Below are 72,089 nucleotides of genomic sequence, written 5' to 3'. Positions count from 1 at the left end.
ACTTATCTTTTTCATTAAAACTAAATCTTCGAGATTGTACCGCACTAATATATTAAATTGAAGTTAGTTCAAGTTCTCCATAGAAATAAGATACACTGATGTTTCCTCGATAATGACTTGTTATTTCAGTAAATTAATACCCAACTGCGCGGTATTTTATCCAATTATATATTTATTATATTATAGTATGTAGTAATTATATATTTCTGGTTATTTGGTTACAATTATTTTGTCTCATTTCGCTACCATTAGTGTGTATGTGTGTGCGATTACTCGAAGATTGACCACCACTATTATGTAAGTTCCACAACCTTTTAATCAATCTCTGACTGCCATTTTGTTCACGCACGTTTTAAGACAGACGTTTCACCTCTAAAGAAGCATTTCAAACAGATTATTTGCTTGCTCTTCAAAGCTTACACAATGTACAAGAAATAGGTATATAATATGACACAGTGTTACTATTATTATAATATATTTATTTATTTATTTAACACTTTATTGCACCGTGTAAAAATAAAAGGTCCACCTGTGTACATTTTGGTATAGCCTAATATTTACATGATAGGTAAATATACAAAGGCAAATAAATAAATAAATACAGTAAATTTTATTGTAAAGTAATACAAAATATTCGGGGCATTCCTTTTTTTTTATATATATATCGGTTTCTGTACAGATAACATGATCTTTTTTTTTAACTAATCCTTCCAAACATTATAAATGTGAATGTGCGTTTGTTTGTTACTTCTTAACACCTTAACAGTTTAACCAATTATTATGAAATATGATATACACTTACTACTCGTATATGAGAGGGAGAAGTACATAAGCTTGTGTCGGTCAATCGACATAACTTTGTCACGCAGACAAAGTCACAGGTTAAAGCTAGCAATAAATAATCACTAGTAACCAAACACAATAATGGCCGTGTGGTGCCGCTATAGAATAAACTACCCCTGCCTATCTCTTAGGTGTCGTAAGAGCCGACTAAGGGAATGCAAGGGATGGACAGCAGCGTCCCTCTTAAAACATCTCTAAAGCCTAACTGCAGTTGACAATCCGCCTGCCAAGGCAACTACTGGTAAAACTCCCCTTGAGGAGGATTATAGCTTTCAGCAGTGGACAGTTAAAGGCTGATATGTTGATTTTTTTTATACAACTTAGAATAGCAAGCAAGCTGACGGCCCACCTGATGGAAAGTGGTAACCGTCGCCTATAGACATAACCAGTACCGTGGACATAACAGAGTATACTGTTTTACCCATGATATCCCCCATGCGTTGCCATTCCTGAGGACTCAGGTGTTATTCCTCTGTACCCAGTAAATTCACGCCATATCCCACCCTTCAAACCGAAACACAGCTATGCAAACACAGCTGCTTCACGGTTGAAACACGAATGAGATAGAGGTACCCAAGCAATCGACTTTTGTACAAAGTCTCCCTCTGGACCAATATCTATTCCGTTTGGATCTCACAACTTATGTGTGTATCTCACCTTCTGTCATTTATCAATTCTCAGCTCTATATATATATAACTGTCATACAAATATGATTCTCACATTATTATTTTCACATACATCCTCTTATCTTTCCGTTAGTTTTCCCCCCGAAACCGTCATAATAAATGTCACGATTTGTAAACCAATATAAAGCTCCACGATACCATTTATTACATTATTTTTCTTTTGATTTCATCCGTGAAAACTCTTAGCTTAGACAGCTATCCCCCGAGACAACGTGGGTTAGATACGAGTATGTCATTTAATGTTTTGACTCAGTTAATGTCATAAAAAATAAATACCTTACAAACTTACCTCACTATATAACTACGTATATATTGAAGAGATTTGAGTAAAATTTGATACACGATTAAGTTATATCAAGGGACTATTTAAAATAGACAAGAATATAGAATTATTTGTCCCAATGAATTAATATATTGCTAACATATGATATATACCATTATTTTCAAACAAAAAGAACTAGACTTAAGTTTATACACAACTTATTAATATAATAATTATCACCACGTCGGTCCCGACATAGAATGGGCCACCCCTTCTTTTCCAGCGAGTGTCGAAAGAGGCGACAAAGGGAAGGCGAGGGATGGACTGCAGCGTCCCTTTTAAAACATCACTAAAAGCCTAACTGCAGTTGCCAATACGCCTACCAAGTGTGGCAACTACTGGCAAAACTTCCCTTCTGGGGAAGGCATGTGTTCAGCAGTGAACAGTTAAGGGCTGATATGATAATGATAATTATAATATATTATATTATAATTATAATAAATGTTATTATACTAACTTGTTTTATCGTCGAGTGTATCTTCGTTACATATTTCTAAAAAAACCTTAATAATATCTGCCAGAGGGTGTATTTTGTAACTTACAAGGTCAAACGTATAATGCCTCATTCATACCGACAGCTTAGATTTATTATCGTAAACTAAAGTCATGAATTAGATGAAAATATTGTATTGTGGTCAACTCCCAGATAAGGCTTATAATTTACGACTTATTTATACTATCTTAGGCCTAGCACGTAGTTTCATCTGTTTACTAGATTTAGGAGATACTTAGAACAGCATAAATGTGCCACAGGGGAATCTTAGTGGTGGTATAAAATGGTATTGATAAAACTGATTAAGTTTCTTTAAAAACATTATAACGACTTTTAACTGTACATGCAAAAAACGGTCGCTTAGATGATTAAAAACCCTTCTCAGATTTCCTGTAATTAAACTCTTAGTAAGATTTTTAGCTTCATAAATATTATTGTTTGTATTTATAATAAGTTTACTGTTGTAAATGTGTAATTTAGAGTATCTATCTATTTTTTTTAATGGGTGATAATGGAATGCTAACCCCGCCTGCGCTATCGGTATACGCTGGCGGTGCACCAGTGAAAGATGATAGGTGAGGATGAAGCAGGTCAGTTGGCCCATTGTGACGAATTCAACAAGAATTGTTCACAATGGTTTCCAGGGGGAACCACATGGAGGTCGACTTAATAGGGCATATTGCTAGCAATGGGGCTGTCAAACTCCATTGCTAACAATCCCTTTCCCCCCAGTATCTATCTATTACATCATTATCACAGCGTAATAAACAATCAGTATTCCAACGCCTCTAACACGTACCGATCGATTTTATGACAATTCGGGACCCATTGAGATGTCTAGGCAGTGACTTAAGTATCTCTATTCAACCACTGTGGAAAGAAAGAAATCTTTAGACTCTGCTTTAATAGTATATAACATTTATATAATGTATAATCATTATATATATATATATATATATATATATATATATATATATATATATATATATATATATATATAATGATTTACCAGGATTAAAGCGCCTTAACGGCTTAATTTTATGGATAATAATAGTATGGTAACCCCGCTTTTGCTACAGGTATACTGGCGGGGCACCAGTGAGGAATGATAGGTGAGGATGAAAAAGTTGGTCAGTTAGCCCACCGTGATGAATACACCTGGAATTCAGCATGTTGATTTCCTAAAGGGGTCACGTGGAAGTTGCTAGCAATTTACCCTATATTGCTAGCAATGGAACTGGTAGTCCGCATTACTAAAATTATTTTCCCCCCTCCCACCCTGTTTAAAATATTAATAAGAACAATAAATGTACATTGCTCTAAAAATAAATAAATTTCAATATACAACAATAGGTATGCCGTGAGAAAATCAAGTAAACCTTGAACTTTGCGGCTAAATATATTTTACAGCCATTTAGCGTTTACTATATCAGTCGGGTCCTTGTAAAACACCACTTACACAATCCAATCTACTTCAATTACTAAAGTTAATTGTTCTACATTTATTTGTGTCAATATACCTACTGCCTACTCGTTCTTAATTGAACAAACACAATTAAAGTCTATTTTGTTTACTACATATATATATTCGAAACGGTTAATTATTAAATAGTGTTCCAGAAAAGAAAATCGACTTCCAATTATGGCAACAAACAATTATTTTTAGATTAAAAAACTAAACTAGTAAACCGATTTTGATAAAAATTTCTGTAAACTATAAGTATATGATTTTAGATAAAAAAAGAATTTTTCAAATCGATTTACAGCTGACGATGTTATGAGGTAATGAAAATAAAAAAAAAAATATAACCTACTTTTTTTTTTAAATTGGTCGAAAATTTTTTGGGTATTCCTAATTAATGCTTGACAAACTTCAAGAAATTTCGTATAAGGAAAAAAGTCATAAAGCCAGAGATATTTATAAATATAATAATTCATTCGAGCAAAACTCTTTTCAATGATACGTCAGGAATCGAAGCAAATTTTCCTTTCATCCAAATATTTGATATTTCAAGATTTACTGACGACCGTAACTTTTGTTTCCTTTTACTTTTTCCCCAGTAAAGTTTCACGACATTCTAACTTAAACAGAAAAAGTTATGAAGTGATATATAGACAGATGAAAAGGAAGCCAGAGGATCACGAATGACGCATTACAAGGGTTCAAGTTTAGCCATTCCTCTGCGGAATCCTGAAAAGGTAACATTTATTAATAAATCAAATTTGTACTTTTTAATATTTTTTTTTACGTTAAAAATGTGACGATATTACACTTAAAATCAAAATAAAACTTATATATATAAATATAGGTACATGTAAATACTTCACATTTTTATTTTACAATAGTAACATAATTTCTACAAAATACAATTAAGTAATTAAATTAATAAATCTACTTCTTAAAATATACAACATTATAATATAATCTCGATTATCCGAATCAAATAAACTAATCGAAAATCCGGATAATCAAATTCAAAGTTATATCAAACAATAATTCAATTATTGTTTTATTATGTAAAGGGTTTTACATAAGTCATTTAAACAATACGATTTAAAACATACGAACTATAAAGATAATTGATTACATAATACCTATTTACCCAATTAATGCATAATATCATTTCTAAATCAGTAATTAGAGCCGTGAAGAATAAGTCCGGATAATCGAATATTCGATACAACATTATAGTAGAATCTCAATTATCCGAATCAAATAAAATAATCGAAAATCCGGATAATCAAATTCAAAGTTATATCAAACAATAAGTCAATTATTGTTTTATTATGTAAAGGGTTTTTACACAAGTAATTTAAACAATACGATTTAAAAAATACGAACTATAAAGATAATTGATTACATAATACCTATTTACCCAATTTATACATAATATCATTCTTAAATCAGTAATTAGAGCCGTGAAGAATAAGTCCGGATAATCGAATATTCGGATTATCGATATTCGGATAATCGAGATTCTAATGTATTTATTGGTGTCATTATTGAAAGCATCTTAGGAGTAAAGAGTTTATGAAACCGGCGTGAATATATGACGAGTTATGTGTTAATAAATTAGTAATAAGGATAAAGGTTTTTCTTTTTATTTCGTATTTGTTTCTGTCATTATTTATTTCATACTAAAGTACTCATTTCCCTCTGCCTACTCCGTAAAAGAGCTGGTATGAAAATAAATTATTCAAGTATATATTTATTTGACTACCCCATTATGGATAAAAGATGTGTGCATTTATACATTTAATACTAACGATCCGATCCGGTTTCGTACACATAGATAGAATTTTCGAAAATAATTTAAGGCAAAACCAGGTAATTTGAATTCGAAACTAAACTACTTAACCAAATTTGATAAAACTTCTATGTAATCGATCTATAAAGGATATAAATATATCCTTTCAGATAAAACAATAATTTTCGAAATCAGTTTAAAACTAACCGAGTTATGAGATAAGAAACAAAAAATAATGCAACCGAATTGGGAACCTCCTTCTTTTTTAAATTCTGTTAATCATAGATAGATATATAGATAGATAAACACTTTATTTGAGCCATTTATGACACACGTAAATTAACAAATTTACATGTGTCATAAATCCATGTCATATTTCAAATCTATGACATATTCATATTGACGTTAAATATATTCAAAGAATAAAAATATTATATATAATAATAATAGTACATACATGAATAATGAATACAATCAATCATAATTTAACCAATTAACAAATGAGTTTATACAATCAAATTAATTATATTTTTTTAAATATAAAACAAGAGATAAAATATGAAAATATGTTTTTGCCATGTGTGTCGTCGTGTGCCAGTGACCCAAATAGGTTACAGCCCAGTAATAGTTTTGCTTAAAAGCAAATAATTATTAGCGAACAATATAGCCTATGTTAATCTCTAATAATGTAGCTTTTAATAGGCGAAAGAATTGTTGAAATCTATTGAGTAGATTTTGAGTTTATCCATGACAAATAATAATAATATATTTTTGGGGGGAAGAGATTGTTAGTATTGGAGACTGAGAATCCTATTGCTAGCAATATACCCAACCAGGTCGACCTCCTCGCGGTTCTCCCTGGAAACTATCATGGTTAATTCCTGATGAATTCATCATGATGGGCTAACTGGCCTGTTTTCATTCTCATCTATTACCCTTCACTGGTGCTCCGCCAGCGTATCCCGTTAGCGCAGGCGGGGTTACCATACCAACAACTTAAATTTACACATAGGTATTTAGGATAAAATAAAATTAAAATAATTACAATTACAAACATACTATCAAATCTTTCCTCTTTATAACATTATTATAAATGTTTACGTATATATCAGAATATAATCTAAATAAAACATAATGAATTAAATGAACTTAATAATTGAATTAAACAAAATCTATAAAATGATAAAACATAATTATTACTATTTAAAAATGGCTAATACCAACCCAAAAAAAGTCGAAGCCAAAATATGAAAATATATATACATATATTACTATTTCTTATAATTTCAGAGAAAATTTGTAAGTAATCCGATTAAGTGATTAAGTTAACTTAAGCCTTATTAAAATCATTGATACTTAAATATAACTTTTCATCAACAATCCATTCATTTTCTTGAACAAACAGGATATTGTACAGATAATGTACATATTATTTATATGATCATTATTTGTCTGTAGCACAGCTTTTCCTAATTCAGGCATCAGACTCCACAATACATAAAATACATAACAATGTGTATTCTTTAGTAAATAGTTTGTTTATACAGTATTGTGAAGAACGAATAAATATTTTTAATTTGAATTTTTAATTTGAATCATAATGAACAGTAATTCTCCATTGTATGTATTATAATTTGGTATGTCTATATGGATACGTCTGTAATTATTTATCTATAATAATTTTAAATTTTTTACCGCATTATTACATTTCTTTTTTTGCCAAAGGTTGGCTGGGAGAGAATTCTTATATAGCATTAAATCCACCTTTTGTACCAAACATATTTTGTAATGTGGTCAAAAAAGAATAAATAAATAAATTACCCTTCTACTTAAAAACGCAGTAATTGCTAATTGTATGTAAATTTATTTATTTATTTTTTATAACTAATTTATTTATTTTGTAATATTCTTATTGATATTATAAATAATCATAATAAATTAATATAAATTATTTTATTAGCTCTTGCTTATTAACCCTAGTCATATTATCGAACAAAGAATTTATTTATTTATTTAAAAAAATATTTAAAATTGCCGTGTAGGTCCCGGCGTGGAATAGGCCACCCCTTCCTTTCCCGTAGGTGTCGTAAGAGGCGACTAAAGAAGGCCGAAGGATGGACAGCAGGATCATTCTTAACACATTCTTAAAAGTCTAAGCGGTTGTCAACCCGCCAGCCAAGCATGGCAACTACTGACAAAACCCTATAAGGGGAAGGCTTACGTTCAGCAGTGGACAGTTAAAGGCTGATATGATGATGATGATGATGATGATGAATATCGAGCAGCAAACTGTTTCTGTACAAAGGATTAGTCGTTTCGTTAAATAACAGACACCAATTTCATAATCAATTAGGTGTTTTTATTTAAAATACTTTCATTTGAGGATGACATTTTGAATCCGGTCGCGCGTATAAATACTAAAATCATTTTACAACAAAGCAGCGTTTCCAAATTGTGATATTTTTCGTAATATTGGTTAAAAATCACAAGAAAAAGATGAAGAACTCAACGTAGCGAAGAGTTAAAAGGCATTTTTTGTTATTTTCCGCATACTAGTTACATGATAAAATGTAGATAAGAGATAAGTTTGTAATTTGCTAAAAAATTAAGGAAATCGATAAATTGATAAATTTGGAGAAGAAATATTTGAAATTTGGATTGAAATCATAATTCGCATATGGCAACACTACAACAAAGAACGTGGAACAAAGTACAAGTATTTTAAATAATATCGTATGATTGATATAAGGAAGTTCCATCGAGAACACAAACAGTGAATTATGTAATATCAATTAATTCATTATTAACATTTGGTCACATTAGTTTCCGTCATTTTGAACACACTCTTATCTAAATTAAATATGATATTGTTGTCATTGTCAAAAGTCAACGCTCCTATTCCGGGTATATGTGCAACTTTTACAATACTAGATTCGGCTAGATTCTTTTCAATGACCACTCTGTATAAACCATCTATCCACCACGCGTATACTGTATCATCTAAATCAATCGTCAAACCCCTAAAGAATGCATTCTTGGACAACCAAATAGTTTCCCCTTTTTTATGCAAAAACAAACCGTAATTACTCAGGAAAACAATAACGTCGTATTTAGTTAAAACAAAATTCTTAATAGGTACATAATCTAAGACGCTATTAAATTGATCGCCTTTCTTCGATATGATTCTATTGTCATCCGACTTTACGAAGTAAACGAAACCTTTGTAAAAGAGACTAAGTATCGTATCGCCTCTAGAACTGTATGGGGCCAGTTTCTTCGTGTTGCCATATGTGAAAATACCATCGTAACCCCCTAAATAGACAATGGAGTTGTCTTGATCGATGTCAAACGTTCCGAAGTTCAGTACCTTTATATGTTCATCAGAGATAACTCCTTGTACATCAGGATTGTCTAAGTTAACGAAGCCAACCTTGTAATACTCTTTGTCGGCAATTTCCGGCTCGAAGCTGTAGAAAAGTACATTCTCACTCCGCAATATGCCCATTTTGTGAACAACAATATGCGTCCTGAATGTGGCGTTCATGTCGAAGAGGTATGAGACGTTGTAACATGTCGCGTTGACTTTGATACACGACGCGCAGTCAGGGCTGACGTCCTGGGTCACGACCGCCGCTACAAGGAGCACGGCCGTAAGGAAAATCGTTTCCGAATCTGTAACAAAGAGCGAGACATTGTTACATTTTAGCCCTTTTCTCATTAAAATCTCCAACGTCTAATAGACCAATTTTAAGTTTTGAAGTATTTGCAATCGACTTCAAAAACAAGGAGGTTGTATTCCTCATAACTCCGTCAGTTTTAAACTGATTTGTATTTTTTTTTTTATTTAAAATGATATACTTACAGATTGGTCTTTTAGAAATTCTATCAAAATCGGTTTAGTAGTTTATTTTTTAAATCAAAATAACTAATTCCACTAGAATTGAAGTAGATTTTTTGCTAAACACAATGTTATGTATTTTTGCGTTCAATTCTTAGCTTTAATTAAAAGTAGTAATAAAATAATTAAAATAGCGTTATAGGTACTAGTTTTTAGTTTTTATTATATTATTGGTATATGTAGTTATATATATTATTAGTATTTATTAGTATATATATACTATATATTTATCGCAGTCTATGAACCTCAATAATACGGACAAAGTCATAGAACAAAGCTATGATATATAATAAAAAAAAGCTATATAATAAAAAAAAAATATGTCAAATATATATTGCTTTCGCGTGCACAAATTGAACAACGCACCAAACGATACAGAAATCTGTTGATTTGTATGAAAATAAAATTATTCAAATGTACAAAACCACGTTGGTTCGTCTGCGATATCGAATAATTCAAGTACATAATATATATTTCGATATACGCACTGACTACCGCATGAAATCCGCAATCCAATACTGGATTTACAATAATAATTGCTTACATATTTCAATTATCACGTATCGCAAACCTTTTGTCACTATTCTACCATCATCATTTTTTTTGGATGATAATGGAATTGTAACCCTGCCTGCGCTATTGGTATACACTGGCGGGGCACCAGTGAGAGCATGAAAGCAGGCCAGTTAGCCCATCGTGACGACGACGTACAACAAGTATTAATCATTCCGGAATCAATGATTTTCGGGAGGAACTGAGTGGAAATCGACCTGACAAAGCTTACTAGCAATAGGGCCATTAGTCCCCATTACTAACAATCCCTTTCCCCCACCATCATATATATTTTCTTGATGGGTGAAAATGGTATGGTAACGGGATACGCTGGCGGAGCACCAGTGAAGGATAATAGATGAGAATGAAAACACATCGTGATGAATTCATAAGGAATTAACCATGATAGTTTCCAGGGGGAACCGCGAGGAGGTCGACCTGATTGGGTATATTGATAGCGATGAGATTCTCAGTCTCCATTACTAACAATCCCTTTCCCCCACCATCATCATATTAGCTATTAGCACATACAGTAATCCACCCTTTCCTTTCCCGTGGGTGATGTAAGAGGCGACTAAGGGAGAGCGAGATATGGGCAACAATGTCCATCTTAAAACATCTCCAAAGCCTTACTGCATTTGCTAATCCTCCTAGGGGAGGCTTATGTTCAGCAGTGGACAGTTAGAAACTGATGTGATGATGAAGATGATATAAGACGTTAGTCACTTATCATCAGGTGAGCCGCATGCTCGTTTGCCCCCTGTGTTGTAAAAAAAAAAAAAAACTATACCCTGCTTAATATAGATCTCCCGCTTAGGGAAGTTTTGCCAATAGTTGCCATACTTGGCAGGTGGGTTTGCAACAGCAGTTTGGCTTTGGTGATGTTTTAAAAGAAACGCTGCTGCCCATCCCTCGACAATTAAGTTCTCTTAGTCGCCTCTTAAGATACCCCCGGGAAAGGAAATGTTGCCCCATTTTATGGCGAGGACTACATGGCAAAAATAAAAGATGATTGCTATTATATAACTATATCAGTATTAATCTTTTTTTCTCATGGGGCCCGTGATGAAGAAAATAAACTACCCACATGTTATGTTATTCCATATAAAAGTCATGGTAAGTTTTACAATAAAAGTTACTTTTCGAAAGTTTTTTTTTTTCTTATTGACATGAATGGCACCCGAGAAAAACATGTATAATTTTTAATATGTTTGTTTGTTAATTTGGATTATATGGTAAAATTAAATCAAAATATAAAAAAAGCTTCCGTTAAGGTTTAGCAAAACTAAGCTATTTAAGTTAATTTAGTTAAGGTATACATATAACTATATTATTATCTATTAACTGTATTAGTACATAGGTATTATTAATTTTATGTTAAAGTTAGTTTAATTATTTATTAAAACTCATAGACTTAGTATAATATACATACATATTTAAACTACGAATAAATAAATAAATATTAAATATGTATACTAACTAGGTAGCTTACCTGGTTCGTAACTCAATGGAACTAGGCCATTGTATGTATCGATCGACACGCGAGCATTTTTCTATGTGAATATTTAATAATATATGATACATATGGCGTCATATTACACTAGTTTTTTTTTTATTTTCTTTATTATAAATAAAAATTTTAAAAAATTAACATATATCAATATATTCTATTTAAAAATATAAAAATTTCAAAATGTAATTACAATCAAACCTAAATGTTATTACCAATATTTTTCTTCTTGTCTTTCGAGTCTTATCTGCCCCAAGGGTGGAGAGACAAATAATTAATGTCACGTTCACATTCTGTGTTAATTATGTTTAAATACAATATTTAACTACAAAGTAGACAATTAGGAATTGGCAAACAAGCTGACGGCCCATTTGATGGAAAGTGGTAACCGTCGCCTATAGACATGAGCAGTATCATAGACATAACAGAGTATACTGTTTCGCCCATGATACCTACCATGCGTTGCCATTCCTGAGGACTCAGGTGTTATTCCTCTGTACCCGGTAAATTCACTGCCATATCTCACCTTTCAATCCGAAACACAGCCATGCAAACACAACTACTTCACGGTAGAAACACGAGTTAAAGTAAAGTACATATATAAAGTATGTACACTAAATTTACATTGTTATAAATTATATAAAATAAAGATGTACAACAGGCGAACTTAACTCTGTAAGAGTTCTGTACCAGCAAACCTTGAGTGGTAAGGAGCATTAATTATCAATTAATCTTTATTAAAATTATAAATGTAAAAGTGGGATTGTTCGTTTGTTACCTTATATCGTCTTAACGGTTTAACCAATTACTATGAAATGTGGTATACACATACTATTGTAAATTGGGGTAATAGAGTACTTGTTATCCCAGATGTGCACGACGCACCTTTTTAGTTTCTTTTTTAATTTTATTAAAAAGATATTTTGTTTGTAATTTGAAGTCTGTGTCAGTTCAGTTTTGTTTTATTCGCTTTTTTGCTCCTTTTGTTTGTTTTGTATATTTTTTATATAATTATATTATCTTTCCAAAACACCGTGTTTCCATACCAGCATACAGTTCTTTCGCCCACACCAGACAATGGGCCTACCCCGGACACGAGGATAAAGTCGCGGGTAAAAGCTAGTAAGAAATAAATTGCGAAAAATATTTAATTTCAAATGGTCTTTGTTTTATAATTTTATAAATAATAATATTAAATATTTATTTCATTCACTCCCGAGGTATAAATAAAAGTCTTGCGTTTCAGGAGTTACATTACAGTCCATGTTATTATTTGCTGTGCTCTCTATATGCAAAATAAGTGTAGAGCGTAATTAAAAATGCTTATGTAACTTTACTGTTGAGTGTTACATTATTATAATTATTTATATTTATTTTATTATAATGAACCGAACGCACCTTTTTTATAAAGAAATTCCATATTTTGTAGCGTCAATTTACATTCCAAAAACACGACCGCAAATCTTCACCGACGACAGAGACACCACAGATAAATAAAAGCGCGGGAATCTTTTTTTCTTTTTTTTTTCACAATACATACAGATATAAAAAGGCACGGAAGTTAGATGACAATGCGCGCGTGTTCGATTCCATCGTCTACCACAATGTATGGTGTGGGTGCCCCATTGCTGTTAAATATGAAATTACCACGTGTGTCCGAGAACAGAAAATACATAGAGCAGTCCATCGAATTCTTTTTGTTAAGAGTTTTAATTTGGAGGCAAACAAATAGACAGTCCACCTGACACCTGCAACATAATTTATTTACACACTTACATCCATGGCCATGGCATTTTACTATTTGTGCCTATTTACTATAATCTAAGATATTACCTTTGTTTAGCTAAAAGAAAATCAATCAAGGTGTCAATGAATGCAGGCGACTTAGAACCATTTCTTATGGATGTTTTTAAGGGAGGATATGTACATACATAATACGTACGCATACAATACATAATACGTACTTGAATATGTGTTTAGAACTGTATTTGATTAAGTTGTTATCAAATCAAATCAAATCAAATCATCACAAAATGTACCATAAGAATTATGTTTTATCCAAATAAATTTTAAGTATTTATTTGTTTGTTCAATACTTTATTGTGCACATTAATAATACATAAAAATATGACAGAGGAATTCAAATGTACAAAGGCGAGTTTAACTCTAAAAGAGTTCTTTTCCAGCAAACCCAAATGAATGCATGAATATGAAAAAGATCTGCAAGTTTTGAATAAAATATATGTATTTTTGGAATCGTTCATTTTTTATTAAATTAAATAGTTCAAACTATTCCATTATAGCCGTCTGGATTTCACGCGGAATAAGTTTTTTTTTTTTTAATAATATACAGTACATGTACATGTACATGTACAGTAGTGCAGCTTTCTATAGGTAAAATAATATTTATAGAAGCAGCTGTATTTGCATGGTTATATTTCGGTTTGAAGGGTGGGATATGGCAATGAATTTACAGGGTACAGAAGAATAACACCCGAGTCCTCAGAAATGGCAACACATGGGAGGTATCATGGGCGAAACAGTAAACTCTGTTATGTCCATAGTACTGCTCATGTCTATAAGCAACGGTTACCACTTTCCATCAGGTGGGCCGTCAGCTTGTTTGCCATTCTAAGTAGTATAAAAAAAAATAAAAAAAATCTAATAAATAATCCATACTACGAGCACATTTGTCTGTACGAGATCGTCGCTCTAGCTTTTCTTCACCATCGGTTTTCATTTCCTCAAACAAATAACTAACCTACTTTAGTAAGTAGCAATACTTCAGTTTGCATTAGTTTATTTTGCTTTATTTGTGTGAGCTAAAAAAAAATAAACAAGCTGACTTGTCCCTTGAAAGGATTTCTTCCAGTCAACCTTTTTTGTTATGGGTGAAAATGGTATGGTAACCCCGCCTGCGCTAACGGGATACGCTAGCGGAGCACCAGTGAAGGGTGATAGATGAGAATGAAAACAGGCCAGTTAGCCCATCATGATGAATTTATCAGAAATTAACCATGATAGTTTCCAGGGAGAACCGCGAGAAGGTCGACCTGGTTGGATATATTGCTAGCAATGGGATTCTCAGTCTCCATTACTAACAATCCTTTTCCCCCCAGTCAACCTTTAGAACCAGAAAAAAAACGCGGTAAGAGTGTTTCTTTTTTTTTTAATTTATTAGGCTTTGACCAAAAGCCATCTGCCAATGATCAGAGTATTTTTTTATTCTTCTTTTTTTTAACAAACACAGCTCCGTATATTTCCAGTCCATTTGCCACCCACCGATCCAGCCCGTGGACACGAATAAAGGTCCGCACCGAACTATGATAAAACACTATTTATGTGATTGTTTACTGATGCTAATAACACTGGGAACACAACTGCTACATGTGTTCTGATTGTTGGCAATCGTGTACCTAACATTATTTACCATAATAATGTAACACAAGTATTGAAATACTAAGCCGAGGCAATTCCGCGCCGTATTCAATTTTTTTTTTTTTTTATTCAATTGACCTTTTTCAATATATTTATATGCTTTTGTACATTCACTTTTAATTAAGATATTAGGTTATAACAAAAATGTACACAGACCAACTTATCCCTTAAAGAGATTTCTTCCAGTCAACCTACCAACAGTATACTCTATGTTATGTTCATGGTACTGCTCACACCTAAAGACAGGCAACAAGCTGACGACCCACCTAACACAGTATACTGTTTGGCGCATGATACCCATGCGTTTTCATTCCTGAAGACTGAGCTGTTATGCCTCTGTACCCCATAAATTCACTGCTACATATATCCCACCCTTCAAACCGAAACACAGCCATGCAAACACAACTGCTTCACGGTAGAAACACGAATGAGACAGAGGTGCCCAAGCAAACGACTTTTGCCTTTTCTCCCTCTGGTAAATAATTTTAGTAAAATTCATTTTCATTAAAATCTATTGAAATAGAAAGTAATATTGTTAGTAATTACGTAAGTACTAGGGGGAAGGGATCGTTAGTAATGCGGGCTACCAGCCCCATTGCTAGCAGTATACCCTGTCAGGTCGACCTCCACGCGGTTCCCCCTAGAAACCATCGTGCTGAGTTCCATGTGTATTCATCACGATGGGCTGACTGACCTGCCTTTTTTCATTATTCACCTATCACCCCTCACTGGTGCTCCGCCAGCGTATATCGATAGCGCGGGCGGGGTCACCATTCCATTAATCATCCATTAAAAAAAAATACGTAAATACTACCGCGGAAATATTTCGAGACAATCAATTGCATCATCTTACGAACATGATTGAACTCGTCCGCAGTTGTATGAAGTACATACATATGTATGTACATATTCTTCCTGTAGTAGTCACCTAATACTACGCGACGCCCACATACAAATATTTAACGTAATCACTTCCTAACTGGACCATGAGACTGGGCCAAGCACGAGGCGGAGTACTTCACTTGTTATTAATACGAAGTGGGATGAATTGGGAACAAAACAATGCATTTGTCAACTATTTTAACTAAGAAATCCCACTATGGGATAACTCCGCCATTGTGTTTTAAACCTGTCACCTCTCACTAATGCCCTGCCAGTGTATACCAATAGCACAGGCGGGGTTACCATGCCATTTTCACCCATTAAAAAACCCATATCTTATATTTCTTATCTATATCACTCGTTGAAAGCAACAGTAAAGATTTTTCATTCATTAATATCCGACCTTCTATTATACAAGATACCTGGGGGTCTACCATTAAATGAAATTCCGAATTTTCGGGCTCAATTTCGTGTTTTTGTTCGTACCAAAATCGACCCTGTAAATGGAGCTTAACATTTCGTTTATTATAATTCCTATCATAAAAGTTCAAAGGAACGATATTTTAGCATTTTTAATATTTTTAAACGATACATATCATGTAATTTTAGCATAAAATTTTTGTTTCGTTCGGATCCGAAATTTCGGAAAACATTTCATGGTAGGCCCTCTGATCTGAGAGATTAACTCTACTGATCTTGTTCATTAACCCTGTGTTAACTAACTTAAAACAACTTTTTATTCAACCAATTTTATTCTTTGTCTCTGGCAATATAAATTAAGTCGTCCTCATAATATTATAAAGACTTTTACGTAGCGAAATATTGCGACGGCTTTTTCAAAAGTTCCAAAAATAAAGTTATATTTTATTGTATACATTCTTTTTGTGATTAACAAAGTTTTTATAAAGTATCTAATAAAGTCTTAAAATAAGACTTAAATAGGTAGAATACAAGTAATTAATAAGTAAATTACCAGAGGGAGACTTTGTACAAAAGTCGATTGCTTGGGTACCTCTGTCCCATGGCTGTGTTTCGGTTTGAAGGGTGGGATATTGCGTGAATTTATAGGGTACAGAGGAATAACATCTGAGTCCTCAGAAATGGCAACGCATGGGGGGTATCATGGGTGAAACAGTATACTCTGTTGTGTTCGTGGTACTGCTCATGTCTATAGGCGACGGTTACCACTTTCCATCAGGTGGGCCGTCAGCTTATTTGCCATTCTAAGTTGTATAAAAAAAATGTAAACGTCTTAACCCTATACAGGTAGTATATTACTATTCATATTTTTTTAATGTTTTTTTATCTCATAACAGCGTTAATTATAAACAATTTTTTTTTTTTTTTTATATAAAAGGATATACTTACAGTACTTACAGATAGGACCCACAGAAATTTTATCAAATTCAGTTACATAGTACAGTTCTGAAATCAAAATACTGGTTTTGCTACAATTGAAGTCTTTCAAAAGAAAGCTTTTCACAATCTTTACGTCTACCTAGTTATGTAATTTGTTTATTGCAGAAGTCCATATCATTTGATTAGAATTATTATATTTTATTTTATGCCACTACCATTAATATGCTTGTGACTGAAGATTAATCACCACTATTACTACCAAATGGTCGACAACTTTCCATATTAGCCATCAATCTCCAACTGCCATTTTGTTCACACACGTTTTGTTTGTTGACACGTGTCTCACCTCTTAAAGAGGCATCTTCAAGTATATTATTAGATCGCTGATCGGAGCCTAGAATTAACCCTTCAACACCCAAATTATGAATACTACTGTAAACCTACTTAATCAGAAATAATACTTATAATAAATCTACTTGAATATTTCTATTTTCATCCGACTTAAAAAAAAATCAAGTTCTCAATACAGTTGTCTTTTTTATGATTGTTACCTCATAACTGCGCCAGTTATAAACTGATCTGGAAAATTATTTTTTTATCTGAAAACCGCCTGCCAAGCGTGGCAGCTACTGGCAAACACCCTCAAGGAGGAGGCTTATATTTAACAGTGGACAGTTAAAGACTTACATGATGATGATATTATATATAAAAATCATTTTTTACATAGTCCGAAAATTTTACCAATAAAAACATAAACAATTACCTAATTGTTAACAAAGAACTATATGAATTTTTAATTATGTATTTAATAAATGCTAATATCTAATAAAAAAAAAACCTTCCACGTATCTGCAATTTTCCATTATAAAAGCAAAACTATGAAACTGAAAAGAGACAAATTAACACGTTTTACTGCCGCAAATCCCGCATTTATAGCTCTTAAACAACTGCAATGTTGCCAAAGCCGTTATCTATCTCATTTCCCCTTTCGCGTAACCCTATTTAAGTAAAAGAGATACAAGATCCAACTGATAACATAATAATAACTTGCCTTACTTGAGAAATACGCTAAAACCAGAAGGACTCTGATAATATCTTTTCAACATTAGCAGATTAATGAAGCGAAAATGCAATGTAATTAGGCGGGGGTTTAATCTTTATATCAGAAAATAAAGGGTTTATGAATTTCAACCCTTATAGAGCTACTCAACGAACGGTGGAGGTATCCAAAAATGTTTTTTTTTTTTAATAGCGCGTTAGAAGCGCGCTTTTGTTGAGCTATTCAATTCGATTGTTCGATTTTTTTTCATCTGAAAAGAAATATTAATAGATTGATGCCATAGAATTTACCAGAAGGAGACTTTGTACAAAAGTCGATTGCTTGGGTACCTCTGTCCCATTCGTGTTTCAACCGTGAAGCAGTTGTGTTTGCATGGCTGTGTTTCACTTTAAAGGGTGGGATATGGCGTGAATTTACTGGGTACAGAGGAATAACACTTGAGTCCTCAGGAATGGCAACGCATGGGGGGTATCATGGGCGAAACAGTATTCTCTGTTATGTCCATGGTACTGCTCATGTCTATAGGCGACGGTTACCACTTTCCATCAGGTGGGTCGTCAGCTTGTTTGCCATTCTAAGTTGTATAAAAAAAAATAGAAATTTTATCAATACGGTTCAGTAATTTAGTTTTTAAATCAAAATAACCGGTGTTGCCACAATGAAAGTCAGTATTTTCTGAAAACTTAATTAAATATCAGTGTTTTGCTCTTTTGAGTTGTTTTGCTGTTTGTTTTGTTATTTTGCTCAAATATGGTTGAGAGCAAAAATGGCTGGCTCATCTGTTATACTCGTGAACGGGTGCTGCTTGTGGATACTGGTCTGTTTGGGTTACAAACACTGATTAGACTATTTGCTTTTGCAATAGCATATGCTGGTGGTCACTCTATTCTCCCAAATTTGAATTTAAAAATGAATCTGTATTATTGTAAACATGTATAAAATTTATTTGAAAAGAATACGAGCTGAGTTTCTTGTCAGTTCTTCTCATCTCGAAATCATTCTGAACTGACGGTAGATTTGACATATCATAAGAGTCTGGAATAGACTTACATGAATAAAGATATTTTGAATTTAGATTTTTTTGAGGGCAATAGGTTTGAATTGAGGGCAAACAATAAGCTGAGTTGTGACCATTTTGTGTTGTAAAAAATTTTAAGCTACCCGAACAGGCAGGGCCTACAAATGTTAATATAGACGACTCAAATTTTGTCCTTTATAAATTTTTCAATCGTGAACTACTCTTATTTATAAATATAATAAAATTTAACTAAACAATGTCAGTAGTGTATGGGAAATGTTTAAGAAAAATTGATATGATTGGGGGCTTAATAAGACTAATCTACCATCCGTAGAATAAAACATTTTAAAAATTCTGTCTGTCTATATATTTATACCAGCATTAATAGCAAAAACTTCTGCACCATATTTGATGCTATTTCCACAATTGCATGCCAGAAGGTCTATCTTGAAATCTGATATACATTTTATCATAAAGCGCCATCTAGAAGTAATCCATTTTATTGTTATCGAAATGCGTACGACGTAGCGGGCAAAAGCTATAATATTATATTATATTATAAGTGTGAAAGTTTGTAAAATGTTTTTCTATCAACCAATTAGACTTAAACTGCTAAACGGATTTGAATGAAACTTAGTACACGTACATAAGACTCGTATTAACACATAGGATACTTAATGTTTTCTGGTATACTTTACGATTGCCGTGTCCCGGCATAAAATAGGCCACCCCTTCCTTTCCCGTGAGTGTCGTAAGAGGCGAATAAGCGAGGGCGAGGGATGGACAGCAGCGTTCTTCTTAAAAAGTCTCTAAAGCCTAACTGCGGTTATCAATCCGCTTGCCAAGCGTGATAACAACTAGCAGAACCCCCCGAGGAAGAGGCTTATATTCAGCAGTGGACAATTAAAGGCTGACATGATGATGATGATGATGATGATACTTTATTTACTGATGCACACAGGCAAAATCAAAGGGAACAACTAGTATGTCCTACAGTACGTTAGATTCTTACCCCTTATGAATAAATCTTTGTAAATATATACAATAATAAATGTCTCTTTCCTCGGTGCAAAATTTCTTATTGGAAAGAAAGAGACAAAACAGTGTAATAGATAAAATGGGTTTGTAAAAGATTTTAGTTTTTATGAATATTTTAGGAAATTATTTTTACATTCGGCTAATTATTATGACTTCACTCTGTAGCTGCCATTCCGCTTACCGCTATGCTTTCAACGAGCATTTTTCCCGCTAATTTCGTGGGCATGGCAACACAAACAGACACTATGTCGCTCCCGCAGTGAGCCATTTAAACTCTCTTTTGACGTACGCGCCCTACTTTCAGTGTTTTGCATTTTTCAACGTTCCCCTCTCGAGGTGTTTATATTCGGTTGACAGATACTCTGTGTGATCTACCGCAACTTTTACACCGACGCGAAAAGAATAAAAGATTAATGGCCTGCACAGACGGGAGACTGTGTTCGGCGTAAATTTTACTTCGGTCATAACAAAACCCCTGAAATTGCATGCTACAACGCAATCGAACAATACTGGATTACACAAAAGAAAATTTTGTCAACAGGTATGTCCGTTAAACAGCGCCTGTTCAAATATTACAGAAAGTAATTGGAACTAAAGACTATGGGCTAACTGACCTGTTTTCATTCTCACCTATCATCTCTCACTGGTGCCCTGCCAGTGTATACCAATAGCGCAGGCGAACTGACCATTCCATTGTCATCCATTAAAAAAAATATCATCGTTATAGAATATACGCTAACAAATGATAAATGTGGACAATTGAAAAGTCAACACGCAGTATTAATTAACAAAATATTGTTCCTACGTTATTAATCCCACCGCGCATTACAAGGTGACATGCAATATAATCCATGACCCGTTCTCAACAAATAGATAGGTTATTCCTTGATGAATGAACCTAATTTCAAGACGAGACATAGTTACATCGGCTACATTGTAATCGTTTCTATGATTGTAACAGGCTTCAGTGGGGGGGGGAGATTGTTAGTAATGGGGACATTAATCGCCATTATTAGCAATGTACCCTGTCAAGTCGACCTCCACGCTGTTCCCCCTGGAAACCATCGTGATTAATTATTGTCGAATTCGTCGCTATGGCCTAACTGACCTCTCCTTTTTTTTTATTTAATACTTTATTGTACAGATTAATCTATACTTATAATAAATCTGTAGAAAGGTCAGTTCTGTATATGTAATATATTTCCAAAATAACTATCCGGGGGTGATTAGTGATCGATACTGATGCCAAAAATGCAATCAGTAAAATTTTTGTCTGTCTGTCTGTCTGTATGTTCGTTATAGAAACAAAAACTACTCGACGGATTTTAACGAAACTTGATACAATTATTGTTCATACTCCTGGGCAGGTTATTGTATACTTCTCATCACTCTACGATCAATAGGAGCAGAGCAGTGAAGGGAAATGTTAAAAATGTCCATCGGTGCGACGCCGGGACGGGCCGCTAGTTATACATAAAAATCACTTACTTCTTCCTTCTTCATCCTTACCTATCATCTCTCACTAGTACCCCACCAGTGTAGACAGATATCGAGGGCGGATTACCATTTATCATTGATTAAAAAAAACTGACTCGAGTTTTGTTACATTATAGCGCCTTGACGGCTTAACCAATCAATACGAAATTTGGTATACACGTACTACATGGGATGGAGAAATGTATAGGTTGCTTTTTATTCCGTTCAGAAAAATATTTCGGTCACGCGGATGAAGTCGTGGGTAAAAGTTAATAGTTACATAAACGTTTCCGTTTGATTTTATCCATAGACGTACTTAAAGGAGCGGGAGAGGGCTTTCCCGTGGGTGTCGTAAGAGGGAACTTAATATTTGAGGGATGGACAAGCAGCGTCTCTCTTAAAACATCACTAAAGTGTTTCTTAACCCGCCTGCCAAGTGTGGTAAGTACTGATCAAATTTTGCTTCATATAATTTTGCTTCATACAAGTTCCCTTAAGAATTAAAGGTTTCTTTTTTCTTCTTCTATGCCAAGATCACATAGCAATAAAAAATAATATTGTTTATCAAGTTTTTTTTTTTGTTTTTTTTTTTTGTCTTGTCAATAGTGCTGTTAACGTCAGAGAGTCACGTGAACAGTTTATGATCGGTCAATTGATTGATATATAAGTCCTTATTACCCATCACGTGGAGTGTCAGCTTGTTAATAATTTCAAAAGCATAAATATATGCCCATAGACAATATCTTACATTTATTCAAGTAGAAATAAAAGTCTTAGTTTATAACTAATAAGGTATTATAAATAAAACAATTCAAAGTTTAGCAAGAGTTTAATAAAAAAATGCAAAATAATAAAAATATCTCCAAATATTGAGCCTTACGCTAGGATATCTGTAGGTTGACTACATACAAAATACATAAATTACACTCATTCACACGGCCAGGTTACCTGATCTGGTATCAAACTTTTACTAATATAAATATATTTATAAATACCATTGTAAATTTTAATAATAAAACCCCCTGATATATCGGAACCAATACTTCAAATCTTAAATCAGTGGTTCCCAAACAATACTAGACTACTGAACCATTTGAAAAGAAAAAAATATTCAACGCCCATAAATCGATAATAATTAATATATTAAAAAAACATTCTTGCACTTTGTCTAGATGACGTAATTCAGTTGCTAATAATTCTCATTTGATGACGAAACATATTGAAACGACACAGTAGAACGACTTTTGATGCAATTGAAATTGGGATAAACTCGAAATCACATCGAAAAAACATCATATGGATGTACATTTGACAGTTTTAGTTACAATATAGATATAAATAGACGTTATTGAAACTGTCTGAATTCACATTTCTAAAAGTTTCATTTGATTTAAACGAAATTTACTGAATACTGATTTAACTACTTTATTTTAACTGTACATTTACATTAGTAAAAGGTTGTATTATGTGAAATTACATAACAAACGAATTACATTGGCACTAACTCCAATCTTTGTAGCGAATCTTAATAAAAGATAAATACATACACGAACAATTACAATTAATTACAATTTACAAAAGTGGATGTGAAAGAATAATCTGGAAGTTTTAATTTCGTTTCAATGAGTTTATTGTCATTTCACAACTTTGGTATGTATGGAAATGATTTTAATTAGAGAGCCAGCGGAGAATACATTGGCCAATTGTCATGTGAAGATCCCTATGATACCAGAAAACCAAGTGTTCTTTGGTTAAAAAATAAAAAAAAAAAACAATTACATATAAAAACAATAGTTGAAAGCATAGAGAATATCCAATTGAAATTAATTTCAATGGATAACACTAGCTTTAGTGATAAAAGTGGACTTTATTGTAATGACATTACAAAACAAATTTGCTTACGAAACGCGTAATAAAAATTGAAACTTCAAACAATCACGCTTCTATAGGGTCTTCACAAAAGCATTTTAGTACGTTTACAATGTATTTTATTTTACACATTTGATGGATTTAGTCGTATTGATTTTATAATACTGGTTGCTATAAAATTCAATCAAAAATAAAACTCGTGTGTTGACAAAGACACCGGTAAACAACTTGAGCATGAATTTACGCGACTATGAAGTAACAAATACACTCCTCGCAAAAATTAAGGGAACATAAAAATTTTTGAAATTTTTGGGTGATTTTCAACAGGCTGTATTTCAGTGAAAAATAATCGTACAGGAAATTTAAAAAAAAGGGGTTTGAAGCTTGAAATCTCTAGTTTTCAGATTTTTTGGTGAAAAAATTTTTTGAGCTCCGGTTTCCATGCAATTCTTAAACAAAGCTGAAAATATTATTTTTCTAAATTTTCTAGGTTTCGTTTTTCACTCTATGGGCATGGAAAAATTTTTTCGAGCTACTCCATTGTATAGGTCTCTTAGCGTGTTTATTCAGCTTCAAAAATCGCTTTGGATGGCTTAATTACGACCATTTGTCTCCGAGATATCGAACTTTGAATGCAAAAGCATCCTTTTCCATTCAACTGCTAATATCTCTGGAACTACTGGTCGCACAGCAAGCGGGCGCCGAGTTTCTTTATCTGCATAAAATTTTCTTGATTTTTTTCGATTTTTTTTTTTGATAATGAATTTTTAAAAAACAAAAAATTGAGTAAAAAGTGAAAAACAAATGAAATTATTGATTTTTGAATGGATTAGGGTGAGTTTAAGGGACAAAAACCTTGTTCCCTTATTTTTTCCAAAATTTCAATCAATTGGTCCGGGAAAAACCGTTGAACCGATCGCTCCAGGCATTTAGGGGGTTCTTTAAGGAACAATAGACTGTAAAATTTTCCTTAAACCTTAGCTTTCCCGCCCATATTAGCGAAGATACAGCCAAGTAACCAAAAAAGGAGAAAATGTCACTTATTTCCACTTTTTTCAATTCAATGTTAGAGGTGGAAAAAAATTTTTTTCTTCACTAACTCTTGACTGTGCTTAATTGGAAATTTTATGCAGATAAAGAAACTCGGCGCCCGCTTGCTGTGCGACCAGTAGTTCCAGAGATATTAGCAGTTGAATGGAAAAGGATGCTTTTGCATTCAAAGTTCGATATCTCGGAGACAAATGGTCGTAATTGAGCCATCCAAAGCGATTTTTGAAGCTGAATAAACACGCTAAGAGACCTATACAATGGAGTAGCTCGAAAAAATTTTTCCATGCCCATAGAGTGAAAAACGAAACCTAGAAAATTTAGAAAAAAAATATTTTCAGCTTTGTTTAAGAATTGCATGGAAACCGGAGGTCAAAAAATGTTTTCACCAAAAAATCTGAAAACTAGAGATTTCAAGCTTCAAAACCCTTTTTTTAAATTTCCTGTACGATTATTTTTCACTGAAATACAGCCTGTTGAAAATCACCCAAAAATTTCAAAAATTTTTATGTTCCCTTAATTTTTGCGAGGAGTGTACATACTTTGAGAACCTTTGCACTTCTCAAAATATTGGTTTGAGAATTTTAATAGCATTAATCCGGCTCTATAGTATCACTTTATATTAATGCATATAGTTTAAATAAAGAAAAGTGTTTTCACAAAATTCATTGTCTATGGTTGTCTAATCATTTGCGCGGGAACTGTATAATTTTTTTTTTAAATAATTTTTTTTTTTTTTTTTTTTTTTATGCCACTTAGAATGGCAAACAAGCTGATGGCCCACCTGATGGAAAGTGGTAACCGTTGCCTATAGACATGAGCAGTACTATGGACATAACAGAGTATACTGTTTCGCCCATGATACCCCCCATGCGTTGCCACTCCTGAGGACTCAGGTGTTACTCCTCTGTACCCAGTAAATTCACGCCATATCCCACCCTTCAAACCGAAACACAGTCATGCCAACACAACTGCTTCACGGTTGAAACACGAATGGGACAGAGGTACCCAAGCAATCGACTTTTGTACAAAGTCTCCCTCTGGTTTTTATTTAATTTTATTGGTCAAAAGAAAATATGGTACAAAAGGCGTACTTAATGCTAGTAGCATTCTCTACCAGTCAACCTTTGGGATGAACAGTGAATCACGAACGCGGTACTTCATTATTGGAATAAGGTAAACGTTTTATTACGATAAAATCCATCAATTCGCTATTGTGCTATACAATAAAACTATATTGTATTGTGATTCGACATCAAATTTTACCAAAGATGCGTATTACACTTCAGGCCCTGTAGACAAGTGGCAAGCTAATTTATCCATAGAATCGACATCGTTAGCGACTCCATGAGTTAGAATGAGACATACGACGTTGCTATCTCATTCTACCTTACGGACTCTATTCCATCGATAAATTCGCTTGCCACTTGTCTAGAGGGCGTGATCACTGATAGCTTTGAGCTGTATCTCGATATGAATACAATAAATGCAACGGTACTCTATTCGACATAATAGAAATTGGAATAAACCTATAAGATAAATGACAAAAGCCACACACCGCTAGCAACACAACATTATATACCGTTGTCTTTGTCGCACACTTCAATAAATTATACATAAGAAAAGGACAACGCTAGCAGTGTTGGCCGATTAAAATAAGATAAACATCGTAAACATAAATTAATACATTTGAAAATATTTTTATTTTTTAAAGAATAACTTTTTTTTTTTTTTGACTAGTGAATAAAATTACATCTATTCGTAATATTTAAGTAATAAGAAAGCATATGTATGAAACTCCCCAGTGTTTAATCTGCTCGCACGCGTACAGTCTGAGCGAGACGGCAATAATCGATGGAGATCATACAGACCTCACAAATTGTGAATTACCAATTACATTCCATTCTTCTTTCACGATAATCAAATTAGAACAATTTTCTGAGTCAACTGTCCCCTAATAATAATAATTCATAATTAAACGAGATTCCCTTTAATACTAAGCCAAACAGGCAAAAGAACAGGGTAGATTTCATTCAATAATTGCATGTATTTCAGTTAAATAAAATAAAACATAGACTAGCTATTCTAAATGAAAATAATACACAAATGCCTGACCATATACTGTCTTAAGACGCCACACATAGCTAACAATTCATTTTAACCCTTTTTGTGCCATCGATTTTTACTCATATCTACTTAAAAATGCCAAAGAAATCTTTGTCGTGTTGATGTCATTGACCTTTGTCTCTAAAAAAAAACTGTATCTCCTCCAAAAATTATCCAATTTTAATATATTTATATTTTTTTTTACAGCAAGCTGAACAGCGACTGATTTCACGAGCGCTGTGACGCTCGTGGCACTTTTAGTTGCAATGCGCACGAGTGCGATTGCGCTCGTCGACACTCAAAGGGTTAAATCACCATCTACTGTACTAAATAATACTCTACATACCATAAAAACTGTTTCTCCCCTTCTAAAACAACGCAATTCATTTTGATAGGAATTCATACAATCCTATTTGGTATCCGTGTAAAACCGGGGCAATTAGCTAGCTTTAAATGGCGTCTTAAAGCGTAAACAATCACATATCTAAAGCTATGTCCTCGCTGTTATGACAACACTATTCAGTACAAATAACTTGGATCACATCTTAGTATTTTTGTCTCAAATACAAAATGTTTTAGTGATTGAAGTAGACAATATTTTACAACTATTATTTATTATGTTAAAATCATCAAAGATTAATATTATTAATAAAAAAATCTCATTAATATAATCAAATCATAACTAAAGGATGTCTGTACATAGCAGATATTTAAGAAAAATTTGTTACAGTCGTGATATGGTAAATAAAAGGCAAAATCCATGTTATGGGCCCAGTACATAGATATTGTAACTAAAATATATAGATATTGCTATATGTTACCCACCTCTAATCAATACAAGTTATATTATTCCGCAACAATAAATTATTAAAAAATGAACAAAAAACAATTAAACTTATTTGTATATTTCTTATCCTTCAATAGAAAAATATTGTCTGAATCAATCACAATGGTAGTCACATTTTTACGACGTAATTATTGCATTTTCTGATCATATTCAGCGCGGACAAAGCCTGGGAATGTATATAAATACAGAGTATAATGTATAAATAAAGAATTTAAACGTCGACAAGGAATAAAAATCATAGTCTTTGGCGCTTTGAGCAAAACGTGATGTTTTTTATGGCATCAACTAGCGACACTAAACTTGCGCTTCTTTTAATAAAATTTAATATAACATTTACAAGTTGTTTTGGAGTCGTTGTGAAATATTTTAACAGTTTGTTAGTGAACATACAAGAAATACAAAATACAATGTGCAAAAGGCATGGGTAATATGAATACCGATCCAATATATATATATATATTGGATTTCTCTGGATATTAACGGCGGAAAAAAGGCGAGTATCTAAAAGGGTGATGACACCCATTTCGATATCGCCCATATTGGTTGAATATCTATTTTTGAATGTGTTAAAAGTCTGTTATCCAATATTACTTTTTGGATAACAAATTTTTGACATATTCGTCATTGAACCAGTATATAGATATTGTAACTATATATTGCTATATATTACTCAGCCCTAATATGTAAGTGTGTCATGACATTGACACAGTTTAAATTATATTACAAGCGATGATTACCACATTCTATCAGATAATCTGTCAGCCTTTTTTTATCACTAGTATCCAGGCACTCTATCTTAGATATAAAAAAGAATAGTATTGGCAAAGTAACATACAAAATAGAATAGAGACAAAATAAACATATATATATATATATATATATATACACACATATATATACATATACATATATATATATATATATACACACATATATATATATATATATATATATACATATATATATATATATATATATCGACTTCATTTAGAAATCTTCCTCAGAGGGCATATAGCGCTTTATGTCACAGCATAAAATTTCCCTTTACACACGTTTTAAAAAAAATTACAGTTAATAATTATAAACAATAATAATCAACGATTCCAAAACACTTGTGTATAATTACTAATGAAATAATATAGGTATTACAGCGTCAATTCCCTAATGAGTTACCCTATATTTGCTTATAGTATATAAATAAATCATACGTGTATAGTTACATTATAAATAGTAAGTATTATAAATAAATGCATTTATATGGCAAATGTTGGAAACACTGCAATTTTATTGGACGTCGAGTTGTGTTGATAAATGTATTAAAAAAAATAATATTAAATTACACTGTAATTTTACTTATATATTAGTATACTAGACACCCGCCCCGGCATCGCACGGGTGAAATGCTAATAAATGTGTTTATTTACGACATCACATTAGAAACCTCTAAAATTATCAATGTTTCTCTACAATATTATGCATGTATTAAACATATAAACCTTCCTCTTGAATCACTCTATCTATTAAAAAAAAAACGCGTCAAAATCCGTTGAATAGTTTTAAAGATTTAAGCATACATAGGGACAGACAGACAGCGACAGCGACTTTGTTTTATACTATTTAGTGATTTTATATTTGCTACATAAAAACCTAAGTCGTAGCGTCATTCGAATGTAAGAAGCTCAAATCAATGATTATTTAGTATTTTCTATTAATCCTCTTTTACAAATATCAATATAAAGAATATAAAATAACAATATATCCATTTAATAACATAGTAATAAAAAAAAGGACTAAAGGAACAGTTTTTTTTTTTTTTTTAATATTTGAAATGTGTATCAATACAATAATATTGTATTTATACACATTTCAAATTTTAATAATATTGTAAACGTTCATTGGTTTATGTTAACACCACAAATGATATAAATATAAAAATTCACTCAATATTCATTTTTTAATAAGTTTTATAAAGGATTTTTTTTTTATACAACTTAGAATGGCCAACAAGCTGACGGCCCACCTGATGGAAAGTGGTAACCGTCGCCTATAGACACGAGCAGTACCATGGACATAACAGAGTATACTGTTTCGCCCATGATACCCCCCCATGCGTTGCCATTCCTGAGGACTCAGGTGTTGTTCCTCTGTACCCAGTAAATTCACGCCATATCCCACCCTTCAAACCGAAACACAGCCATGCAAACACAGCTGCTTCACGGTTGAAACACGAATGGAACAGAGGTACCCAAGGAATATGAGTATGTCTACATAGTGGTACGAGATTTACAGCGAATCTAACAATTATACTATGCAAAATCATCACCTTCCTACCCTTATCCCAATTATTGTTTGTGGTCGGCGTAATATGTTTTTATCCATATTACAAAAAGATTTGGCTTATAGTTTTACGACCGGCTGCTTCTATGCAAAATAATAGTAAGAAATCTGTCATCATCTTCATCATGATATGATGATGATGATGAAGTATAGTAGGATATCTATATATACGTACATACCTCGAATATTAAACTTCAATGCAGACAAATATCAACACGAGTCGCGTCACAATAAAAATGCATATTTTTACAAAAAAAATGAGCATTACAATGAGCATGGTTGTCACAGGTATAGTTTGGTCATATCCTGAGATCGCAATAGCATTTATTCTCGTGTCAAACGACAGGAATCCAAGGTGGTTACTTAAAAACACACACAAAAAACCCACCGCTATTTTGATAATAGCGTTAAGGGTTCTATAGTTGATGAAACTGCTTCAATCAATCACGTATCCTTATTGGCGTATTAAAGATTAATTTCTAGGGGGAGCCTGCCCTCTTAATAATGTATGTATTCTCAGACATTTTTGCTAAGCTTCGCTCGTTTTCTGAAGTGAGTACCGAAAAATTTTCGAGTGGGCAAAATACTGTAGAATTGTTCAACTAAGTTTTAAAATTAAATTTAATACAGACTTCTGCTCACCGCAGATTAGTCACCAAAAATACACCAAAATTCGAACTCACGACCTTTTTAGGGTCTAATTGTCCTAAAAGAAAGATTGCTACGAAATTAATATTTAGAGAGAAACATAATGATAACATGTTTAACTTTTATACAACGCCATCTAGCGGCGCATTGGTAATTTAACGTCTATTTAGTTTTATTTTTATTATTTTTACGAATATAAATGTGATATTGAGTTTCTTTGTCACCCCTTGGCGCATACATTACTGCTTACACAACAGATATAAAATATTTCTTTGTCTGCAAGCAGCAATGGATACGTGATTAATTCAAGCCGTTTGACCATGTACGAAGTCCATTAGACTTATATCCAATGCCAATATTATAAAAATGTGTAAAAATATGTTGGGTGCGCTCCTTCTTGATACTTTGTATCCGCGTGGCGACAGGGACAAATTTTTTTTTATACACTTCGTATAAATTTATAAAACCTTATTATACAATTATGTGCGAGTAAAGATGTATTCACCTACACTAAAATACTAATATCGTTATAGCTAGAATATTTAAAAGTGAACTATTTCTCATAGCGTAGGTTACTCAGGGAAAAAGTTCTAGAAAATATTGCTGTTCCATTATTACAACCTGTTGGGTTCTATTATGAAATAACGGTTATGGTGTTCAAGGCCCCATCACGAATTTACCATTAGGCACAAAAACAAACACCAAAAATACTCACTTTAATTAATTTTTAAAATAATTGTATCAACTGATTCTTACAGGACACGACATGACTATAGGACAAATGTGGAGAATCTCTAAATAGTTTTGGATAATTTTATATTGTGTTCAGACGTGCCTCTGGCTTTTTGTATCCTATCCCCTTATAAAAATCTCACCATTCAGTTGTCAATGATTAAATGCAAAATATGCATTGCACATTGATTGGTGATTAAATATATTTCTTTGTGGGGCTGGACAGTAATTGAAAATTAATACTTGCTCCTTGAGAAATATACCACTGAAATATTGCCTTTTTACATCAGTTTAGTTGCCTATAAACGTTACCTTTGTGATGTTTATAATACTTTTTTATCTCGTCTTATGTGCCTGTTTTCTCTGGGTCTAGCACAGGCGATAGACTGATTGTGTTGTTTAACTGTAAAAAATAAAGTTCATTTTACTTTGCTTACAATTATTATTACGAATAAAATGGGCAGTAATGTACCATAATCCTTTTAAATGTAACATAATATTACAATACTGGTGTATACCGACCGGCCATGTAGGGGAGCCTCGATACTAAGCTACAATTGCACTTCGGAGCCCTAATGGTCCCACTCGGCCTCTTCCACCCCCTCCATACTGTCCTGTTCCAACTTGAGATCCATCTGCACTCTGGCGCTCATCGACTTCATTATCTGCAATATAATGAATGAATGAAATTTAACGAAAATTAATCTCAATACGAAAGTTTGAAAAAAAAAAGTTTTTTGTGTGTGTATATATATATATATATATATATAAACTTCGCTCGTGATTGTAATAAAATAACCTTCTATAGCAGTTTTGACTAGCGATTTTATATACTTGTTTTTTTTTTTTAAGTTTATAGCCAAGTGTATCAACTAACAAGCTAGGCAAAAACAAAAAAGTGACTTGACAATAGACTAGTAGAGCGACTAGTAGAAACTACTTAACCAATTTAAAAATTATAAAAAATTATAAAAAATAATAAAATTTCTATGAAACAAATCTGAAAATATATCCTTTCAGATAAAAAAGAATCTTTCAAATCAATTTAGAATAGAGTTAAAATATTTTAAAAAAATAATAGTAAATTAAAATATGGCTGGAATTTGGTATGATTTGTCTTAAACTTACACTATCCTGCTTCTCCTTGGGGTCCAGGGGTACGTGCGACTTGATCAAGTCTGGTTTGGGTTTCTGCTGAGGCTTCTCAGGCCGCGGCGTGGCGGGTGTCGTATGAGCGGATACTGTCGATATAAATATACCATAAACTTTAGCCTGTAGCGGGACATTCATTTCAGTATTACCATATTTTTATTAAATTCTCTTATTACATTTTTTTTTGTACAATAGTATATAATAAGTTCCCGTGGGTGACATAAAAGGCTACTAAGGGAACTTATTGGTCGAGGGATAGACAGCAGCGTCCATCTTAAAGCATCACCATAAGCCAAACTGCGGTTACCAATCCACTTACCAAGCGTGACAATTACTGGCAAAATTCTCTTTATGGGGAAGCTTGTTTTTTTTAACCCCACCTGCGCTAACGGGATACGCCGGCGGAGTACCAGTGAAGGGTGATAGATGAGAATGAAAACAGGCCAGTTAGCCCATCATGATGAATTCATCAGGAATTAACCATGATAGTTTCCAGAGAGAACCGCGAGGAGGTCGACCTGGATGGGTATATTGCTAGCAATGGGATTTTCGGTCTCCATTACTAACACTCCCTTTCCCCCCGAGAAGCTTATGTTCAGCAGTGAGACGCAGCTGCTCATCTCTCTACCATTATGTTCCTTTAGTCGCCTCTTACGACACCTACAGGAAAGGAAGGGGTAGCCTATTCTATGCCAGGACCACACGGCCATTGCCATGTATTTTTTTTAAATGGGTGATAATGAAATAGTAACCCCGCCTGCGCTGCCAGTATACGCTGGCGGGGCACCAGTGCTAGATGACTAATGAGGATGAAAGCAGGTCAGTTAGCCCATCTTGACGAATTCGACTAGAATTAGCCACGATGGTTTCCAGGGGGAACCACGTGGAGGTCGACCTGACAGGGTATATTGCTAGTAATGGGGTTATTTAACCCCATTACTAACAATCCCTTCCCCCCCCCCCGTGCCATATGTATTAGGAAATAAATACTCACGCGGCTCCATGCCAGGCGGTTGCAGACTGACAGTACGCGGCGGCGCAGTTCGTCCCGCGAGCCAGTCCTTAGCCGACTGCCACGGCTCCCACGTCACCGCCGTCGGCGGGAACAGGTCGTCTTGGAACAGCTCGCTCTGCGGACATGAATCGTTAGTCGTACACTTGCATCCATCACTCGAAGTGGATGGGGTTTGCCACTTCGGATTTTCCGACCGAGGTGAATGGAGCCTTATTTTACACTGCCGCTTTGCACTCTCCGTCCGAGATAGAGGGGGCCTTATTTTACTTTGCTGCTTCGCACCTACCGCCCAAGGTGGATGGTACCTAATTTAACAGTAACTGTGTCCGAGACTATATCCGTGTGACAGGAATAAAAAGTAGCCCGTATTCTTTTCAATTTGAAATTACAAGTATGCCAGATTTCATTATGATTATTTGAAATATTAAGGCTCTAAAAGATTTTTCATTTTGTCATTACCACCATGTCAATAGAGGGAGACTTTGTACAAAAGTCGATTGCTTGGGTACCTCTGTTCCATTCGTGTTTCTACCGTGAAGCAGTTGTATTTGCATGGCTGTGTTTCGGTTTGATGAGTGGGATATGGCGTGAATTTACAGGGTACAGAGGAATAACACCTGAGTCCTCAGGAATAACAACGTATGGGTGGTATCATGGACGAAACGGTATACTCTATTATGTCCATGGTACTGCTCATTTCTATAGGCGACGGTTACCATTTTCCATCAGGTGGGCCGTCAGCTTGTTTGCCATTCTAAGTTGTATAAAAAAAAATTTCTTTGGAATAAATAGTACATTAATTACTTAAATAACATGCATAAGTATGTTATATTTATGCTAAACCATTTATAATTTTTCATTTACTTAACAATTGGTTTTCACATAAAAATTAATAAATTATAAAATTTTAATTGTTCAAAGATGGTACTAAAACATACAGTTTTATAACGAAAAAAGGTAAATTTACAACGAGCATTACCTTTATCCTGGGCACTGTGAACGACAGCGGCTCGATATTTCCGTTTGTAAGTCGCAACGCTCGTGCAAATTCAACCTAAAACGAATAAAATGATTGTAAATTCTGGAAAATGGCCGCCACGAGTGTTGGCGTGGGAAGATTGAGAAGCAACGGCGGTGTTACCTTATCGACGGCGACCATGTTCTTCTGCAGGAAGGCGATGCCCTGGTGCAGCGAGGCGGCGCGGTGGTGCGACAGTGGCGCCACGTACGGCGCCTCGCACGCCACCTCGTAGCAGTAGATCGTCGAGTCGCCCTGCACAACCAACCACTTCACGTTATACTCCAACCACTCTCTCTACTGTATCGTCAATAAGATAGGGTAGACTCTCTATCACTCGAGACATATACATAGCCTTTACTGCACAAAATACATTCTTTAGCTACCTCTTAAATTACAAAATCTTTGATATTATTCTTTCTTTCTTAAAATATATAAATCTTACTAAAAGTGCCCATTGTAATATTTATTTTTAGTCCAATCCGGCTAGAAGGACTATAAAAATACAGGTTTATCATTTAACAAAAAAATATGGTTTATCATACATATTTTCTTTTAGGAATTTGGTAAAAGTCGGGTCTCTAATTTTCTTTTTAAATGATAAACCTTGTTGGCAATTTTCAAATATTAATATTTTTTATAACTTATGTCACTTTTTTAACGATGTCTAGATAGGTGCATGTAGTAAGTTCATAAAATTCCTGTTGAGCATGTATATAGACAAGTTAATATTTGATATAATATTAACTCGCAGTTCACCAAACAATCAAAGACAATAATTAATTAAAATGTGTGTACCCGTCCTGTGAGGAAGAGCGTGCCTGAATCGTGGTCGATGTAGGTCTGCAATATGGCGGGCGACACGTCCAGCCCCACCGTGCACAGCGGCGCCGACAGGTCGCTGGCACAGTACAGCAGGATCTGACGCTCCGATACTCTGCAACCAAATACACACATTCTAAGTCCAATGTAAGGCAGAGAACCGGTTTTTCTCGTTTCCCGTTTCTACGAGACAGAGCTAAATTTTACGTATTTTTATAAATTTGTTGTTTTAATGCATTTCTGCTAACTTACATGAATATGAAAAAATATAATTAAGTACCTAATTAAAAATTGTTTTAACACTGTAAAGTACACTGTAGATGTCCATGCACAGAATATGGTAGGAAATAAATTGCCATGGCATAATGCTGAATGCTGGCCACGTTGGCAAATAATTGCTACAAATTTATATTACTGTCTTTTCGGTTTTTTGTTTTGTATGTGCATTTGGAGGTCAAAAACGCATTTTTTTTCTTTATAAAAAGTTTCTGAAATTAAAACTGACTATTTAGCATTCTTTTTTGAAAATGTTCTTCATATTTATAACGTTTCTAAAACTCTAAGTGAGACACTTATTAGAAGTAAATAAAAAATTACAATATTAACTGATCCCAAGCAACTATCGAAACCGAAAATCCGGTACTTTGACAATTCTACATCCCCCAGTCGGACAGGAAGAATTTGAAAAAACAAATACAACTCCTAATCGTATGAAGGGGAAGTGATTGTTAGTGATGGAGACTAAGGGCCCTATTGCTAGCAATATACCCAACTAGGTCGACCTCCCCGTGTTCCCACCTGAAAACCATCGTGCTGAATTCCAAGTGTATTCATCACGGTGGGCTAACTGACCTGCATTTTTCATCTGCACCTATCATCCCTTACTGGTGCTCCGCCAGTGTATACCGTTAGCGCAAGCGGGGATAACATTGCATAATCTTTTTCTTTTTTTTTTAATGGATATGAAATATACCTAAATAATAATACTCCGCCTGCGCTATCGGTATACGATGGCGGGACACCAGTGCGGGGTGATAGGTGACTATGAAAGCAGGTACTTTAGCTAATCGTGACGAATTTCACTAGAATTAATCACAATAGTTTCCAGGGGGAACCGCATGGAGATCGACCTGATAGGGTATTGCTAGTTTTGGGGAAATTAAACCCCCTTACTAACAATCCTGCCCCCTCCCCCATTGCATTATCATCCATTAAGAAAGTCGTATTAGTGGAAGTGTAGCATACTTGTCGAAGCCGGTGACGACGAGCCGCGTATCGCCGAGCGCCCACACCACGCGAGCTCCTCTTCCCCCGGGCGGCCCGCGGCCACTGCGAAGCGCCTCTGGCGATGCTCGCGGCTCGAATATCTAGACAAATTAAAACCCTATTACGTACACGCTTAAGAGTCAATTCACATTAACATACACTCGAGAAGGATTGAATTTGTATAGCATGGCATAATTATCATCATATCAGCCTTTAACTGTCCACTGCTCAACATAAGCCTATTCCTTGAGAGGTTTTACCAGTAGTTGTCATACTTGGCAGGCGAATTGGCAACTGCAGTCAAGCTTGGAGATGTTTTAAGAGGGATGCTAGTGCCCATCCCTCGCTTTCCCTCAGTCGGCTCTTACGATACCCACGGGAAAGGAAGGGGTGGCCTATTCTATGCCGGGACGACTGATATGCATTAATATTGAATTATATTTAATGTTTGTTATATATTTTATATATATATATATATATATATATATATATATATATATATATATATATATATATATATAACAAACATTAAACTTTTATTGTATTACAAATGCTTAGTAAGTAACCCTGCGGAGTGAGGCCCTGGTGACCTGTAATACAGGTATTCTTATACCTATCTCAGACACCAGTCTCTCACAATTATATTTATAATTTGTTTAATATAAGCATTGTATTTCACTGTAATGAATTGTGAAGAGAAATAAATCTGTTTATTATTTATTTATATTTAATATATTCTGAAAAAGTACGCAGTGCAGGACAACCGCCCACTAGATGGAGTGACTACCTAAAATGCATTGCAGGGAGTCAATGGATGCAGGTGGCTCAGGACCGTTCTTTATGGCAGTCTTTGGGAGAATCTCATATCCAACATAATGGCTGAAATGATGATGATGATGATATATCATCACCTTCCTACCCTTATCCCAATTATTATTTGGGGTCGGCATAATATGGTTTTATCTATATTACAAAAAGGTTTGGTTTTTAGTTTTACGACTGGATATCTACCTGACGTTAACCCTCTTTGGTAATGCATTTGTTAATGGTTTCCGCCACCTACGGTATGGAGGAAAGGATCGAGGAAAAAAGGAAGAGAATGTTGGAAATGTGTAAAAGAAATTTGTAAATGAGAAGAATAAGGGACTTATGTGGGAAAGAAAAGGGGGGAACACTGCAGTTTCGGGAAGGACTGGAACACTGCAGCGGCTCGGGAGGCCGGGGTCGCATACCCGTATGCCCTTATTCTAGAATCGGACAGATTTCTAGAGAAGAACACCCCTGACTCTGATGGATGATGATATATGTTACAATGAAATATGCTGTTGGGGTTCTTATGAATAAATAAATAATAAGTACTTTATCACCCTACCCTGACAAGTCCATCCTTGCATACAGTAGCGAGGTACTCTCCACTTTGTGACCAGTCGATAGCGAAGATCTGATCTGTATGACCAGTGAGAGTGATTGCAACTTTCGGCTCCTCCTCGCTGAGGTCCCATATCTTCACGGTGAGATCGTGGGCGGCGGTGGTCAGAAGATCGGACGCGGTCGGGTGGAATCGGATCAGGTAGATCTTGTCGGGGTGGGCGGCGAACGTACGGGCTGGTTCGTTCGTTGATTCTTGGAGGCCTGCAATTGGAGAATACATTTTAAAGTGAAGAGAGAGAGAGAGAGATGTTCTATCTGTGTTATGCTTATCTATATCTGTTATTACTTGTGTGTTGTAAGAAATACAAATAAATTAAAAAAATATATCTATCTATGTATATTATATTTTTAGATAGTTATTTTTTGGCAGAGCAATGATGTTTTTTTTTAATTTGCACAGCAAAATGTGCACGTGCCTATCTGTAACCGTGTCTATGTGTAGATAGGTAGTGGAGTGGTGGTACCTCCGTCGGGCAGGATCCACTCGCGCACAAGCCCGTCGTCGCAGGCGACGAGCAGCCGGCGGTCGCAGTGCGGGTCCCAGGCCCAGTCCTGCAGCGGCGCGGCGTGCAGCAGCGCGGCCGGCGCCACGCCGCCCGGCGCCGCGGCGGCTGCGCGCGCCGCCGGCGTGGCGCCGCCCGGCAGCTCCACCACGCCGATGCGGCCGCCGCCGCCGCTCAGCGGCACCGCGCACCGGACACCGTTCGCTGCGCACACGCCGACAACACTCACACATCACACGTCACACGTCACACGTCACACACTGTACCATACCACGCATAAACGATGGCAGCGAGACCACTGTTATAGTCTGTCAATGGAATTAGTAAATGGAAACAAACAAATGGCGAAACATATATCATGGTCACCATAGTACACTCTGCAATACAGTACCTTTCATGTCTACATCAGCTAAGACGGACTAGACAACGGGTACTACTTTTCATTAGGTGAACTGTCAATCGGTTTTCACTACTCATTCGTTTTCATTTGTTGCATAAAAAAATTATAATTTTCATTAAAAATTTTCCAAAAGACTATCATGGGTTTCTTTAAAAAAAAGGTGTAAAGAGATTTCTTTAAAGTCAGCAACGCGTAATACCCCTGATATTGTAGACATTAATAGGCTATGGTAACTTCTTACCATCAGGTGGGTCATATGCTCGTTTGCCCTCTCAATTGTATAAAAAAAATATCCAATAGTAGTACAGATAAAAAATTGGTTGACTGTTGTACTGGATCGAGTTGTCTATAGGTATTCTTTCCAACTATTTACAATTTAATATTATTTTCCATGCATATTTTGGGCGGTTCTATGGGCAAACAATCTGAAATATAAACCAGTATTAATCACAATCATTGATGAATGAACATTGGTAATACTCACCATAAAACCCATTACACTCTCCAGAGATCTGCCTGCTAATGTTCTTGATGTTTTCAACACACGTCGACTTGTGGCCGGGCGTGCCCTTCAAGTGGCGGAATTTTGATACTTTACCTGTAACACAATTTTTCATTAATATTACTACATCTCTACTGGAATAGAGATTAAAGGTTTGTTTATTAAGACTTACTTTCGAATATCAATTTAGGGTGAAAGAAAACACACGTCTTTAGTCCACTAAACTGGATATATTTTGAACTAATTTAAATTTAATAACATTGTTAATTTTAAACCTTGAGCAATGAGACATTGGTAATAGAATTGCCTGAAAACAATAAGGCTAACTAGTACATTTGTTTCTATTGACGATACGACACCCACAGGATAGGGGTGACCTATTCTTAGTCGGGACCACATAGCTATTTTAGGTTTGAAGCCTCAGAATCTTCCCCCACTGTATGTTTATTATTGACTAGCGGCCCGTTTTTAACATTTTTGACATTTTTAACATTTCCCTTTACTGCTCTGCTCCTATTGATCGTAGCGTGATGAAAAGTATACTATAACCTGCCCAGGAATATGAAGAATAATTGTACCAGGTTTCGTTAAAATCCGTTGAGTAGTTTTTGTTTCTATAACAAACATACAGACAGACAGACAAAAATTTTACCGATTGCATTTTTGGCATCAGTATCAATCACTAATCACCCCCTGATAGTTATTTTGGAAATATATTTCATGTACAGAATTGACCTCTCTACAGATTTATTATAAGTATAGATTAAACTCACCAAACACAGTTGACGTCCTCTTGGTGGTAACATTAGGCACCGAAGCGCGTTTGTCCTCACGCTCTGGACTTTTGCGGGACTTTAGCGAGTCTCTGCGTCTGTACAAAAATACAGTTTTTTTTTTTATTGAATACTTTATTGTACACGCTAATAATATATAAAAATATGACAGAAGTAATCAGAGGGAGACATTGTACAAAAGTCGTTAGCTTGGGCACCTCTGTCCCATTCGTGTTTCTACTGTGAAGCAGTTGTATTTGCATGATTGTGTTTCCGTTTGAAGGGTGGGATATAGCAGTGAATTTACAGAGTACAGAGAAACAATACCTGAGTCCTCAGAAATGGCAACACATGCTCATGTCTATAGGTGACGGTTACCACTTTCCATTAGGTGAGTCCTCACTCAGGTGTTATACCTCTGTATCCTATAAATTAATTGCCATATCGCACTCTTCAAACCGAAACACAGCCATGCAAACACAACTGCTTCACGGTTGAAACACGAATAAGACAGAGGTGCCCAAGCAAACGACTTTCGTACAGTCTCCCTCTGATGTGTGTATAGGAAATAAAAATACTGGGTAGATTTTTTTTTAATGAAACAGTGAATCAGTAAAACCGTAAAGAAGATATAACAATAGTGGTTAGTAGGTAGCAGCAATAGTAGTAAATCAATCTAACCTGAGCGGCGCGGGCGACGGCGGCGTATCGGACTCGACGGCGACGCTCACAGAACGGGCTTCGTACGCGCGCCGTCGTTCTGCTATCGACTGGTTTCCGCTGCACAAATACGTTTTTTTTTATGCAACTTCAAATGTCAAAGTAGCTGACGGCCCACCTGATGGAAAGTGGTAACCGTCGGCTATAAACATGAGCAGCACCATGGACTTAACAGAGTATACTGTTTCGCCCATGATACCCCCCATCCTGAGGATTAAGATGTTATACCTCTGTAGTCTGTAAATTTACTGCCATATTCCATCCTTCAAACCGAAACACAGCCATGCAAACAACTTCTTTACGATTGAAACACGAATAAGACAGAGGTATCCAAACAAACGACTTTTGTACAAAGTAGGAGACTGTACAAAAGTCCTTACTTTTGCGTCTGATTACGTTATATAACAATTTTAACAACTTAAAGCCTATCTTCGGTCGCCGATCATCTGTCAACTATATTGTCAGACAATTTGCTACTCTGCACAAAGATCGTAAGATCCATAGTACGTCGGCATAACTCCAAGCTATGCTCGCGCTCAACATTTGCTGGATTAATCGCGCGTCGATCCTCCGTCGACGGAAGATCGGCAACGCTGCCTTACAAGTTTTCTTATATGACGCGCCACACACAGCGGATTGTTTTTTTAATACCACGAAGGTAGCAAATAAGTATAGTCTATATGATGGTAAATGGTCACTGTAGCCTATGGATAACTATAACACTAGGGCTGTCACTTGCGCGTTGACAACCCTGAAGAAATTAACATACCTTACTGACCACGTTAACTGCTACTTCAGCGATCAAAGGTACACTAAATAGAGCACTATCTGCTTTACATAATACTACAAGAATGGCGTCCAATATTTTTTTTTTATATTACTATGATGACAAACAAGCATACGTCTCGTCTGATGGGAAACGGGGTTACCGTAGTTACCGTTACTATGACCTATGGACACCTGTAACACTAGGGATGTCACGCGCGTGTTGCCTTACTCAACCCTTAATTTCTTAAGGGTTGCGCTTAATACCCCCTTTTTGAAGAAACTTATGCTGTAGTCTCTGGGGAAAGCCTCAGCATGAAGATCATTCCACAACCTGAGTGTTCGCTGGAGGATAATAATGGAACATGTCTGTGATTTGCTTAATTTGCTAATATTATTACTCACTCGGTAGTCTCGAATAGTTTTCGCCTCTCGGCTGTGCTCGGTGTCTTGGGTCTGTACCCAGAGTCCGATGAGTTCACTTCTTCTTCTAAGCTTGTATCCGATTTGCCATTTATATATTCCTCTGTAACAATTGATATTATAAATTAAATATATAAAATTGTAGTATATTACAAGTAATTTTACAACAATTTGATACACAATTTTTTTGCGACTATGTTATCCCTAATACTGAATCGATTTTCCAAATGATTTTTGCAATTTATCTATCTATTCTATAATTTATATATAATTTTACTCCTGCGTTCGTTCTTATTTTATATAGGTTCTATAAATTCTTGAACAAATCCTGTAACATTAGTATTGGTGCAATAAAGTGTTAAAGAAATAAATATTTCACCTCTATAACGATTGAAACTTTAATTTTTCTTCAAAGTGTAAGAATTGGTCTGGAAAATTTATTATATAGAAAAAAAAATACCACATTCCAAATATTTGCAATGTGGAGTATTTACGAAACATCTCGTTGAAATCCTACGAATAGAATATGTATTGCTATTGAGCAAGAAATATACCTACGAAATGAAGTCCCTTTTTATAGAAAAAGGGATTTCATTTCGTAGGTATATTCGTTGCTCTATAACAGACCTGGGCAAATGGCAAGCCAAATCCGGTAGAATTTTGTCTGGCCCCTGAAACATTGTATAAACTATTAATTTGACGTCAAATTAATAGTTTATGTAAACCACCACAGTATTGCCAGCATTTGTTTTTCATGTTTTTTGTGACTCCATCTATTAAGCATGGATGATAGTGGTAATATTTTTATTAACACCTTTGTATGATAATTGTACAATTTGATTATTATCTGATACGAGTATTAATGCTTAAAAATTTTCTTTTCAATTTTTTTATTCAAATGACTTGATAAATAAATATTTTGTTTCAAAAATGTTGGTTTTAAAATTCATTAATTGACATCCTTAGCAAAGGAAGAATGACGACGATCCCGGATTCTCTGTGAACTCGGGTCTGGATGTTAGGGGTTGTGCCTCCAACTGTTCCCTGCCTGGTTACTCATAACACATCCTGTGTATATCCTATCATGAGGATGAGGTTGGTATGATAAGTCGGAAGTTATTATTATTGTTCTGACCTTTAGTAGCGACCTCCACGTCGCTAGTCGGAGAGAGAGACTTGTCTTTCTCCTCTGAAGACTCCTTCGCGGTGGGCGTAGACGTCATCGGCGTACCCGCTGTTGTGATTGGCGATGTTGCTGCAAACATCACTGACATTATTGATTGTTGGTGATCAAAATTTCCCTTTGTGTGAATTGTAGACACCTGTGCGACATAGGTATGCAATTTTAAATGTTTTATTGTAACCGAACAAAAAAGTACGCAAAGTTAATAAAATTTTAAATTTATCAGTTTATTAAGCTGCGTTTTAGGGTCTCATACATTCAAATTCAAATCATATTTATTCAAATAGACTAGATAAAAGTGCTTGTAAACAACAAGCACTTTTAAATCTTCATTTATATAATATAAAAACGGCTGAACTGATTTTGACGAAATCTTGACAGTATATTCAGCTAAATATAGGTCAATACTCATATATAAAGGCTATAGAAAGTAAAAAAAAGTACCCCCAAAAGCGTTAAATTTATAATTTTTCCAACTCATCTATTAACAAATATAAAGTTTACTCTATTAGACACTAGATGGCGTAAAAAATAAAAATGTGATTAAGTGCTATATATTACAAAATTGACTTAAATTTTTTTAGCACGTGAACAAAGTCACGGGCACAGCTAATAAAATGTACAAGTAACTGCGAGAGTCTCACCAGAATCAGATTTAGTCATGCCGGGAACGGCCGGCACTGAGAACACTTTGTCAAAGGAGAAGTCTTCGCTGCCGGACGACGTGGAGAATGGTTTCGGGCCCAGGCGAGGCTGCACAATGTAATTAGGAACAATTTTGTTTTCGTCTTTTATATAGGCTGTTTGGCTGTGTGATCCTGACATAAAATGGCCACCACTTCCTTTTCCATGAGTGTAGTAAGAAGCAACTAAGGAAACATAATGGTTGAGGGATGGGCAGCATCCATATCTCTTAAAACAACATCAAAAGCATAACTGCGGTTATCAACCCGACTGCCAGGGGGGAAAGGAATTGTTAGTAATGGAGACAGAATCCCATTGCTAGCAATATACCCAACCAGGTCGACCTCCTCGCGGTTCTCCCTGGAAACTATCACGGTTAATTCCTGATGAATTCATCATGATGGGCTAACTGGCCTGTTTTCATTCTCATCTATCACCCTTCACTGGTGCTCCGCCAGCGTATCCCGTTAGCGCAGGCGGGGTTACCATACCAATTCCACCCATTAAAAAAAAAAACCCGACTGCCAAGCATGGCAGCTACTAAAAACCTCACACCCAATGAGCATTCTATGGGAGAGGAGTATGTTAAATAGTTGACAGTTAACGACTGAAATAATGTTGATGATTTATTTAATTAGATGCATTGAAAAATTTCAATTTTAAAACTTGGACCTCAGACCAGAAAAGCATGTAATATTAGAAACCAAACATCTCAAAGGCATAATATCTCTTCAAGCAGATCGATTTCAGTTTCTAATCTCCTAAAAACATAATAAAGACCTCTATCGAAACAAATATTGTTAAAAAAAATCAAAAATTGCAAACAAAGAATAAAAATATAAATGAATATTTTAACAAAAGCATTCTAAAGAATATGTACAAAAAATCATATATAATTATCTTCACACCAAATCATTCGGATTAAATTAAATTAATTAAACCTCCATCGAAACAGATATTATTAAAAAAAATAACAAACCAATGAAAAAAAAAGAATTACAAGCTAAATATTAAAAAAAAAGTATTCTAAATAATATCTACAACAATCATATCAAAATAAACTTTCACAAAATTAAACAATGCAAAATCAAAAAACAATAAATTCACACATGAAAGAAATCCCAATAATACCTTATAACCAGAAATTGGTACTGTAGTTGTTCTAGGTTTGGGCTTAGGAGCTTCTGAATGCTCTTCTCCCGAGCCTGGCTCTGAAATCGAAGATCTTGGCAACGGCTTTGGCACTTGTACAGGCATCCCATTGATAAGACTATTGCTCCTTGACAGAGAACTCTCCACAGAATCAGAGCTGTCGTTCTTTTCTATCGTCTTTTCAGCCCTATAAATGGTCTTCTCATTATTCTCCATGGTCTTTTCATTATCTTCGTCTATCTTTTCGATATTTTCAACAATTTCCGGTTCAGCATCTAGAACTTTCTTATCGATAAAGTTGTCATGGCCGTTATCGATAATCTTTTTGTGGAAACCATTTGTCTCTTTGGAGTAATCTGTGGTTTTGGGCTCCTTACTCTTTTGACGTTCCATGTCTTTGATTAAGTCTTTAACGTTGACGAAATCTATGCGGTCCTCGTCTTTGGGTTCTGATTGAGGTTTAGCTACCGGTTTAACTGGTTCCTCAACTTGAACTGGAGTGATAGGTTTCTTGGCATCGATTTTCTTTAGCGGCGGCATCGCCAAGATCGTTGTTACAACCTCCTCCAAATTTCCTCTGTGTACCTGAAAATTACATACATTTTGATACAATTGGTGAAATCCGAGCTTACCGTTTCCCAATAGCGATAGTGAATGTAAATAATATTTAAAAACAAACTGCGAACACGTAAATGAATAAATAATTATTTGTAAAACTAATTAAATCTACCCAAACATCTAAATTGACACTGATGCATATATATTAGCTACCAAACAATTTAATTTTACTACATCCAAACAGGGTTCATGACACCTTCATAGGAACATTGTAACAATTATATTAGGTATATGAATGTATTAAATAAATAAAATATATAAACAAATTCGGTTATTCGACCACGTAGTATGTTACAGTAGTACATATATAAGGGTTCAGTCGTTTATGTTTAGGGTTGATAAAAGCAAATTGTCAGGATTTCTCCTTTTAATGGAGAAAAAAAAAAGAATAATAACGTTCCCACTCAAAGAATCAACATTAGATTGGACTATATCAGTCTATATTGGACTATGTCGACATTAAATTCAAGAGTAAGCCTACTTGGCTGCTGTACTCGACAATGGAAAAGTTATTGGATCGTTATGGGCTTGAGACTATGGAGCTTGAAAGTTGTCTTGACTTTATATTGCTACCTCACAGTGTTTGCAGTATAATTTTAAACTTCATAATACAGTATTAACCATAAAGGTTCAGTAATCCGAAACCAGTGATAGTATGAATTAAAGTGAATACCTTGTATCTATCGTCGAACGTTTATAACTTAACTTACCAAACACTGGAATTATCTGTCAATTTTCAAAACCGATTTAACAGTTCCAATATTTCTGATTGATTAATTATAAACTATCTGTTATCGAACTGAAATATTAATATCATTGAAAATTTGGATTTACATAGCAAAATTGTATTTGAAAATTTTCGAAGCAAAATATGAAGTAGGTGTAAAGTTTTCAATGGTAGATTTACATACAACATATTCTATGATATAAACATTAATCATAGGATATGAACGTGCAGTTATCAATTCACTAGAAGAGTACTCTTTAAATAATCAATCAGAAATATTAATATATTGTTCAATTGTTTTTGAAAATTCACATATAATCGTAACGTAGGCACACTTCAGTAAGCTAAAGTTATGAATGCTTCGAACGTTATGAACAAGGAACATGAATCACGGAGAAAAAAATAGAACCTTCTTCCCAAAACATGCGGTCAAATAAACTGACTCGAGTTAAAAAATAATTTCAGCTGTAGTAAGTTTTATATATTAATTAATTCAATTCTATCATTGGGTTTAGGGTTAACGTACCTTTTAAGATAAAAACCTTTATATTAAAATTAAATTATAATTAAAAAAAAAACTTAATTAAACATATACCAAACCTAACCTAGTCAATGTTGGTAACATTGACGTGAATGCAATAATATAAAAAAAAAGTACTTACTCTAAACAAATTACCCCAGGCATTCAGATTCCAACTACATTCCAAACTACACAATCACCAACTACAAAAAAAAAAAACATAAAAACCGCATGATAAAACCAAAAATCACACAAAACTTGCAACAAAAACAAATAAAACACTAACTTACCTTTATGAAACTTAAAAAAAAAAACTATGTTATTTTAATGTAATAATTTATATACAACATGTAAATTTAATAACGCTACATCAAATTGAATGAATGGAGATGTCGGTAGGGGCCGCCCTAGACGGACGTATGTTGACCAAATAGGCGACGTGCTGAAGAAGGGCCAAATTATATATAAATGTATGAAAAGATTGAGGAATGTGGAAGAAGCGAAAGAGGTTTGTTTAAATCGAAGCATTTGGCGTTCCATTGTTTCTGCCTACCCTAATGGGAGACAGGCGTGACAGCTAGGTATGTATGTATGCTATATCAAATTGTAGTATACGCTATTATTGAATAGTTCTATAGGTTGGTATAACTTGTATTTATATACATATAGACAGATAGATAGATACTCTTAAACGCAACCGCAGTTAGGCTTTAGAGATGTTTTAAGAAGGACGCTGCTGCCCATCCCTCGAACATAAGTTCCCTTAATCGCCTCTTGCGACATCCACGGGAAAGGAAGGGGTGGCCTATTCTATGCTGGGACCTACACGGCTAGAGAAGCTAGAATGGTCTTATACTTAATTTAATAAGGCTCAATCGCGAATATATAGATACTCTTTATTGTTTCCTCCATAAAATTACAATAGTCAACATATTATAAATACAAACAATTACAAGAAAATATTACATTCAGAAAACAATGGTCGTAGAACTTCATCAAAAGCCAAACAGCGGTTGCCAACCCGCCTGCCAAACGTGGCAACTACTGTCAAAACTCCCTTAAGAAGCAAGCTATGTTCAGTAGTGGACAAAAATTAAAACAATCTTAAAGAAATCTTTCAAATTTGATTCAACTAAGGAAAATATTACTTTATGTTGAAGAGGAACAATAAATTAGTGATTAGCTATTTGCGTTATTATATTTACATGTTTTATATATATATATATATATATATATATATATATATATATATATATATATATATATATATATATATATATATATATATATATATATATATATATTTATTTATTTATTTATTTATTTTTTTTTTCATAAAATGTTTAATTTTTAATTTTTTTTAACTTGTAATTAAATCATCTAAGTGCACTAAAAAACTATAAAAAAAAAACCTTTAAAAACACAAGTATAAAATATGCAGCCTCCACCATGCGTTAGGTATCCGCAACAATTTTATTATCAAATAAAAATAATGTTTGTATATGTAATTATTTATCTTGCATGCATTCGCGCATTCCGGATACGATAGTAGGCATTGTAATGCCATACATGGCTTCATTAATTTAATATAAATTGCAATTTTAAATATATAATAACTATGTTTTAAGAAGGACTCATCCCTCGTCCTCCCTTTGTCGCCTCTTACGACACCCACCGGAAAGGGTTGGCCTATTCTATGCCGGGACCACGGAATCCTGACAGCTAAAGGCTGGTATAATGATATTAAATCAGTATGTTGCCGTATGGTCCCGGTATAGAATGGGTCACTCCTTCTTTTCGCGTGGGTATTATAAGAGGCGACTAAGGGAACTTAATATTCCAGGGATAGGCAGCAGCGCCCCTTTTAAAACATCACCAAAGCCTAACTGCGGTTGCCAACTCGCCTGCCAAGTGTGGCAAATACTAGTAAAACATTGGGAATATATAAAAATTTTGATATAAGATTTTGGGGAATGTTTCTAGTATCAAGAAAAATAATAAAACATGGAAAATAGTAACTGCCCACAATTGGAATCCTTGATTACGCCAACGGCATGGCATTTGGCAACTGTTACCTACGTGGTGGGCGTAATGTTGGCCATCCTCCCATTTCACCGAGCATATTTTAAACGAACATGGCAGTGGCCTCACCCACTGCCTTTACTGAGGTTCATTTGATTTGTTAATGGTGTTGTCCATCACCGGAAAGTTTGTTAGAGTAGGCCAAATTCGAACTTACTGCCATTGATGTCTATTAATCGGCATAAAGTTAACTTTGATAGAACTTAACAAAAAGGAAACTAAGTTCTGCTGAATTTATCACAGAAACACTTTCTGAATGATATAATTAGTGATCAAAACATTCAATTCAATTAAAATAGCAAATTATTATATGTCAAAATGCATAATTCATTCGGTGGAATTTGGAGTCGCCTCTCTCACTTATTCAAGTTGGATTGCGAAATCCTAAATTTAACGTATCCCACCCATGTCCAATAGTTACATGTAATATCCCAGATTTTTTGAATAAATTTCGATAACATGAAAGAAATTTGAAACATTTTTGAATAATTATGTTGATAACAAAAATGATGTGTTAAATTTTTGTTCTGTAGTAAACTTGTTTTGTTAAATAATGTTTTGTTAAATAAACTGTTTATAACCAAACTGTTAATCTATTATTATTTGAACTACTATTGTACTATTTGTGTAAAAATTATATTGGCAAATAAATATTAATTTCATTTCATTTTGTCTGATATAAATAAATTGTACATAGATCTTGGACTATAGTAAAAATGGTAGTAGTAGGGAGGGAGGGATCATTAGTAATGGGGAGGTTAGTCCCCATTGCTATCAATATACCTTATTAGATAGACTTCAACACAAACCCCCTGAAAACCATCGTGACTAATTTATCGTTGAATTCGTCATGATAGGCTAACTGACCTGCCTTTTCATCTTCACCAATCATCCCTCACTGGTGCCCCGCCAGTGTATACCGATAGCACAAGCGGGGTCACATTTCATTATCTTCCATTAAAAAAAATTACTACTAAGTAATCCTACTATTCTTATTAGTAAATAGTATTTATTAGTAATTCTAGGGAATGCTCGTCCTACCTGTGTATTATTGGCGTCTGGATGCATGGAGATGCTGGGCAGCGGGTAGTCCTGGTTCTGCAGCCACATGGGAGCGCTCAGGTACGTCACCGCGCCGCTGGTCTCCGGGTATAAGTCAGCGTGATAGTCCCGATAGCTCTGCGGTAAACATGGAAACCACAATTACACTACAACGCCGGCATTACGGGAGGGAGTGTTTTTTTTTTGGTGAATGATAATGAAACGGTGGCCCCGCCTGCGCTAACGGTATGCGCAGGGCACCAGTGAGGAATGATAGGTGAAAATGCAGGTCAGTTAGCCCATCGTGATGAATACACCTGGAATTCAGCACAATGGTTTTCAAGTGGTCTCCATGTGGTCTCCCCTGGAAACAATCGTGCTAAACTTCAAGTGTACTCATCATGATGTGCTAACAGACCTTAGTCCATTATGAGAGGGTAAGGATTGTTAGTAATAGGATAAAACAGCCCCATTACTAGCAATATACTCTGTCAGGTCGACCTACACGTGGTTCCCCCTGGAAACTATGGTGGCCAATTTTAGTTGAATTCGTCAGGATGGGCTAACTAACCTGCTTTCATTATCATCAGTCATCTATTACCGGTCAGTGTATACCGATAGCGTAGACGGATTCACCACACATTTATCACCCATTAAAAAAAAGACTGAAACCATTATGACGAGTATGCTTTCTATTCTCTTGTCTGATAAAATATTGTTATGTAAAGAACACCAGAGGGAGACTTTGTACAAAAGTCGATTGCTTGGGTACCTCTGTCCCATTCGTGTTTTAACCGTAAAGCAGTTGTGTTTGCATAGCTGTGTTTCGGTTTGAAGGGTGGGATATGGCGTGAATTTACTGGGTACAGAGGAATAACACCTGAGTCCTCAGGAATGACAACGCATGGGGGGTATCATGGGCGAAACTGTATACTCTGTTATGTCCATGGTACTGCTCATGTCTATAGGCGACGGTTACCACTTACCATCAGGTGGGCCGTCAGCTTGTTTGCCATTCTAAATTGTATAAAAGAACAATGCTGTATTCATATTATCTGTTCAATCCAGTTCCATTCAAGTCACATTCAATTTCAAAATGTTTCTAGACAACGCAAATGTGTTGCGACCCATGGCACCGTTCATGCCTATAGGCGACGGCTACTACTCTCCATTAAGTGGATCATCAGCTTGCTTGTACCTTACTACCATTTCAAGTACCTTAAAAAAAACCATTATAAAATATTGACCATACCTTTCTGGGTACTTGGTACATAATGGGCACCACAGTGGAGCCCGCGAGCTGCAGCACTCTGTTCACCTCGGCCTCCATCACGCGGAGAGCGCGCTTCGGCACGAGACATGCGCCTTTAGTCTGCTCGCCTATTTATTAAAAAAAAAAAGAACTATGTATTAAAAATTGCACACTTTCTTATTTTTATTACTTCATACTAACACAATAAATTTTGGGGGGAAGGGATTGTTAATAATGGGGTCAAATAGCTCCATTACTAGTAATATACCCTGTCAGATGACCTCCACGTGGTTCCCCTGGAAACCATCGTGGTTAATTCTAGTTGAATGCATCAGGATGGGCTAAATGACCTGCTTTCTTCCTCATCTATAAATATATATATATAAATTTTTGTAATCAAAATTACTTTCCTGAAAGTTTAATTTAAAATCTATTATTTTTTTATCAACCGACTTCAAAACGAACAAGGTCCTCAATTCGGTTGTATTATTTTGTTTGTTTGTTACCTCATAGCTCCGTCAGTTATACGCCGCTTTAGAAAATTCTTTTTTATTTGAAGGTATAATCTTACAGACCGTAATAGATATTCAATAGAAATCTGTTTAGTAGTTTAGTTTTTAAATCAAAATAAATAATTTTGCCACATCTAAAGTTATTTTAAAATTTCTTTCACCTACAAAAAGTATTTCTATTGTACAAGTAGGTAGGTATTATATGTATTTATAATATATGTATTTATGTAATATTTTATTATTTATCTTAATATTTTATTTAACTGTATATTTGTTTATGTACTCTAAATATTAATAGTTGTAGCACTTCAGCTGCCCGCTAACAACATGTTTTCTAACTGCATTGGGTTGACTGGAAGAGATCTCTGTTAGAGATAAGGCCACCCTTGCTCACAATATTTATAAATGCATTAACAATGTAATTAACAAATGCAATAAAGAATTTAATATAATATTATCAAAATGTAACATAGTCTATAATTATTTACGAAAATTCAATCTTACCCGTGGGAAGCCGGGCAGGATCTTAGTAATGTAATAAAAAATTACTTACCAGAGTGTCTCAACCCCTCGATGAGGTATGGCTCGCGATCCGTCAACTCCATGTAGAGAATAGTGGTATCTCCCTTCCCCGCCAAAAACAACATGTTGGTGTCAGGATCGAACAACGGCATCAGGATACCAGTGGAACAGTCCAGTTCCAAGGTCTTCTGGGTTTGCGAGAGGTTACGAACATCTCGAATCATAATCTGTCTCAGTCTGGCAGAGTCGAATCCTGTCAAACAATGTTTCATCGATGTCATATATGGAGTAATTGGGATGGGCAGCAGTGTCCCTCTTAAAACATCTCTAAAAGCCTAACTGCGGTTGCCAACACAAGCTACTGCCAAGCGTGGCGACTACTGGCAAAACTCCTCTCATGGGGAAGGCTTATGCCCAGCAGTGGACAGTTAATAGCTAAAATAATAATATTTGAAGTACTTCAATATTGTACTTTCAAACATGATACCCCATGTATCTTCACACCGAGAAATATTAAATGCTAAATGGGCTATTCTTTTAGATATATACATTCTGCGTCATATATATGTATATATGTGTCGCAAATGTGAGTCCAACTGATAAATTTTCTTTCCTTTTTATTTGGTATACGATCTAAGAAATATTTCTTGTAACAGGCATTTGCAGTTGTACCCATTTGCATTTTTGTTGTATTTTGTTGAGAGAGGGACTGACTGAAAACCAGCGCTGTGCAGCTGTACACATTGCACTGGGACACTCACAGCATCAGCATTTTTCTGGCAATAAATATTGTCTATTCTATTCTATATAAAATTTGTAATCCAATTTCAAGTACTTGTTGCAAAATATGTTTTAAAGTTATACATAATTACAAAATTGATTTTTTGAGAGCACAGGGGGCAAACGAGCATGCGGCTTACCTGATGGTAAGTGACTACCGCCGCCCATGATCACCCACAACACCAACGGCATTGTAGGTGTGCTGCCGGCCTTTTAAAAAGGAATATGCTCTTTTCTTGAAGGTTATGAAGTTTGCAAGCACTTTAATAGTTATTACTCACATGACATATTTATTTTAAAGTTTGGGACACAACTAGATTGTATCTGAATACATATTTACGAGGACACAGCCGCGGGACAGAACGAGTATATTACAAACTTACCTGTGGTTAAAATACGATCCTGATCCCCCAACCAGACGATCCTGCTGTCTTTGATATTCTGATGGCTGTTGGCGACATCGAGTACAGCGCTCGACGCACGAGGGTCAATGATGCGCACTTTCTTATCCTTGCAAGAGGTCGCGATCAGCCGCCCATCTTTTTTCCACGATGACGACTGAATCACCTCGCCGTGATCTTTGTTCACTGTACAATTTTAATGAAGAATGAATTGAAGACAAAACTTACTGTACAGAGTTTTTTTATACAACTTAGAATGGCAAACAAGCTGACGGCCCACCTGATGGTAAGTGGTAACCGTCGCCTATAGACATGAGCAGTACCATGGACATAACAGAGTATACTGTTTCGCCAATGATACCACCCATGCGTTGCCATTCCTGAGGTCTCGGGTGTTATTCCTCTGTACCAAGTAAATTCACGCCATATCTCACCCTTCAAACCGACACACAGCCATGCAAAAACAACTGCTTCACGGTAGAAACACGAATGGGAATTACGGGATTACGAAACACGAATTAAAGGGCTCAATAGAAAATATAACTAAAATAAATAACTAACTATTGCCATCCAAAAATCTTTGTAAGCTACTTTCAAAAGAGAGAAGTTCTTGTTGTTGCGTATATTTAAAGTTGCGCCGTGTAGTCCCAGTATAGAATGGACAACCCTTTCCTTTCCCGTGGGTGTTGTAAGAAGCAACTAAGGAAAATTTATGGTCGAGGGATAGCCTGCAGCATCCCTATTAAAACATCTCCAAAGCTTAACTGCGATTGCAAATTTGCCTGCCAAGCGTGGCAACTAGTGGTAATGCACCCCAATAACAAAGGTAGCCTATAGGGGAGGTATGTGTTCAACAGTGGACAGTTAACGGTTGATGATTGGGGGGAAAGGGATTGTTAGTAATGGAGACTGAGCATCCCATTGCTAGCAATATACCCGACCGACATGAATAGAACTTATAAAACACACTGATGTCTATGGTCCACTTATATCATGGTACACATGGTCCACTCGTAGGCTGCCATTTCTAAGATAACGCTTCTCTACAGGGGGGAAGGGATTGTTAGTAATGGAAAGATTAGTCCCCATTGCTATCAATATACTCTATCAGGTCAACCTCCAAGTGGTTCCTCCTGGAAATCATCATGACTAATTTATCTTTGAATTTATCACGATAGGCTAACTGACCTGCCTTTTCATCATCATCTATCATACCTTACTGGTAATCCGCCAGCGTATACCGTTAGCGCGAGCAGTGTTACCATTCCATTATCATCCATTAAAAAAAAACGCTCCTCTACACCCTGCTGTGTAAAATTACTTATTTTAAGTTATTCAAGAGTGTAGTATGAAAATTTACCAAAAGCTTCTTTCTGCTTGGTCAAATCCCATAAAGCAAATTCATGGCCGGATGCGACATGTATCAACCCATCGGCCACTGGGTGAAATCCAACATTCTCTACTCGCCGCTGCTTCTGTGAGAGCGTGCATTCAGCTGTGGAGAGCGACTCCTTGAGACCCTCCGGTGGGATATGCCACACTTTCACCTAGGACAATGAAACCAGATTAATATATCAAACTAGCTTTTACCCGCAACTTTATCTGCATGACAAAAATATTGGAAATGATTGGAATAAATACACATCTGTACACATTTACAAAATTTTATTAAACAAATTGAGTAGTTTAATGATATTTTATAAATTTGAAGAATAGCATGAAAAATAATAATCTATTTTAACAATAACTTATATACTATTTAAATTTCCGCATAATAAGAGTAGTCGAGAGTAAAAAATCCTTATATCGATAATTGAGTTATTTTAAGCAATATTTAGGATACAAACCCCATAATAAGCTTTCCACCTTACTGATTAAGGTTCATTCCAAGTCTTTAATTTAATCTGTCATTCATTCATCAAAATATTACTAAGTTTGAATGTTATTATTATTGAAATAGGGGCTTTATTTAGGCAAAAAAGCCTGTGACACTACTACCTGTCCATGATCTTTTGTGGTCACACTTTTTTTTAAGTTCGCTGCTAATTCCTATCAGTGATAGGAATTTTAAGATGTATTTTGTAGCAAAGTTTTTTATATCCTCAAGATATAAAGCGAACTCTTTAAAGGAGATATATCGTTTATGTATGAGTGAGCGACAGCCAATACTTAATGTTATTGTTAAATGTTATTTATTCGAGTTTATTTTCGTTTACTAACATTTCTGTAAAGTGTGTGTGTGCATTTGTAATCTTATCAAAGAGTCAGTGATTTTTCCAGTAAATTTATCTGATATTATTACCAAAACAAATATTATAGTGTCATTTTATTGATAAACAATATTACATCATGTAACATTTTCAGTAATGTCGTCATCAAAACAGTATCATTATATTGCCTGATATAATAAAATGCAATGCAACTGCATATAATAAAATTGTAATAATCCAATATTGAACTGTTATATTTTCTTTCTTTCTTTCTTTCAAATACTTCTTCTAATATTAGGCAAATATACACTTTGAGATGCTTATTACCTAAACAGTACAAGTAGAAATTCCTTTCATGGTATAAATCCACCATTACCATAATTATTTAACTCAATGATAGTTTCTGCAGCAATTCTGAGAAAATCTGAGGCACCACTTCTCAAAACCTATGTGTAAAATTAGTATTTCAACTTGATATCACAGCAAAATCTTTATTATAATTTTAATTTGTTATAAGCCATAAAACAGTTATTTCACCAAATTATAAAATTAAAATATTAGGTTAAGACACGGGTCGGCAACCTGCGGCTCTTTGGACGTGATGGTGTAGCTCTTTAGTTCCATACACAAATATTATTTATTTTATAAAAAAATAAAAATCTTTCTGAATGGATGAACGAGGATTTGGCACCAAACTTTATTTATGCAAATTGCTATTTGTTGGCAAAAAAATTTGTGGGTCTTTAACAACTAAAATTTTGTAAATTGTATATATTGACTTTTTCAACTCAAAAGGTTGCTGACCCCTAGGTTAAGAGATATATTTAACGAAATTGTGCCTTAGAATGGAAATGGAACTCTTAAAATATCAATTTAAGAAAACTATAAAAAAAAAATATATAAATTTAAATGACAACTTCCAGAGCTTGATATTTTCGCTCTCACACATACTTAATAGGTTTAAAAAAGTACTAAGTGTTTTGAATAACCGCATATAATTATATAATAAAAGTAACATAAGAGAGTAACATAGCTGTAGTTATCTATGCATAACAGTGTTGATTTTACATTAATTAAGATATGTCTATACACTTCTGTATGATCAATGAATAATTGTAAGATTGTTTGTTGTCCCAAATACAATAAATAAATAAGTATAAAGGAATTTTGTGTTATCCAGTAGCCAACACTGACAATAATCAATTTAATTATTAATAATATTGCAAATATATTAATATTAAATGTATTAGTATTTTCCTTCAGACTGTAATTATGTGAGGACATATGATTTATTACCAAGCAAGTTATCCTTATTTAACCTTTAACTAATAAAATGAGCCTGTTTAAATGTTTCTATAATATCATGGTTAAAGTTTGTTTTTTCAGGTATACAAAGTCATGGGTTTATAATTAAAAAATGTGCATAGTTTTAGTCATTCACACAAGGGCTTTTAGATGACCATGTCATTTTAGACACAGTATATTTAAATAAATACACATAATGCTTTAACATTATAAATTTATTGCAACTGCAACTCAGAACACCTGTTAAATTTCTTGATGGTTCTTATCAGTAGATGATAGCATTCTTTGAACCCAGCAGTAGAATTTACTGCTGGGTTTGGAAAATTATAAAAGATGACAATTTACAAGAACTTAGAAACAAATCTATTACAATGAATATGAATTTGATGAAAAATCTACTGGACTTACAGCTTAATAATAAGGACCTTTTAAGTGTAACTGATTTAGTAGTTTTGGTTGGAATTTATGAGCTTTTAACAGAGGAAATTAAACTTTTTTTAATAGCCTGAGTATTTTTATTAAGCAAGCAAGAGTAAACATATCTGCCTGATAATTTTTTGCAGAAACAGATATATTAAACTTTAATAATCTATTATACATCTGCTTTTTTATTCTTTATAAAATTATAACTATAATAGCTACTACCTAACCTATTACCAACTACCAGTACTATATTTTCTTATCAGAATTCAAATTATCCTATCTCTCAAATGGAAGCAAATAATATTCATTTATAATAATAATAATTTTTATTTTTATTAATTATATCTTGAGTAGTTTCAGAAATTAGATTGAATGAACAATGTAATATATTTATATATTAAGTATGTAGTACTAGAAAATATGTACATAGTTAAAGTACATAAAAAATATGAAGCCAATTTTATTTCATTTTTAATCTGTACACAATGTTTGAATTTCTAGGTCAATGTAACCTCGATACACTAGCTCATTTTTTTCATAACAGTGCATAAATTTCATCTGAAATAAGTGAAATATGCTTTGGAAAGGCACACATCCAATGCTCCATTGACCAACTAGGTTACACTCAAGACAAATTTGCTATCTGAAAAAATTATACAGAAACTCACCAATGAATCCTGGGACCCTGTAAGTAGTAAACCATCATGGAACGGTGAGAATTCCATATCCGTTATGGTATCTGAATGAGCATGGAGCAATGGCATTGTTTTACTCTTTCTTCCACAGTCATCGAGTGGCAGCACAGCAAGACTGGACCCCACATGCTCCCAATTGAAGGCCATAAATGCTGCAGAAGCACAAATGTTGTTCCCATATGTTTGGTATGACCCGACACATATATCTCGAATACATGCTTCAGGCTTGGGCACAATTGGTGCCGCATTTTTGTATTTTGAAGCTTTAAACCTCCAAGCCATCTTTTTCCACTTTTATACAATGTTAATCAGTCTTTTATCGGAATGTACGAATAGGAAATATTATCTGAAAACAATATATCATATTAGAATTAGCAATATAATATTAGAATTTAGCAAGAAAATATTTTGTTAAAAATTGACAAATATTACTAAGTTTATATGAGTATAAAAACACAGTCTTTGCTAAATTCATAGTAGCAATACCTTTTATTCATTACGCTGTGTTTTATAATTGAATAATTTTATAAAGAATTAATATTTAAACTGCAATTCTTGACAATGGATTAAAACTCCACTATTCAATAAATGGGAAAGGAATATCGAGTAATTATTTTTTAAACCTAAAACGGCAAGAATAAACAATATTTTCATGGAATGAAACAGTCCACTTTCATACAAAATTAAACAAGGATGTAGTAAAATGGAATTTACAGTAAAAACACCTTTGTTTTGAATAACTTGACCGGCTGTCCACCGGAAATGGCCTAAATTTGTATTTGCACTCAAAGAAATTATATTTGAAGATAGTATGTAAAATATAACTACCATTACGATTATATTTTTGAAAATCCACTGACCTTATTGCGTATAAAATATCCTGTAATACAAATTTTTGCGAGACACTCCCCCTAAACGTCCGCCATTTCAAAGCGACATTTAATAGTGGTGGATCGATAATTTTTAGAAATGTCAAGGTTTCGTCTTGTTTATTTATAAAAAGTATTTGTTTAATTCATTTTATTAGAAAATGTTTATATTGATCAAATTGTAAATATAAAAAAATCCAGCATAATAATTAAATAGTCCCTAGTTACAATAAACCGATTATGATCACGGTTTATCCAAATTTTTTGTTAATTTCTTTTTACTACATAATATCAATATTTTGTTCAAATACATTAGGAGACTTAACAAAAATATTATTCTTCATTATTTATCATCACCATCATCATACATCACAACGTCATACATCACATCACTACAGATAGGTACGTTCCGTTTCACACACTTAGTAAATAATGTCATTACATTTTTTAAATCTTATACTATTAATTTGAGAATCAAAATAGTTAATTTGAGCCACGAATAATTCATGAAATTCAGTTTTATTGTATTTGATCACAGCATTAATAATAACATCATCATTATCATCATGTTCATTAATCAACTATAAATGAACCGCATTAAAGCGTTGCACTTCACAGGGGAGGACTTAATAACCAAAAACTAATAAAATGGGAAAAGACAGCAATATTCAACACTTGTCTAGGAGGAAGACTAACATATCCCCCTCCCCCCAGCCCCAATAAATTGACCTTATAAACTAAAATAAAACGTGTATTTTAAAAATATGCATTTAAAATATTAAAATTTGACAAGAGGAAAAATAAGAAAAAAAAAAACATTTGTATCGAAAGTGATCATTTATTTATGCGAGTATTACAATAATTCCGTTTCTTTGGTGAGAATTAATTCATTATCAGAAAACATTAAGTAGGAATGTATTTTCAGATCCAATGCAATGATGCCGTGAGGCACGTAATGTCCAAATATAAACAAGATTAATTCTTATTCCGTTAACAATACGGTCTAGATTGGTTTAACATAACAGACATGGCTATCACTCATTACCTTCAAATCATGACAACAAAATTACATTCTGAGCACATTGGTATGGTACTGGTGCAAGATGCATAAACTAGATTTGCGTTCGATAGACACTTAAGTACGTTATCAATATTTTCTAAAAAGAGAAAGAAAACATTAAAAGCGTAACACTAAATCATAGATACATAATGATGTAACAATTATAATTATCCATGGATAAAGTACCTAGTACCAAGTCTAGAAATATGGAATTGACATAAGCTAGAAAGGCTGATTAAAATTACTTTATTCATCTAATACGGATATGGTGGGGGTAATAGCACCATTGAAGGGGGGAAAGGAATTGTTAGTAATGGAGACTGAGAATCCCATTGCTAGCAATATACCCAATCAGGTCGACCTCCTCGCGATTCCCTCTGAAAACTATCATGGTTAATTCCTGATGAATTCATCATGATGGGCTAACTAGCCTATTTTCATTCTCATTTATCACCCTTCACTGGTGCTTCGCCAGCGTATCCCGTTAGCGCAGGCGGGACTACCGTACTATTTACACCCATAAAAAAATATACGGATATGATAGGCATATTTAAAGAGAGAGGGTAAGGTGAACGAGAGCCACTTACTTTTTACCTCCAAAAAAATTAAAAAACTTCCATTTTTGAAGATAAGTGCTAGCATCTCGCCTCATGTCAATTCCATATCTATACATAACTAATATCGCAGATAGAAATATCTTGCTGTCGTCTTGCATTACCCTGCTGTGTAAAACGGTGGGTCCATTACAAATCCACTGTATTATAAATTTAATGATATAACAAAATATACATTGTCAATCTTATTACAACGATATACAGCTTTTTTTAGCCTTCAAACCTTTAGTATCATACTGGCGGTCCATGTTTTTTCACGGAGGTGCCGATAGGAACTTCAACAGGACACTCAGTATGATCACTATCGTAAACAGATAAATTGCTATAGATGTAGTAAAGAAACTAGATATACAATCGATAACATTTGAAAAAGAAACAAAATAAGAAAAAAAATAAACAGTCGAGCTATCTATTACCACTTGCAGGGCAAAGACAAAGTTGTTCCAACTTTTATTCTCACAAGTAAAAATAGTATGCTTGTTTCAAGTCGTTTAATCATTTAAAAAGTCCATTACAGTTTTTATAGTTTTCTTAACAGATTTTTATTGCAAAAAAAGTTAAAAATACAAAAAATATTTTTAACTGTTTATTTTCAATAAAAACCAGTTTTTACCGATTCATAATTTTTACTGTAAAATGTACATTATGTTATACAGATTTAAAATTCGAAATTAGTAATAGATAAACTCTACCTTAACCATAGAGCAGTTTTGTATCGGACACTTACACATGATTATTTATCTAGTTCCTTATCATACATCAATGTGTAATAATTTCACATAATTTCAACATCCATTATTTTAACTTTTAAAAAAAGAATACAAAAAACAATCTCACAACAAAGTGCTATTAATAATAGTTAAAGTGATGTTAAGTAAAAAAAAAACAAATATTAATTCCCAAAAATAGACACCTAAAAACGACAATAAATACAAAGTTAACACTAACTTAAATTTAACAATTTGCTGAAATACTATAATGCAGTAGAACATGCCTATTTTTAACCCTTAACTCATAAAAATTCAAAGGATTTGTTTGCGTAATTGTAGCTCATAAATTGACTATTTAATAAAGGTTTTTCTTTTTTTATTTGAACACTGGTTTAATCAAGATTATTTATATCTAATAAAAATATCTTGAATTGTTCTTTGTGTCACAGGTTTATAAACTTTTCAATTAAATACTTATGAAATAATACTTGTAGTAAATCCAACTACCTATATCACCTGCGTATGTTATAATCATACATTCACACATACAAACCGGAAACACCTCTTCCTATTTATATGTGTAAATATATGATTTGTTTAGAAGCAACAAGTTATAATAAAAAAAGCAATACTGTACAATTAAAAAAAATAATATTTACCATAATAATACAAAAAAATTCCATAGACAATCTTACAACTCGTCAACTTGGGTAGAGAAATAAATAATTATAAAGATAATATACTGTCATTATTTATAACAAAAATTATTTATTTTTCCACATAAACAGATGAAATTGCCCAGTTTTCGACCTAGGCAACCATGTAATATTAAAAAATAACCGAGCCAATTAAAAAGAAATCCAAAATTGGCGCGATCGAAAATCATAACATCTTCACAATCAGGACCTCATTTACACACAGCAACTTGGTCAACACAGCACCAGAGAAATGGATCAATAAATTTCTATTTTTACTATTTTTTTTTCTTTTTTATACAACAAGCTGAGACGGGCCACCTGATGGAAAGTGGTAACCGTCGCCTATAGACATTAGCAGTACCATGGACATAACAGAGTATACTGTTTCGCCCATGATACCCCCCATGTGTTGCCATTCCTGAGGACTCAGGTGTTATTCGTCAGATATTATTTAATAATATAATTAATAATTAACCTGTATATTATACATAACTACAAAATAGTATTTCAGCAATATTACATTCTATACACATTGTCTAGTTAACCATTCCACGAGGCGTCTAATGTACGCTAAAGAATTAGTACCTAATAACAAAACACTAATATTGGGGTCAATTCGGAAGTACCAAAGCTATCCCTAAAATAAAAAAAAATGTTTCCAAAACTATTACAATATGGAGCATCAAAAACTTAATTTTAAGTAGTTTTATTATAAATTAAATTCATATTGATCCCTAACAATCATAATTAATTATTTAATCAGGCCTTGTCTTGACTCGCCAGTTGGTAAGGCGGGTGAGGTAGGGGCCTCGGGGCATACCCCATCGCCCCAGCTTCAAATCCAACATAATCATTATGTATTCTATAATATAGTTTTAAAGGTAGATGGCGTTTGTATCGCTATAATTTTAGTTTTAGAGATAGATGGCGCTTTAAAATCGACCCCGTTTAAAACAACATTGTTGTTACAGTGTCAAAAATGAATATTCACAAGTCCAAAGGAAATAGGGAAAGGAGCTCTGAGTTTTAAATATAGATTGAATAGCCACAGTGTAAAGAATAAGAACAACCAGTGGTCCAACATCTTTGGCATGCCCCAAACAATTACATAACAATGTGGAACGTATTGATCTAAATAGATATATCCGTTGAATGATGTAATTGAGGGTTCTAGTACAGCAATTATAACATTGAATAGCTGAACTTTTAACCTGTATTCTGCAGCCATACATTGCAAATGTTTCATTAATAAATTAAAAAAATAAGATAAATATTAATTTTAAACAACTTATTTACACTGATTCATTTTCAGGTATATCATAAATATAACTACATCATGATTGGTGATTGATCGATTGATGATTGTGATTGAATAATTTCAAAGTAATTTACCTGCAAATCGAACCCAGAATCTCATACTCAATTTGTTTACTTTTATTTCTACAATCTACATATTGAAATATTGTAAATATATACACAACATTTGATATTCTGCATAGGTTGCATATTAGCATGCAGAGCTCAAAGGACCTTCCCCTAATATTCTTTTATCCTACTGGGAATGACAAACACACTGCACACCTGATAAGCAATAATACACATCACCTATACCCATAACAATACCATGAACAACACAATATTCTAATTAAATTAACTTTTTTAGAAGCATTTTGATATTACAACTAAATTGATGTACTATTTTATGTACATTATATATTTTTCTAAACAGAAATTTGTGTGTTCAAATTTAAAAAAAAAAAAATTATTGATATCTAGGATCATGATGCAATGTCCATGGTGCCCCTCACACTTCGCCCATATCCCAGTATAAGTGTTACGATAGATCTGCATTATTATACTTACATATTTAAGCAAGTAAATCTATATTGGTCTCAATAACACTGTACAATTGGTATTGATATGCAAAAATATGATTCCAAACACTATCACTACTCTAAAGCGAATTGACTCTAAATGTAACTATATATATGATTTTTATAATCACAATAAATGGTCGTCACACACAGCACAAATACTATCTGTATCTGAGCAATTAAACATTATTGTATCTGCAGTTCCCACACACGAGATACATATAAACTTAATATCAGATACAGGCAAGTTAACAGTTTTCTTTGGACTGCACCTAAAATCTTGTATAAATACAATATTTTCGCATTATGTATCTAAATTCTAAGTCATATCATCAGATACTCATGTACCTGAGTCACGTTAACAGTTTTTCTATGGGCTGCATTTAAAATATTGCATAAATACAATATTTTCACATTATGTACCTGAATTCTAAGTCATGTTATCAGATACTCGTATATCTGGGTATCTGATGAGATACATGTATCTGGCATTATCTGAGCTGTGTGCGACTATATTAATACATTCGTGACACTGTTACAACACTAAGCATTTAAAGCGAGTGGAATGACCTCGAGACTACGAAATACAATTCTAGTAAATCGTGTTTCTGTAAGGATGTCATTGTCGTTCAACATGGCAACCCAGGAGACAACCCTTTTAAATGAAATCAATCACAGATAAAATCTCAATAGACAACCGAGAGCATTTACGACGAGAGATAAATATTATTTTTTCGAAAAATTCATAGTGCTTATTGGTGCTTTAGAGGTATTAATTAGTACAACTAAGTACATTATATATACACAGAGATGAAATACTATGTGGCTATATAACAAAACCACATTGGATAGATAACTTACACTCCTTAATATTAGATGTGATGAGATCAAACCCATGTTGAAATAAAAAAAAACCAAAAGCCATAGAACCCTTTGTTTTATAATGCAATTTTTTTTAATGGACTTGTAATTGATTTACTTTGGCGCGATACCAGTGAGGGACAATAGGTGAGGATGGATTCGTATGAATTGGCGCATAGTGATGAATTCCTCAAGAATTAGCCATCGTCATCACCAGTAATGATGAACATTAAACAACTATCACTAGTCCCAATTAATAAATCGCCTTTCACACAATTTTATCCCTCTATACCTTGACGTGGAATAAGAGATTGTACCACACATAGTTCAGTTTTTCTTACATTATTATTAAATTCAAATATATTGATATAATTGAATATAATAATAATTTAGAGAAATATATACTTATTCTCGTTATAAATGCTCTTATATTGGCAACAATTTAAACATTATATTCCAGAACAAATACGTCACTATTGTAATATAATTATAAGTAACAATTAAAAAATATAAAAAAATATTTACACTGCAAAAAAAAAAATACAAAAATTGTAAATAGTAAAAAAGCGCTTACAGCTAAAATCAACAAGTACACTGTTTTATATTCACAGCGGTTGAGTAGTCAACGAACTGAGTTCGTTGTCTAAGCATTTCCTTACATGTCTATCACATCTTTTGCCCATAATTATAAATACATTAGCAGCGAATTAATATGCCAATGGCGGTACTGCTATACAAGTCGAAAAACTAGGCTTGCCTCATTAAAATAATATAATAAATACATATATGTAGGGAATGAAAATTTCTAAATAAGTAAGAGAATGAGGTTAAGTATGATAAGTGAAAGAGAGGCCTATAATGAGTGTGAAGGGGTCGACAAATGAAAGGATGAAGAGGCATTCAACATTATCATCAAAAAATCAGCTTTTAACTGTTCAATGCTGAACATAAGCTACCCCCTTGGGGGGTTTTGACAGTAATTGCCACGCTCAACCGCAGTTAGGCTTTAGAGATGTTTAAAGAGGGACGCTGCTGCCCATCCCTCGCCCTTCCTTAAACGTCTCTTACGATACCCAGGAAAAAGGAAGGGGTGGCCTACTCTATGCCGGGACCATAAGGCCAACGAAGAGGCATTGCGACTTAAAAATATATAAAATATTTCCGAGTAAATAAATAATAAAAAATTAATATCTTTCTAATTTCTATCTGAACTCCCCAATTTGTAGTTATTTAATTTACTAATTATTTGTGTCAATGTAATATATACAAGCCTAGCTTTTCGTTTTGTATGACAGCACATAACATTGTAGACAGAACCATGGACTTACAATTTGTCCAAGTCAATAATTTAACTAACATCCAAGTATTTACAGATAGGCAAGTCTGGCCCGATTTATCATATACGATTCAAGCTGACCAGGTAAAAGTTATTTTGATCTCTACTGTCACATACCAGGTCCCCTTCTCTCACTGGAATGAATACTATCATACTCTCAAGTTGGAGTAAACAATACATATTTAAAAAAAAATTAAAAACAGTTGAACGATCCCAGAAATTAGCATGAATGAACATCATTCCACAAGATGTTTATATATTAAAGTTAAAACATAATATGTCATCTTTTTCGTGTATTGAACATTCCTATTAATTTTAATGTATAATATACCCTCATAGAGTATTAAAGTGTCAAATATATAAGATATAGAATCGTGTGCTGTACGCAAAGCGTCACACGTTCCCTGAAGACTTCCATATGAAATTAAAACAAACTATATGTGAAATATATCATGATAATGACCGCTAATGCACGGCCTACCAAGACTAGTTCATCATCAAGAGCTTTCATAATCTTAGCTTTATTTCTGATTATTTAAAAAGTTCTCAGCTAGCGAACTAAAACGTTACTCATAGAATAAGTTCTTTTATTCTTTGTCTGTGGCAATACCATTTCTGTTTATATCACAAAAGCATATTGCATCAATACGCCCTACATTTGATGACAAAGTTACAGAAACACACGTTAACTCCCTCAGTCATAAAAAGTCAAATATTTAATAAACATATTTTAATTATAGTTAGGTATAGTATAGGCTCCACTGACAAGAGTGCAGCTTTTAAATAGAATAGATAGATACATAGATTATAGTTATCTCTTTCTGTCGAAGTAAATATTCATTGGCGGATTTTAGTGCTTTTTTTTTGTGTTTACAATACGTGATATACATACATAAAAAAATACAACCAAAATGAGAAAATTTCTTTTTGATATTAAAAAAAAATGCTAATAATGATTTTAATCTCGTTATTAATAAACACTCGATCATCTTTTTCTTTGGAGCTAAATTCCTAATTTAAAAAAAATTACACAACAATAATTAAAAAAGATTATTTGTTTGCATTTTTATGATTAAGGGCGTAAACGTTATAAATAGCAATGAGATAAATTCGTTTGGTTTACGAGCGGAGACAACAGGAGGTGTCGCCCACTGACGTGGTCTTCCCATTGATCGGTCCTAAACTGCCGTCGTACTTCGGTAACTCCTTGCATTTCGCTTGCTGAAACAATTTTTTTTTTTATGTTAAATGTTGCCATCGTAAACTAATAAATAATCGAATGACACTTTTAAATAACAACATCATTTGTACAATGCAGATGAAAAAGGATTTTAAGAAATTAATTATATGGGTTGAAACTAGTGAAATTACGAGATATCACTGGCATAATATAAATAACCAATTACAGTCACATTACGTTCGCATAAATTCAAATTCAAAAACATCTTTATTAAAAATAGACTTGATTACAAGCACTTTTAAATCGTCATCTTAATATATATGTTTTTTTAATTAGTGAAAATTGATTGGTAACCCAGTCTACGCTATCAGTATACACTAATTGGGCACCAAAAACCAACCAAGAAACATAGGTGAGGATGGAAGCAGGTCAGTTGGCCCATCGTGACAAATTTAATAATTAACTCCGATGGTTTCCAGGGGAAACCATGTGGAGGTCGACTTGATACATTGCTAGCAATGGAGCTTTTAGACATACATTATTCATCCCTTTACTCCTAGTATGTATTATTAAGCTCCTTCTCCTATGGAAAAAGACCCATACTCAGCAGTAGGATGTAAATGAATAGACGGTACAAGACCCACCTCCATCAGTTCCACAGCTATCTCCATGAATAGCCGCTCCACATTCTCGGCCTCTTTCGCCGACGTTTCCAGGAAGTACATGCCGTGCCGCTGGGCGAAATCCTCGCCGATGTGCCTCGGTATCTCCCTGTCCTCTCTGTCTGTTTTGTTACCTGTTAAACACATTAATTTCGGAACTATTGGTACTGCATTCCTGTCATCTTTTATGGATATCTTTTACTAGTTACATCCCGGGGCATTGCTCGCACGAATTGGAATAAAGTATCCTATATGTTAATTGAGAAGATTGTCCATCTATATACCAAATATCTTTTAAATCCATTCAATGATTTGAGTATTATTAGGTTATAAACATTTTTATAAATGCATATTAAGTTTATAAATTAATCTTTGACAAGGTTCAAAATTGGTTTGGTCATTTGGAGAGAATGGATGAAAGAAGAATTCCGAAAGAGATTTATGGAGCAAGAATGAATGGAGATGTCGGTAGGGGCCGCCCTAGACGGACGTATGTTGACCAAATAGACGACGTGCTGAAGAAGGGCCAAATTAAAAGTACCCGTAACCGGCGAGCGTGTATGAAAAGATTGATGAATGTGGAAGAAGCGAAAGAGGTTTGTTTGAATCGTAGCATTTGGTGTTCCATTGTTTCTGCTTACTCTAATGGGAGACAGGCGTGACAGATATGTATGTATGTAAGGTTTAAAATTTAACTTTCTATAAACTCACACCAACATTATTCAAATTCAAATCTATCAGCTACCAGATGACATAGCAATAATGTTTTAAGATTACCCAAACACACCCTGCATTCTCTGCCTACCCAGTCAGAAATCTGCTATGAAGATAAATCTCTAAAAGTGAAAAAAGAATCATACACAGTACTCACCAACTAATATCCTAAGAACCTTATTATTAGCATACTCTTCTATCTCTCGCAGCCAGTCTGGCAGACAATCGAAGGTGGGCTGGCAAGATATGTCATAGACCAAAATAAGTGCATGCGCCGATCTGTAATAACTCTGTGTTATTGATCTGAACCGTTCCTGGCCAGCAGTGTCCCATATTTGCAACTGAAAAAAAAATTAAAAAAATAAAAACTTATTCATACTATTGAACACTTTTTGTCATTGATTCAAATTCAACTGTATAGAATTGACAAACTAAATCATTGTAGACATTTTTGTTTTTTATGTAGGTAATTTTTTTAACCCTGGATGGTAGGATGTAACAAGTAGATATATTTAAGAAACGCTTATAGGAAACTAGATTATTATTTTTTTGTTATTTTATTTAGAGCAGAGACATACATAGTTCATATCTGGCTTTCCATTTAGATGGAGTAAATATATTGAATATTAATATTAGTATTAGTAATATTCTATATATATTATAATGCAAACCAGTGATTTTCAAACTCTTTCATGACACAATTCCACAGCTAACTGAACCTGTATGTATTGGGGGGAAAGGCTTGTTAGTAATGGGAAAGTTAGTCCCCATTGCTATCAATATATCTTATCAGGTCGACCTCCATGCGATTCCTCCTGGAAACCATCATGATTAATTTATCATTGAATTCATCAAGATGGGTAACTGACCTGCCTTTTCATCCTCACCAATCATCCCTCACTGGTGCTCCATCAGTGTATACCGATAGCGCAGGTGGGAATACCATTCCAATATTCATTCATTAAAAAAAACCTATATGTATTTTATTATTTTACTAATAACAAATCTATACATTTGTTGTGTTCTTGAAGATCTTAATTAAGATCTGGTTTTGTTTTATCTCAATACATTATTAAAATTTAATAAAATACCACTTCTACATGATGTATGAAACAGCAGGCAAAAAGCTAGTTACATATAAAATACTAGCAATCCAGCTCAGCTTTGCACAGGTAAATAGAATTTTCCAAAATAATATATATATATATATATATATATAAAAATATATACATATATATATATATATATATATATATATATATAACAATATATAGATAACAACACTCATTGATAATGTAGCTTCCTATAGGTGAAAGAATTTTTAAAATTTATTAAGTAGGCAGTTCTTGAATGTATTCATTACATACAATCAAATCTTTCAACTTTATATATTAGTAAATATTAGTATAGATAGTACATATACTTAATTATTAATTATTGAAACTCATCCAATGGAACAAATAATATGTACTCCTTTTTTTTAAATAATTTAAATAACTAAATTTTTTTAGTTACTTATTGATATCTTTATATAGATTCATAAATAATTCAGACAGTGTAAGTAGTATATTTAATAAAACATTATTGACCCACTAACCTACAAAATATAAGGAAAAAAGTTTATCAAAACTTAGGATATCTTTTTACACTTTAAAAATGTGTTTCATGTGTATGATGTGATCTTACATGATTCTAAACAGGCTCTGATTGTACCTCTTTTTGATAAAATGAATTTAGTTCAAAAATCACATATAAGTTAAACTAATATTGAACTATATTTCTTGGGAAGAAATATTAAACAGCTGATGGCCTTACTCAATTTAGACCTACTCAGTTACACTACAAATCAAGAAATCTGTGATCAAATATAAGATGTTTTAGGTTTAATATTTTTGAACCAAAAATGAAAGTCATCAGATATTTATTATTCAACTATTTATTTAAATAATACAATAACTTTTATTTATGTAAATATTAACATTAACATAATACAGTGAGTGCCGTAATGTTTCATTTATAAACAAAACATATGGTGCACATAACAACAGATGATCGACGAAATACATAATACAATAGGAAGACCAAATATAGAAACGAGTTCCCTTACCTTCACTTTCTCGCCGTCTACTTCGACGGTCTTTATCATGAAGTCGACGCCTATTGTGGCGCCCTGCCCCGGTGGGAATAGACCTTGGGTAAACCGTCGTACAAGACATGTCTTGCCCACCCCCGCATTACCTACCAACACCACTTTGAAGAGAAACTTATAATCCTCCATAGCGAGCACCGTATCACATTCGGAAGTGTACAAATACCAAAGTAATTAGATGAAATAAATAACAATAAATTATCTTCGCCGTTCACTGTTACGCTTTGTTGAATCGACAGCTCGTTACATTACGGCAATGTTCGTAAATTCCATTGGCGTGATATTATTGCAATCAAATGTATATTAGAGATTAGATAAACATAAAAATTCAACTAGGTATCAAAATCACATTCCAAAACAATAGAAAAGATTTCATTTCAAATTAGATTTGATTGAACAGATCGAAGACAACAATGAATGAATAATTCTCACGATGACGGCGAGAATACGAAAATAGAAATAGTCAGGTAACACATATATATTACAATTTCGATATCGACAACTTGCTTGAAATTTTGTTCAAAGTTGCCAGTAGTAACTCGACCAATAATTCGCATACGTATTCTTCAGTACATGTCTGTGAACGAAAACTTTCAAATAATTTATATCATTATTTCAGCCATTATTCGTTCACTGCTGGACATAAGCCTCCCCCATAAACTGCCATAAAGAACGATCCTGAGCCACCTGCATCCACTGACTACCTACAATGGATTTCAGGTCGTCACTCCATCTAGTGGGGGGTCGTCCTACACTGTGTTTGCGTGTATGGTGTTACCACTCAAAAAGTAATTTATATACTCTTTGGTAATTAGTATTAAAAGTGATTGATAGGTTTCCTATCTGCTTGCTTTAGTCACTAGAAATCAGTTTTGTGTAACTTCTATACTAGCTTTTAATATATTGATTTGGTCAAGAAATATAATACCAACGTTTAGTTAAATGATGAAATCCAAATAGTACCAACTTAACTAATAATGTCAAATACTATTAAATGTGATGCAAATGGTTGCTTGCCATCTAAACTATTTGTTGAACAGTTTTAGCCTTATATT

At 34.0% G+C, this 72,089-nt stretch overlaps 3 protein-coding genes and 1 long non-coding RNA gene across 5 annotated transcripts; all 4 read right to left on the bottom strand.

Moving 5' to 3' along the window:
• Positions 1-6,042: 6,042 nt before the first annotated feature.
• LOC113522382 (ommochrome-binding protein-like) lies at positions 6,043-13,175 on the bottom strand. Its single transcript, XM_031909231.2, has 2 exons — positions 12,952-13,175; positions 6,043-9,265 (listed from the first exon to the last, which is right to left on the bottom strand). Exons 1-2 carry the CDS (start codon positions 12,971-12,973, stop codon positions 8,397-8,399), a joined length of 891 nt encoding a protein of 296 aa, XP_031765091.1. The 5' UTR covers positions 12,974-13,175; the 3' UTR covers positions 6,043-8,396.
• Positions 13,176-22,640: 9,465 nt separating this feature from the next.
• LOC128200393 (uncharacterized) lies at positions 22,641-28,597 on the bottom strand. The gene is made up of 2 exons (XR_008252716.1): positions 25,283-28,597; positions 22,641-23,963 (listed from the first exon to the last, which is right to left on the bottom strand). It is a non-coding gene; the product is annotated as an uncharacterized LOC128200393 (long non-coding RNA).
• A 47-nt stretch (positions 28,598-28,644) lies between these two features.
• On the bottom strand, positions 28,645-59,262 carry LOC113510318 (coronin-7). Of its 2 annotated transcripts, XM_052893720.1 has the most exons (24): positions 59,168-59,262; positions 58,281-58,653; positions 55,035-55,221; positions 53,657-53,860; positions 52,525-52,746; positions 51,460-51,587; positions 50,208-50,345; positions 45,199-45,804; positions 44,028-44,136; positions 43,336-43,455; positions 42,183-42,303; positions 40,974-41,072; positions 40,293-40,390; positions 39,502-39,615; positions 38,579-38,821; positions 38,056-38,315; positions 36,663-36,784; positions 35,394-35,532; positions 34,719-34,850; positions 34,557-34,631; positions 33,557-33,692; positions 32,539-32,651; positions 31,933-32,075; positions 28,645-31,813 (listed from the first exon to the last, which is right to left on the bottom strand). In XM_052893720.1, the coding sequence occupies exons 2-23, from the start codon at positions 58,587-58,589 to the stop codon at positions 31,983-31,985; spliced, it is 3,768 nt and encodes a 1,255-aa protein (XP_052749680.1). In that variant the 5' UTR covers positions 58,590-58,653; positions 59,168-59,262; the 3' UTR covers positions 28,645-31,813; positions 31,933-31,982. The 2 variants fall into 2 exon arrangements, with proteins under 2 accessions (XP_052749680.1, XP_052749681.1); XM_052893721.1 differs by lacking the exon at positions 45,199-45,804 and having other exon boundaries at positions 28,646-31,813; positions 59,168-59,261.
• Positions 59,263-59,994: 732 nt separating this feature from the next.
• On the bottom strand, positions 59,995-71,525 carry LOC113520214 (ras-related protein Rab-30). Its single transcript, XM_052893762.1, has 4 exons — positions 70,993-71,525; positions 69,043-69,226; positions 68,154-68,305; positions 59,995-67,550 (listed from the first exon to the last, which is right to left on the bottom strand). The coding sequence occupies exons 1-4, from the start codon at positions 71,161-71,163 to the stop codon at positions 67,449-67,451; spliced, it is 609 nt and encodes a 202-aa protein (XP_052749722.1). The 5' UTR covers positions 71,164-71,525; the 3' UTR covers positions 59,995-67,448.
• Positions 71,526-72,089: the final 564 nt, after the last annotated feature.

Source organism: Galleria mellonella, unplaced genomic scaffold (assembly GCF_026898425.1).
Source record: "Galleria mellonella isolate WM207_F2 unplaced genomic scaffold, CSIRO_AGI_GalMel_v1 utg184, whole genome shotgun sequence".
Classification (NCBI taxonomy): Eukaryota; Metazoa; Arthropoda; class Insecta; order Lepidoptera; family Pyralidae; genus Galleria; species Galleria mellonella.
The sequence above is the reverse complement of the archived record's forward strand: the minus strand, read 5'-3'. Positions and strand labels throughout refer to the sequence as shown.

What these genes read in the sequence shown, in the direction of transcription:
- LOC113522382 (XM_031909231.2), bottom strand. Translation starts at nt 12,973, where the DNA reads ATGGAATTTCTTTATAAAAAAG. An exon ending in GGAATTTCTTTATAAAAAAG is followed by an intron (nt 9,266 to 12,951) that starts GTGCGTTCGGTT and finishes TCTTTGTTACAG; the next exon opens with ATTCGGAAACGATTTTCCTT.
- LOC113510318 (XM_052893720.1), bottom strand. Translation starts at nt 58,589, where the DNA reads ATGGCTTGGAGGTTTAAAGCTTCAAAATACAAAAATGCGGCACCAATT. An exon ending in CAGGGTCCCAGGATTCATTG is followed by an intron (nt 55,222 to 58,280) that starts GTGAGTTTCTGT and finishes TCATTGTCCTAG; the next exon opens with GTGAAAGTGTGGCATATCCC. An exon ending in ACCGCCTGGCATGGAGCCGC is followed by an intron (nt 32,652 to 33,556) that starts GTGAGTATTTAT and finishes TTATATCGACAG; the next exon opens with TATCCGCTCATACGACACCC.
- LOC113520214 (XM_052893762.1), bottom strand. Translation starts at nt 71,163, where the DNA reads ATGGAGGATTATAAGTTTCTCTTCAAAGTGGTGTTGGTAGGTAATGCG. An exon ending in TAGACGGCGAGAAAGTGAAG is followed by an intron (nt 69,227 to 70,992) that starts GTAAGGGAACTC and finishes TTTTTTTTTCAG; the next exon opens with TTGCAAATATGGGACACTGC. An exon ending in GGTTCTTAGGATATTAGTTG is followed by an intron (nt 68,306 to 69,042) that starts GTGAGTACTGTG and finishes TGTGTTTAACAG; the next exon opens with GTAACAAAACAGACAGAGAG.